Source organism: Stegodyphus dumicola, chromosome 3 (genome assembly GCF_044657685.1).
Source record: "Stegodyphus dumicola isolate Sdum_Otavi_A_Nest chromosome 3, ASM4465768v1".
NCBI classification, from domain to species: domain Eukaryota; kingdom Metazoa; phylum Arthropoda; class Arachnida; order Araneae; family Eresidae; genus Stegodyphus; species Stegodyphus dumicola.
Genome location: NC_140770.1, coordinates 99,675,402 through 99,747,490, shown reverse-complemented (window position 1 = coordinate 99,747,490; position 72,089 = coordinate 99,675,402).

The window sequence follows — 72,089 nt, the reverse complement described above, 5'->3', positions numbered from 1 at the left end:
CAATATCTATAATATGCAAACTAAATCTAAGCATACAATTCAATATCAAATGCTAAAAATTCATCTATTCATTTTTAAGCAATAATAAAGACTTAAAGTTAGTAAATCATTTACAGAATGAAATAAACAATTCAGAAAATTCGATAAATTTTGAACATTTGCAAATTTTTTTAATAATTATGATAAGTATATCAACATTTCAAACAGAAAACAAAATTCATATTTTACATCAAAATTACCAAAAAATAAGTGTAATAAAGAACAATGTATATTTTTATTAACAATGAAACTTAATCCTTGAAGTTATCTTCAATAGGCAATAAACAAATTTTTGATATTGGCCTTTTAATTGAACCAAACTTTGTGTTAATGACTGCTACTCGTATCTTACCATCTTTACCACGAATTGTCTAAACAATTTTTCCTAGTAACCATTTAAATGGAGGTAACTGATCATCTTTAATAATAATCATTGTATTTTTCTTTATATTGTCCTTTGAAAAATAACATTTCTTTCGTTGTTGCAAGTGATTAAGATAGCTAGTTATCCATCGTTTCCATATAATCTGTATCATCATTTTAGTTAATTTTTGCCATCTTGACAATCAGCTTTTAGACAAATCTAAAATTTGAGGTTCTACAATTGAGTTTATGGGTCTACCTATTAAAAGGTGGCCTGGTGTCAAGGGTTCGTAATCTGAAGGTTCAGACGATAAAGGAGAAAGAGGTTTCGAATTTAGTATTCTTTCAATTTGATCCATTCATAGGTTAGTTTAGCATCGGAAATAGTTCTTTTAAGATGAAATTTGAAAGATTTGATTCCGGCCTCCCAAATTCCACCAAAACTGGGGGCACGAGGAGGAATAAATTTCCAAGAGATACTTTCAGATGCCAAATACTTACCCAAAACTTCATCAGGAACAGGAACTAAAGAAGAATGTTTCTTTAACTCTTTGTGAGCTCCTACAAAATTGGTTGCATTGTCACTAAATTACCTATACGCGAGAAAAATCGTTTTAAACATGCAATAAAGGCTTAAGATGTTAAGTCAAATACCATTTCTAAATGAATCGCTTTTGTAACTAAGCAAACAAAGATTGTTATATAAACTTTATGTAAACTACCTTTCCTTTGATTTCTATATTTGATTAAAAAAGGGCCTGCAAAATCTATCCCTGTGTTATGAAAAGTTAGATTTGGATTTACACATTCAGGAGGTAAATCGGCCTCTAATTGATCTGAAATGATAGGTTTATGACGAAAACAAATTACACATTCGTGAACTGTTTCCCTAGCTAAGTCCTTGCCACTAAGAGGCCAAAACCTTTCCATAACAAAATGTAACAATGGTTGAGGACCAGCATGAACAATTTTCAAATGATAATGAATAAATATTAACTTGATAAGCTTATGATTTTTTGGCAATAAAATTTGATGTCTAGAATCATAATTAATTGTGGCATGAGTTAAGCGACCGTCCACACGTGATTCATCAACTAAAATTTGCCCGTACATTTTTTGTATATCCACAATAACTGCAAATTGATGTTTTCTAAATCTCACAAGAATATCAAAAGTATCTTCTTGGACTGCTCCCGCTAAAAGTAAATCATTCAAACTTAAGCCGTTTGAGCTTGGGGTACTAGCATTAAACACAACTCTTAATTTTGAACTTGATTTCTATGGTCTATATACTCCATGATGGGGAAGGTAATATTCAAGTTCCCGTTTTGAATTATCATCGACCCTTTCCATATGGTCCAAATTTTAATATTCTGTTATGAAATCTTGATATAAATGTTGTAATGTAGCGTTTTTGCTAAGACGTTTAACTAATTGATTGAGTCTTATGTTGGCTAAATGCTCTGAATTTCCTAATTGTTCGTCTTTCATAGGCACTTTTACGATAAATCTGCCATCTTCATTTCGTCTGTAAGTGTCTTTCAAATGTTGTTCTCAGAATTCTTCTTCTTGGCAAAGAATTGGTTTTTCTTCACCAATATTTTCCACTAACCAAAATTTTTTTACCGTTCTATCAGTGTTATCAACATTACCAAGAAGTCCACAATAATTCTGACAATTTTCAAGGGATGTTTTTAAAGAACCAGTAGCCACACCAACAACAACCAATTTTATTTTGTGGACTGTAATATAACTAAAAATATAAATCGAAAATGATAAATTCCCGACCATACGGGATCAAAAACACGTATGCTGCGCTAGGAGTTCGAATCTTAATTAATTGAAATTGCGCTGTACATAATTTTGAAGTTGCACAGAAACAATGCGCTGTACATAATTTTGAAGTTGCGCAGAAACAATGCTCTGTACATAACTTTTATCGCCGCGTAGAAGGCTACAATTAGCTTATTTGTTTATCAGAGAGCACACGACGGCTATGTGCCTAAACGGTTTAGTGTGCATTGGTTTATTTAATTATGAGAAAACACTCGAGGTCTATCTGACAAAGGGAAGGGGCCCCTTCATGGAGGACCTTCTAAGGTAAACTGTCTCCTATACACGTTAAACATGGGACATCCATGAAAAAATCCGTTCGTCAGAATTCGAACCCTGAACTGAAATAACAGTGTCAGCGAGTATATTCCTTAGCCGCTGGTGGGCACCTGCCTAAGCGGAAGGTTCCTCTCCAAGCTTCAAGGCTTCTATTCAAATGATTCGTATTCAAGACACACATGAGTAAAACTAGGAAAATCAACCATGCGCCCAGACTTTTCTCCTGGCTTCATTTACTTTCGTTTATTTGATTACGGCAAAGCATATAAGGGCTGTCTGCCTCATGTGACGAGACAGGAAAAGGAAGGATACTTTGGTGGAAGATTTTTCAATGGAAACTAACTCCTGTCCATGTTACACAAGGGAAAACCACATAAAAGCTCATGTAGCCAGCCCTTCGCTTAAAATCGAAGCGACGTCGGAAACCGATTTTCCCGTATTTTTATCGTATTTTGCATTCTAAAAAATTGCTTTTAAATCGTTATTTTTAACTTTTAAGAAATAAAAGAAACATTTTATTCGTTTAATGTCAAATAAACGGCGAAATTTCAGATTCACATTATACAGTCTCACTCTTTTTATAGCATACACTAAATCAAGACTCTTAAATAGACGTAAGCGATTTATTGCTATGTCTAATTAATCAAACAATAACGTACGAAGGATGTAAAAGACCCTTTTATTGAGCACTCAAATAGTTGAACAGAATACACTCCTGATGCTTACAAAACCATCCAACATTTATGGCGTAAACTCAAAATAGAAAATAATCAAATTTAAACTCAATGTAACCCTTTAATGCAAAAATAATTAATTAACGCGAAATTTGGTTCAAACCTTCACCGGCATGACAGCAATATTGGCAAGATTAAAGCAACCCCACAGACATAATGCTATTGTAGAAATTCAACTAGTAGCGTGGCCTTGAGGAGGAGGAACACGCTCTGACTAAGCAGTCAAAAAATTTTCTTTAAATACAATCGCTTTATATGTCGTATAAATAGGCGCCAGCTAAATTTAGTATTCTGGCAGGAAAACGGAAAGGGAGAAGTGACAGTGTAGATTCGGAACATAAAACAACTGATTAATTTGAATAAGTACCTTAAAACATATGAAAATAGCTTAAACAGATTAATATTTTCTTTTATACAGTTGCAGAAACTACAACTGCAGATATGTTCATTTATGAAATATATAAAGCACACAAAAACTAAACAAATAAAATCATATTTCTAATGCAATTATGAGTGATATAGAAGATGCAAATTTACTTAACATATTTAAAAAAAAGATAACTGCGAAAATGTGTTAAAAGTAGAAATGCAAAGCTTTCAGTCATTTTGAATAGTCGTGTTTTTTAAATTACTGTAGATATTGTCAACAGTTTTGCTATGTGAAGCACAAGAACTCGACAAATGATTATATTATAGTATTGATTATCTGAATTATTCATTCTGTTTAAATGCATGATTTGAATCCTCAAAGATTTATAACCTATAATAAGTACATATTGCTTTTGCCATGTGAAGTCCAAGGCTGCAATATCTCAAGTATGAAGGAACATTAAGACTGGGGCATTCTACCATATCTACTCGCCGAATCTCACTACATATCATTCAGAGTTTCGTACAATTTTACCCGAACCGAAGAATCTCCATTTTTTCTTTCAAATGACATTCGTATGGAAATCTGAAATTGAAGAACAGCAAAATTTTTTATCTCGGGCGAAAAAATTACTCTTCCAGGCTTGGTAAAACAGAAATGTCCAATGGAAAAAAAATCTGCTCCAATCGTTTGCAAATGTGCTTATCCTGCTTATACTTTATGCAAATGTGTTTATCCTGCTTATACTTTTTATGCTTATACTTTTATGGAAATAAATGTTCTTATTGTGGCAAATATTGTTTAGATAAAACTGCGTTATTCCACAATTTGTCATTTTCTACAACACAGCTTGGATAAAAAAAAATTCGAGGCAGCGAAATCAACATCAGCATTAGGAAAACTGACTTTAATTTTTTTTTAATCTGTTTTACCGACAGATTCCAAGAATTAATTTCTCATTTAACGAATTATTATTTCTGATCAACAGATGCATATACTTGCACATATGGGAAAAGTATAAAAATTGCAGCAATATTTTTAATAACTGTTACATATTTTCCCATTTTGTCAAATTTACGTAATGTTCAGTACGTTAATTATTAATGTGATTAGTTTAGTTTAGATGGAGATCTAGTTACATATTTCCCAAACTTTTTTGAAGTTATTTTACATTCTATGATTTACATTTCAGAAACTTTCTCTTGATCTCTAACTATTTGCATTGACTAGGAATGAGGCTTAGTAAATAAAATGCAACTATTTTATAACCTAATGCATTTTTACAGTGGTTGGCATTTTTATAGTGATACATTGGGAGCAATACTACGAAGGTCATGGAATATCAAATTCATTCAAATTTTTAGTTCTGATAACCATTCGTTTCGTTCGACTCGTTTGATATTTTTCTTGTGATGAAAGGTTGTAAGGATTTATTTTATTCTAACGAATTATTTTTAGTTTTCTTTCCTTTCCTTCCTGATTTTAGTTTCCTGCTGGAAAGTAAATTTGTTATGACGTAGTGTTCAAATTTTAAATGTGTTTCCGAAGCAGTATTTAAGCTGCGTGTCTTCAAAAAACGCAGTAGCGGACTTAGTTTCGTTGTTTATACTGCGAGTTTGAAATTAGCTCTCTAGACGGTGTTAGACACCTTTTAGTTTATACTGATATTCCTTAGCTCGACTTTGTTGCGTGCAGTCGATTTAGCCTTAGGTATGCTAAACAGCCAGTCATTAGATATCTTAACTTATTAGTGACTTGCTACATTCTTATTTTCTGTTAATTTACATAGCCACAAGTGGTGGTGATTTGTGCGTGCATCTATGTTAATTTAGTTTAAAAAAAACGGTTATTTAAACCTTTCTTCTGCTGTATTTAATCTTAAAGGCATAGCGAGAATTCGCAACTTCGTCTTCGACGTAGAGTCAAAGTTGTATGTTACCAAAGAATACCCATAGGCTAATGTGTAGACTAATGTCATAAGATATGTTAAGGGTATTAATTTGAATAATATGCTAGGGTTGATTTCTAGTACTAATAGTTTGTGATTAGTAAAGATAATGAATCCTTATCTTATACTTTGTGATATTAGCTGCACTCTGTGTCTCTTAAGACGTTATCTTTCCCAATAAAAACATTTTTCTACTTCTCACTCAGTTGTTTGCAGGCCAAAGAATATATTTTCTGGTCTAAAGCCCTAACCCTAAGTATTCAGTCATTTGCCAGAGATCACAACTTTGTGAAACCAGCATAAGGAGAATCTAGTTACCTCCGTCGAAGCCGATCTTTAACCTTTATAAAAACGCGAGTGAGATAAATAGCCAGGAGATGAGTAGGGGAAATTGGAGGAGCTAAGCCATTGGCTAAGAGCTTTGAAAGGAGCCTTACATAAGACTTAGAAGGGAGCAGTGAGAATTTCTTCGGTGTACATACAAATTTTGAGAAATACCAATACTTCAGGAAAAGAGTAGAATAAAATGAAACATTAGAATCAAGAAACATTTTGCAAAGGAATCCTAAAATAGGTTAATAAAATTAATAATTAGCTTGCATTACTAATGTTATTTAAATCTGCGAAAATTTGAATTCGTATGTTTCTCGAAAATTTACAGAGCATGCTTTGAGATCGGGCATACATTTCATAAAAGTACTAATAACACAATCTAATACATTGCAGCCAAAAATATTTTGAAACTCTGTCATGGCTGTCATAACTTCAGGGTGTTCACTCTTTCTCTCCGTAAAATTCAAATACGCAAACAGTAATTAATGGTACCAAATGACGCTAAAGTATGTTCTTATGGTGCTGATGAATGCTATTTCAAAATTTAAATGGTCGAATTACTCATGTAAAGTTTTTTTCTTTTTTTCCTAATGTCGGGCACTGGCCCTTTGTAAGCTTTGGCCACTACTAACGCTGAAAGTGGTGATTTCTTTATTTTGGAGGCACCTAGCAGGTAGGTCACCGTTATCCCCTATGAAGAGTGGACAAATTACATCCATGTTTTCTCCGAAATTCTAACCCGAGGCCTTCGAAAATTTGAACGACAATCACAGTCGCTAACCAATTTCCCGTCTAGGCAGCTTACAAATATAAAGTTAAAAAATATATTGTATTGACCAGATTCCGTTAGGAAATTAAAAAAATTCTTTAGTAATATACTTTCTTCTCAATCTTGTAAGAAAACAGTCGTATTATTGTATTTGATAATAATAAGTGCACTAGTAAAAGAGGTAATGTATTACAGACCATAGCAGAGCTCAACAAGGTTTATATAAGTTGATCGCAAGTTCGTTGACGAGAAATCATATTTAGAGAATGCGCTTTCATGCTGTAATACAAACTGCGTTTCTAACCTGACATCAAAGCTCAGGCTACAGAAATATAGGTGCGATAAAAACACTTTAGAAAAGTGATATGGCAGATGACTTTAAACTTAGCAAATGCACTCATAGTTATGAATTTTCGATTTGTATAAAAGCAAAACTAATGGAAGAATATTATCCCAAAACCGGTTTTAGATGTAAAAAATCCCTTAGTGTTTGGGCCAACGGAAGTTAACAGCCTCTGCTGTTACCACGTACGATATTTGTTGCCGGAACGAAACGTTTGGAGGAACTGTTCTGAGAATCGTCTTCCGCGAAATCGGGTTACCATCTTCATTTGGTAAACAGGCTGAAAGCCAAACAAGAATCAGTTATCGCTCAAATTGGCAAAAGTGACATTTCCTTCTTCGCGTTATTTTGTATCGCACACACCCTTTTCGTTTTAAACTTTATTGTTAGTTATGGAAGGTAGTAGAAAGGTGATTGCTATCAATAACTTTGATCTCCACTCTGGCACTTCCAGTAACAGATAAACACATTTATGGTTATAACAATCAGTTACATCAGTAATAGCCAAATTCTGTATACATTAAGACTAGTTTAAAGCGAGTGCTGGATAAGTCTATTTATCACGCATTACTTATGTGTATTTTCTCATGTCTGCATTCCAATGAAAATTTGATGGCTCACTGGAAAATTTGTGACCTGGTGAAAGCATTTTCTTGAGTAACTTTATAGTTCATAATTATTGTTCTGTCCATAAATATATACAAAAAAAACAAGAACTTCTATGCCAAAAATTTATATGGATGATATTTACATCTTCACAGCCAGCAGATACTATTCAGCAAAATGAAGATTAAATAAAGCATATGAGTACATGAGCAATAAAACATGTGCGAGTTGTTTACTGTCCCATAGAACAATCGGTAATATACCTAAAACACATTAATAATACCAACTCTAGAAATTAGGAGGTGCACATCAGGAGCTTGTTTTATGTGATTATGGCAAAGCCTCGAGGGATATCTGACTAACGGGAGGGATCCCTTTGAAGAAGATTTTTTTAAAGCTGGCTCGTATACCAGTTACAAATGGGAAAAACCAAGAAAACGCCCATGTAGCCAGCCCGTTCGCGGCCTTCCCACCTCAGACAGAACTACCAGTGTTCAACGACGCTTCGGCCACTAGTAGGTCCGTGCACATAGGTGGAAAGTACAATTCATTATGTAAACACACATGAAGGTGATAATCAGTTGTCCGCTGTTTTAAGTACCGTAATTACCGGAAGAAAGGCCGCATCAGCGTAAACGCCGCACTCGAGAAAAATGGCGGGAAAAAAAATTAAAATTACACAGAAACGCCGCATCAGCGTAAACACCGCAATAGATTAAATTGTGCGTAACATCGTCGTGGGCCGTATAGATGCAAAAACTCAACCTAAGTCCTGATATATGACATACCAGTTAAGAAAAATGCATGAAATTAAACCATAATTCAAAAATAAATTAAAGGTAAGAAATGTATAGCTTCTGTTCCGTTTAGAGACATTTTCAAAAATTTTCCGCTCCCTAATTAAAAAGTGTCGAACAAGTACTTGTACCCTAACTGATGGGATCTGTATTTGGCAGAATGCCAAGAAAAATCCATTCATGCTGAAGAGGAAATACGTCAGAGTTCGTTATTGCGAGGCAGGTGGAGTCGTGTCCGCCTTTGAAAAAAATTGCAGAAAAGGCAGGGGTGGAAAGAGGATGTGTCCTAGAAGATTCATCGAATGGCAGAGGAGAGAGACTATTCAAACTGATGAGACTGTTGATTTGAAAGGGGGAAGAATGTTATTGTTCTGAGATCTCGTTTAGGGTGAATAAGGCATGTAGGTCCGTTCAAGGGAAAGAATGTAAATAAAATAACGTTCGCAAAAAGCAACTGAGTGGTCTTTTGTGTGAGAACAGCACCAATCTATGCACAATGACAAGGCCATCCAAACTATGTACAATGACCATCATAGGAAATATTTTATTTTTAGTGCACCTAAACGCCGCATGGGTAGAAACGCCGCACCCGCTGAAAATTTAAGTTTTAAACACGTAAACGCCGCAGCGTTTCTTCCGGAAATTACGGTAATCAAATGTTATAAATGAACAACTGTTACATTTCTTATTATTTATTAGGCATGTTTATATTACGTAGATCATACATATGATATAATTATGAATTATCCCAAAAACAAAATGTGTACACTCTTTAGTACTCAAACGCTCATCAATTATTTTTCAACTGATTATTACATATCCATAATGATTTGCAAAGAACTTATGACTACAGTTGATGCCAATTACATGATCGTTATATGAATTAGAAGTAACTTCAAATAATCTTTTGGGCAATGTCCATTTTTGTATTCATACATAGACATCTAATAAGTCATATATTTACATACAGATAGAGAGATGCGATGGTTTAGAAGTTTTTGATATATATTTATTAGTATTAATGTAATGAATAAGATTTATATTAATGAATGTATATACAAATGTGTTTCAGCATGCATAATAATAAATCCATAAATTTTCAATGTTTCAATACGTAGCATTTACAATAAAAGTATAGTTTCTAATGCATTCGTAATCCAAAAAGTATTTCATTAATAACATGAAAATAATAGAAAATTTAATGAGTATTCTCATTATTACGTAAACTGTGCTTTTTTTAATGCATCTTTTATGCTATTTAAAATGTGTCACATTATGCAATTAGCAATTTAAAAGATAAGTAATTATGAGAAATGCCGCGTATATACAAACGGATTTTAAAAAATTGGTCAACTTAAATTTAAGAAATAAAATTCTATTATATAGCAGTGATAATACACGGTCAGCACGAAATACGACAAATTTGACAAACTTTTGGCGACGAAAAATTTGTAAACAAATCCGAACTGCAAGAACGTCGTAAAATACTGTCAACTCTGAAATTTCCACGATTATGTATTTAATGAATATATAAATATTTTAAAATTGATTCAGGCAGTTATATTACAACAAAACAGCAATAATTAAATCGGCCTCTATTTCTACCGTCATTGACTTCACACTGAGAGCCATCGCCATATTGAAAGTTACCCGTGATCCGTCAGAAACAGAACTTTCGTCTGATTGATTGAACGTACGAGGAACACGTCTCCAGACCGAACATTTTCGGGAAGGTTTCAAAATGTTGCTCATAGCCGGGACATGTTCCGCCTAGCTAGACGAAACATTTCTCGGAAGCCTCCTTCTTAAAGCAGTGCTACTAGAATCTCGTTTCTCGGAATTGTCCCGCGTAGCCGCGCGCGTCCCCTAGAAATGATAGCCTCTTTAGGAAGGGAAAGATATTTCCTAACTTCTATTGATGATCATTCGCCCTGTTTCATATCATATGTCTTTTAATGCTTCAAAGAATGAAACATTAGATACATTTTAACAGCATGCTGCATCTACAACAAATAAATGCAGAAAGAAAAGGCTATCAGGTCTGACGTTGGTATAAAATACTGAAATAAAAAAACTGAAAATTAGTTAAAGCAGCTTGGTATTTTTCATCAATCTTCGGTACCTTATTGTCCAGCATAGAACGGCATCACAGAAAAGAGAAGAAGGTTCTTTGACATAAATGAACAAGACAATACTATTAAATTTCAATTACCGAAAGATTTCTTGGCTGAAGCAGAAGCTATTACAGCATATCTTCAAAACAGGTTACCAACTAATGTCACGGATAAAATACTGCTTAAATTATGGAATGATAAGAAACCAAATTTAAGTCACTTACGAGTATTTGGCCATAAAGCATATTTTTTGTGAACAAGAACAAATATAAGCGACAAAAACTCCACAACAAAGTAAAAGAAGGAATATTCGTACGATACGATTTACGAAGTAAAGGATACAAGTTTTATTCAAGTGGAAGGAAAATAAAAAGAAGTAGAATCGTTATTTTTTTCCAAAACGCCACGATATCTGACAAACATGTAGAAAATAATACTGAAGATACAGAATTAATTAATTTCGATAAGTTATAAAGAAACATAGCTTGGCGATGGTTGCAGCAGATTCAAATGAACCTAAATAATAAATTAAATGTGAAGAAGAGAATCTAGAAAGAATTGTTTCAAGTATAATAACTAAAGGTGTTTCGCTGAGAAGAAGACTACGGATCAATACTAACTCGAAATAAAATTCCAGAAAGCTTTGAAGAAATTTTAAGCATACCAAAACTAGAACGACATGCCTGGACCAAGGCGATGAAAGAAGAAATAAACTCTCTAAAAGAAAACTAAACCTATCAACTTACATATTTACCACTAAGGAAACATGCAATAGACAGTAAATGAGTGTTGCCTCGCACCTGCTTGAGAATCATCACTGCTTTACTCCTATCTCTTCCTCATTAACATACGCCTTTATACCAATTATCAGCCGCATTCTTGTTTTTTTTTCTCTTCGTCTTCCTTTTCGCTAATATCCTAATTTAATTCAAAGAAAACTCCTAATTATCAGTTAATAGCTAATTTCTGATGCTATCAAGCCTTACTTGAGCTTAATTGGTCAATTTCTGTTCCCGCAAAACTTTATTTGAACGGATTACAATCACGCACAAATAATTAAAATTATGTCCCGCGCATATTATTCAACATCGTCCCAAGAACAGGGGAGTACGGTAATTTGTTTTCATCTGATTCATTAAGGGAAGTCTCCGACCATTTTCAGGCCCAGATGAAACGTCTCTTAAAATGATAAATCCAGTAGGTCGCTTGGCTACCCTTTTGTTTTCTCTACATTCCAAAGATTAATTACGCAATAAGTGTGAAAACAAAGTCAAATTCTTCCCCCCCTAAAGCTTTTGTTTACCTTCTACAATGTAATTCAACAATTTTTAACCGTACCTTTCGCACATTTCCGACTAATCACACAAAAGGAGACATCTTTCAAAGCGCAAGTCCGTACCTCCAAGCATGCTCCCCACACAAACACCACACACCCAAATGTGAGGCTCACAGGGCCCCACTTCCAAGTAGGCTTGCTTATCTCATTATTCAACAGAAGACATTATTCCTCTCTGCAGTAGACACAGAAGACAGTATTCTTTATTCACAACCTAACTGTTTAACTATTACTATAGCCTGTATCTTACCACTGTTTAACTATTACTTAGCTTGTATCTCATATGTCAGTTTCTCAACTTTGTGGTCAAGAAATTCCACGGCATTTAAATTAACATTAATGGCAGAATCTCTACACAACACCTACCATTTAAGTAAAAGAATGCATTGGAGTGTTAAGAAATAGACTGTCTGGTGCTGAATAATAGAACAGAGCAAACCAATCTTCTTTAATAACCATTTTCGGAATCCTCAGTCAAAATATTTCTTACACAGATATATTCATGCTTCAATCATATTCTGCTCGATTAGTGATCCTAGTGAGTTCTGGTAAGTTTTTTAATATTTAGTTGCAAGAATATAGAAAAATTCTGAAGTGTTCAACCCGTCCATAATCAGTTTAAAAGCAATTTCTCTTCAATAAGAAAATAATAATGATATCTTTAAAAGGAGTTCAAAAATCGGTCTAACGCTCTTCCATTGTTTACACAACAGGATCCTGTTCTTTTCAATTGCGAATTTTAGCTAAAATTTCCCTTCGGCATATACAGAATGCTTCTTATATAACACTAGATCTTCACTCTAGATGAGTTTTATATGCTTTAAATGCGTTGGATAAATTTGTGCATTGCATTGTGTTCTTAGATAGTAGTTCTAGCTTGCTCTAAATGACCCTTTGATAAGTTTGTACATTATATTTGCTCTTTAGATCGTTTTGCATCATATAAGACAAACACCATATAAAGAGTAAATTTATTACCAAACTATTCAGATTTACTTCACTAATAATAAAAGTTCTTGAGAGCATGCATTACTAAATTCATTGATTGAAAAACTAAATACATTGCTTTTAAAAATATTAAGAATAATTTAAGAATTTCCAGCAAGCATGCCAAACGATAAGTGAGAGAATATTATGGCATCTTCACTGGTTTTTCTTAAAATTATCTTTTTCTTAAAATCTTAAATTCTTTTGAAATGCAATACAGTGCGTGGGCGTTAATGAGTGTTACGTCGATGGCATTAGTAAGTAAAGGAAAATACCATTTTTTCTCCCTTATTCTGATTCCGTATTTTTGAACATTTCAATCCATCTTGTCTACTCCACCCATGTATTTGTTATATTCTGATATCAATTTGGGTTGTGGTTCTTGAATATCTTTCTTTTCTGTTCTAGTCCATCGCTTCACCTCTGATATTGGTTCGATAGTTTCATGATTAGAAAGAAGCCTTACACAACTGTTGTGATTCCACGTGACAGCTAAAATTTCATTACAGGAATCAAATCTGTAGTCATATGCCCAGCGTTCTTTTTTCCTTATTTCTTTGTCTGTTGCAATAGGGCATTTGTTCATTCTGTTGAATCGAATAGTTCATGTTGCTCTAACGTCAATGTCCTGCAAGTGTTTCATCAGAGAAAATCCTGTGAAAAAATTGGCGAAGTAAACTTTATGAGCATTTGGTGTCTGAAGAATAGATACCATCTGAAGAACAACAGATGTCCCAAGCCCACTGATGCTTTCATCATCTCCTAATTTCTTTGATTTGCCTTCATACACTTGAGTCTGATAACAATATCCAGTTTGTGAACAACAGATAGCCCATTGTTTGAACCCAAACCGCACTGGCTTACCACGTTTAAATTGTCTGAGGTAGTGATGTCCATAGTAACGAACCATTTGTTCGTCAATGCTCAAACTTTCAGAAAACACCCCAAATTGTTGAAATCTGTCATTCAGCTTGTCAATCACTGGGCGAATCGTAAAGAGGTTATCACGTTCACCTAGTGGAATCCTTTCCAAATCGGAGTTGCCACTGATATGTAGGTACCGTTTAATTTCCAGATACCTATTCCGACTCATGCATGCTCTAACACACAGAATGTTCATGTCTTCATCTTCACACCAATATAGTTCTTGCGGAAGTGAATGATAGCCAGTGAAAAGAAGTATTCCGATAAATTTTAGGCAGTTATTAGAAAGCTGAAATTGATGATTTTTTTTTGTGTGTGTCTGGCGTATATTATAGACTGCTGGACAATATAGGTGACAGTTTCATTATCAAAAAGTATTTCAAAATACTCTATCGGGGATTTTTCCCTGAGTTTTCTAATGACATCATTTCGCCTTCTCTCTATAACGTCAGAATTTTCATATAATTTCTAGTACTTAGGATGCTTCTTTTTCTAATTGAAAGTCAATACTTCTTTTCTCTTTTTAGTAGGTGGTAAACCGGTACCTTTTGTTACTTCATTTGCTGAAGATTCAGTTGCATTCACTAAAACATTTTCCTCAAATCCTGCCACACGGTGAATTTCAACACACCCGGGAACATCAAGTGGTTCTTCATCATCAGTTACGTTGTCATCTATTATGTCCTCATTATCTATCTATGTCCTCATTATCTGAAATCTCATCAACCCGCTCTGGTGGAATTTCAACAATATCTATGGGGCTATTATCGTCGTCATCTTCATATGCAAAAAAATCATCAGAATTTACAATTTCTTCTATTTCTTTTAAAGAAGGATATCTTTTACGCGACATTTCCTAGAAAAAAAAAAGAAAAACAGTTTTTTTTTTTACAATTTTAGTCAGTATCAGCCATGATCCCCAAATGGAGATCGATATATCTAGGTTCATTGCACCCATCCAAGTTACAGTATGGGGATAAAATATATTATAAATACATTAATTACTTAGCAATGATCAAGGGAAATTCAGTACAACAAAAATAATTGTTCCTAAGTAACTTTTTTTGTGCTTTGAAAATAACCGTATTATTTTTCTCGTGAAAAGTAACGAGAGAGCAAGAAAAATAAACTCGTGAGCTCAACTAACTGAGTTCACTTGTTTGTTTAAGATTTCAACCCTTAGTTGCAATCTTCAGGAAACATGGCCACCCGTAAGGGACCATCCAAGTGCAGCATGACGTCTCAATTTATACAAATGTAGGCGATCATGGCAGGGAATGGGTTAAAACTAAACCTTAATCCTACATAATCTTTATTAGATTTTGTAAGTCAAATCTTAAAAAATACAAAATATTCTCAAACGAAAAACTCTTAAACAAGTACAAGAAGGCCGAAAAACTGCTGCGATTTTTTTTTAAACTAGGTAATAGAGATCGAAAACATTTATTGAAGAGACAATGCTTTTATTCCATGCATCTATATTTTATATGTAGAGGTAGATCCTTCCACTCCATTTACTTCTGCTTTCCATTTACTCATATTTAGCAGAACCATGACGTAGCGCAGCTTGCAAAGCGGCAGACGAGCTTTGGAACTGCTGGAGACGAGACGCGTCCGACAGCAGAGCGGATATCTGAGACAGACGGTCCGCAGATCCTCCAAGATGCTTGTCCATAGTTTCTAAAAGGGGCAGATGGGCCGTTTGAATGTATTTATCAAGGACAGTGTGTTTTTCATCGCTATATGATCCTTGTAAACTGTTGGACTTGCTTTCACTATGAGATCGGAACCTGAATTATTAACTTTTACTTTTTAATCATTTATTTCATTTATTATAAATTATTAGTAAAAATAAAGCATTTAAGAATGCAAAACTAGTGCTCTACCATGTTTTTTAAAGTAAACCCTACATACATATATGTGTGGGATTACTTCCAATATGAACATAGTAGAGCATGACTTAAGTTTAACTAAATACTTTATTTCACTAATATGAAATAAAGCTAAGTTAAACTGAAGGTGAATATTCAGATGGCAATCTCACAATGAAAGTTATTCCAAAGAGTTCTACAGGAGTAATGTAACGATGATCATTCTCATACACTATCAGTTTCTAACAGTTCTACAGGCACGTCTGGCTTCATTGTTGGAGGATCTGAAGGCCGTCTGCCTGCTTCCATTCCTTTCCGCATCTCGAAGCTATCAGGCTCTGCACGTCGAACACATCTTTTCCTCAACACTTCCTACGGTCGTCCGCCGCTCTGAAAGCTGCTCTAAGCTGTGATGAGGTCATGCTTTGCTGAGTAGAAGCAGAAGTAAAGGGAGTCGAAGAATCTACCTCCATATATATATATATATATATATATATATATATATATGGAGTATATATATATATATATACAGATGAAGATAAATATCCAATTAATTTGGCAGACACTTACTCAATCATAATTAAATATGATAAATTCCTATGCACATTGGTTTTTAAAAGAAATAACGTAGGCATTTGAGAGACGAAGCCTCACGAGGATGACAGAGCAGCCCTTAGAGAAAGGAATGGTATGACGTAATTAATTCGCCAGCGGTATTTATACAAAGTCTGATGTAATTGTAGAGAAAGCCATGATTGGTTAATTTTAGGTTGTTATATAATCTTGGAAGTATCTCGAATTTGGGAGAACGGATGAATTTAGGGCAAGAACACTAAATCTAGAATCGTTAATTTTGATGTCGCCCATTATTTTTAAATCAGCTATCGTATTTTCTTATATGTTATATATAAATTAAAAAACCCAGTTTACATACACACACACATTATATATATATATATATATATAATTTATCAAGCAAAGCAGTAATAACAATTTTAGAAAAACCAATTTTGGTCTAGAAAACATCTTGCGCAATATGCTGCAAAATAAGTATAATATAAAAATTGTAGAAAGCTCGCCTAAAAGTTACCAAGAGCTGCTGCTCCAAAAGGTTTAAAACGTTTTCAAAAATTAATACACATGAAAAGCAAATCATTAGACATGTAAAACATAAAATTAAAAAACAGAAAAAGTTAAAAAGTAAGCGGAAAATGGTAAATTAGCCCAATTCGACTTCCAAACAGGCTTTTCAAGGGAAATTTCATTTATTTGAACGTCGAATCAAGCTAACCCCATTACGCGTTTCGCCGAAACAGACAATTGAAACTTTTTCGCTAAAAATTTTTTTTTGACAAAGTGTCTTGGAAATTTTAATAGTCTCAATTCTCTGTTCCAATTTCCCGACGCGTCCGCTCAGAATGACACATTAAGGTGTTAAAATATGTTAATCAAAATCAAAAATTCCTAAATCTAGTCTAAAATTAAAATCAAAACGAAAATAAATAGCGATGAGCTATTAGTCCTAAAAATACAAAAACATACAAGCTGGGCCTGCAAGCTAAAAGATTAACAATTTAATTTTAAAATAATAGATTTTAGAAAACTGTAAGAAAACATGTAATTAATATAAAATAAAAAATAATTAAGAAAAGAACAAACTCAGTGTGTCTTGCTAAGACCAAGAAAAAGTTTTAACAAAAGAAACAAAAAACTGACCTTTGGCGATGCAAAGCTGTCCCTCTGAAAAACTTGTTGAAAAATGGCTGCTAACTTCTAGCGTCTTATTTTGGATGACGTACGTAGGGGGGAGCGAAGTGCTGTGGGCGTTTAGCCAATGCGAAGTGATTTTCATTATCTGCAACTCGTCTCCTATTATCGAAGGGGGCCGGAAACCTCGGAAACCGTGTAAAGATCTCAGAAAATGGCGCTTGGCTTGTAGTAGGATGGAAAAAATTTTTTCGAAGTAAAAATGGCAAATTCAGCTAAAACTATAAAAACTTGGCCATTAAAGCATGAGAAAAAGGAAAAAATAGTCATTTGTTAACAAAGTCGTAATTCTTCAAGCTAGCGGGCGATCAAGCTACTATGAAAAATTAAAAAAGCCCGATTTGTTAATAAAAGCAGTAAAATTGGCCATTATAGAAATTTAAAAATTTAAAAATATGTACACAATAGTATTTAAGGTTAAAGTGCCAAAAATTTTTTGGAGGAAAGAGAATGAATAAACAAGAATTTCCTGTACATTTTTACAATAGATTCTCTGAATTAGCCATCCTTCTTAAACCGTCCGTAGCTTTAGGTATAAAAAATCATTATCTAACTCAAAAAATCTATAAATAGGTAAGGCTAATGCCAGCTTTGGTAAAGGAATTTTTAATTATTTTATGTGGTATTTGGTTACTTTTTAAAATGGTTACGAAGTATAGTATTTCTTCTTGTAAGTGTTCCGCAGTATTGCAAATTCTTTTCATTCTAAGTAGCTGTGAATAAATTGTGTTAATTATGACTCTTTTGGAAATATTTGAATTCCAGTTAGTGAGTTTAAGTGTGGAAAAATTAAATTCTCTTCTTTTATCGTAAAATTTAATAAAATGGAAATCTATAATATGTAAATCATGGTAGACTACATTATGCTGTTCTCTATTTATTTTATTAAGTTTTAAGCAAGCAGGGTAGATATTAGCGATCTCTATTTTGTTGTAGTTATTAAATGCTATGATATCATCGATATATCTATAGATGTGCTGGAAAAAGAGACTTTCTTCCGTACTGAGTGAACTTACATAAGTCAGTTCTTTAGTGAACAGGAATAATTCACAAACTGAAGTTGAAAAATTCCCGCCCATAGGTATTCCCTGAACTTGTTTATATATGTAATTGTCAAATTGAATAAAATTATTGAAGAGTACGCTGGTTAGGAATAGCTGCCATTTTTCGTTGCTGAGAATGGTAGAAATTTGTGGAAATAAATCTGGAAGAGCAAGTAAACTTGTAAAAATTTCTTCGAGTGGTAGAGAAGTATAAAGGTTTTCAAAGTCGTAGCATTGGATATGTTCTATTTGAAGTGAATTCAGAGTTTTAAGAACTAGTTCATTACTAGAGATCATCCAGTTGCAATGCAAACCCTTAAAATCATAGTTATTGATTAGTTCACGAATCATACGAAGATTTTGCGCAAAGAGATAATCTATTTCTTTGAGATAACTTTTTGTACTATTAGCTATGAACCTGAATTTAATTGGAGACTTATGAAATTTCGGTAAGGCATAGAGATTTGCAAACCTGTTGTTATATTTCTGGGGTTGTATTTTAAGTCTTTTATGTAGTGCTTTAAATTTATTTAGAAGAATCTGAGTACTGGAAGTTATTTTTTGGTAAGTGCAAGTGTTATTTAACTCTTTATGCAGAAGGTTGTAGTAGAAGTGTTGTCAAATAATACTAAAATTGTTGCTTGCTTTGTCAATCTTTGTGATGATAAAGTTATTGCAATTTTTGAATGAGATCCTCCAGGCGTTTTTTATTGTGTAAAGATTTGAAATTAGGCGTCTTGAACAGCAAACATTGAAATTCTTTTATAAGTGCAGCTTTCCATTCAAGAAAAGTTGTAGTGGGTAAATTGGATCTTGTACTAGCAATAATAATAAATTTATCAAGATCATTATTGAATTGTTTGAGGCAGACGTGTCTATTAAGACTGAAAGTGGGACGAAATTTGGTGCCAAGTTGCATAAGGTTACGTAATTCAATATTTTCTACAATATTAAGATCTCCTGCGACAATATGTTGGTGGAAAGGATCGACATATTTTTTGTAGATAGGCATATGGCAGTTACATGTGCTATGATCTTTTATAACGTGGTGGTTAATAACTAGTTGACCCAAGGTTTTTTCAAATTTAAAACAGGGTTTAATCTGGAGTGGTTGGTTAGGAAGCAAGTGCTGATATTTTTTAAAAATGCTAGGAATTTTGAACTTATCGTAAGATGGGTGTTTGAACTGAATAGTACAAAAAAGTTTTTTGTGAAAAAAATTACTGTTTTTTAGTTTAAAATTGCAGAAGTCTAAAATAAGATCCTTGACTATTTTGAAGCAATGAGACGGTTGATTTACTGTTTTAATCAGATTCCACAAGGTAGTATTCTTAAAGGTATGAAGAAGTTTAATGGCATTTTTTGCGAAGTCTTGATGTCCAAGGTAGGAATTAAGATTGTGAATAATTAATTTCAGATCTTGTGACGAAAAAAAATTTTTGTTTTTAGCATCACCTCCTCTAGTTCCTCTGTAAGTAGTAGTGCTAAAAAATCTGAATTGTCCATATATAGAGATCTCGTGCTGCCTATTAGTGGTATTACTGAGATATGCATTGAGTCCGTAAGGATAAAGTGACTTATTTTGAAGTATGTAAATCGATTCCTTAAACAGTCGAAGTTTGGTGTTTGGAACAATATCAAGCACGTTAATTTCTATGTGATCAAAATTATGTTGATTATAATGTTCAAGAATAGCTGTAAGTGCTATTATTGTTTTTATTTTTAAATCTTTTGATATGAGATCTATGGTTATTAATTCTGAGGTTGAGAGGGTTTTTTGTTTGACCTATATATGTGAGAGAACATTCTTTACAGGTGATTTGGTAGATGCAATTGTATGTCTTTCAAAGTGATTGTGTTTTACTTGCAGTAGAAGGAAGCGGAGTAGCATTAGCCTTACAGGTTTTTCAAAGCTGGTTGCTTCATTTAATTATTTTTATGTTATTTATCTGAGCCAGTAATTGAAAGTAAAGAGGGAGCTAGCCTGCTTTACAGTGTTTTTTGGGAGGAAGACTAACCTATCGTGAAAGTGGAACTGTTAACAGTTCCCGGCAACTTACAAGCTAAAGCTCAAAAACCTGAAAAACTGAATACATCAGAACTTACTGACACTTTTTTGCGCTAATAGCTGCGAAAAAGAAATAATTTATCAAGCAAAGCAGTAATAACAATTTTAGAAAAACCAATTTTGGTCTAGAAAACATCTTGCGCAATATGCTGCAAAATAAGTAAAATATAAAAATTGTAGAAAGCTCGCCTAAAAGTTACCAAGAGCTGCTGCTCCAAAACGTTTAAAACGTTTTCAAAAATTAATACACATGAAAAGCAAATCATTAGACATGTAAAACATAAAATTAAAAAACAGAAAAAGTTAAAAAGTAAGCGGAAAATGGTAAATTAGCCCAATTCGATTTCCAAACAGGCTTTTCAAGGGAAATTTTATTTATTTGAACGTCGAATCAAGCTAACCCTATTACGCGTTTCGCCGAAAGAGACAATTGAAACTTTTTCGCTAAAAAAATTTTTTTGACAAAGTGTCTTGGAAATTTTAATAGTCTCAATTCTCTGTTCCAATTTCCCGACGCGTCCGCTCAGAATGACACATTAAGGTGTTAAAATATGTTAATCAAAATCAAAAATTCCTAAATCTAGTCTAAAATTAAAATCAAAACGAAAATAAATAGCGATGAGCTATTAGTCCTAAAAATACAAAAACTTACTGGCTGGGCCTGCAAGCTAAAAGATTAACAATTTAATTTTAAAATAATAGATTTTAGAAAACTGTAAGAAAACATGTAATTAATATAAAATAAAAAATAATTAAGAAAAGAACAAACTCAGTGGGTCTTGCTAAGACCAAGAAAAAGTTTTAACAAAAGAAACAAAAAACTGACCTTTGGCGATGCAAAGCTGTCCCTCTGAAAAACTTGTTGAAAAATGGCTGCTAGCGTCTTATTTTGGATGACGTACGTAGGGGGGAGCAAAGTGCTGTGGGCGTTTAGCCAATGCGAAGTGATTTTCGTTATCTGCAACTCGTCTCCTATTATCGAAGGGGGCCGGAAACCTCGGAAACCGTGTAAAGATCTCAAAAAATGGCACTTGGCTTGTAGTAGGATGGAAAAAATTTTTTCGAAGTGAAAATGGCAAATTCAGCTAAAACTATAAAAACTTGGCCATTAAAGCATGAGAAAAAGGAAAAAACAGTCATTTGTTAAAAAAGTCGTAATTCTTCAAGCTAGCGGGCGATCAAGCTACTATGAAAAATTAAAAAAGCCCGATTTGTTAATAAAAGCAGTAAAATTGGCCATTATAGAAATTTAAAAATTTAAAAATATGTACACAATAGTATTTAAGGTTAAAGTGCCAAAAATTTTTTGGAGGAAAGAGAATGAATAAACAAGAATTTCCTGTACATTTTTACAATAGATTCTCTGAATTAGCCATCCTTCTTAAACCGTCCGTAGCTTTAGGTATAAAAAATCATTATCTAACTCAAAAAATCTATAAATAGGTAAGGCTAATGCCAGCTTTGGTAAAGGAATTTTTAATTATTTTATGTGGTATTTGGTTACTTTTTAAAATGGTTACGAAGTATAGTATTTCTTCTTGTAAGTGTTCCGCAGTATTGCAAATTCTTTTCATTCTAAGTAGCTGTGAATAAATTGTGTTAATTATGACTCTTTTGGAAATATTTGAATTCCAGTTAGTGAGTTTAAGTGTGGAAAAATTAAATTCTCTTCTTTTATCGTAAACTTTAATAAAATGGAAATCTATAATATGTAAATCAAGGTAGACTACATTATGCTGTTCTCTATTTATTTTATTAAGATTTAAGCAAGCAGGGTAGATATTAGCGATCTCTATTTTGTTGTAGTTATTAAATGCTATGATATCATCGATATATCTATAGATGTGCTGGAAAAAGAGACTTTCTTCCGTACTGAGTGAACTTACATAAGTCAGTTCTTTAGTGAACAGGAATAATTCACAAACTGAAGTTGAAAAATTCCCGCACATAGGTATTCCCTGAACTTGTTTATATATGTAATTGTCAAATTGAATAAAATTATTGAAGAGTACGCTGGTTAGGAATAGCTGCCATTTTTCGTTGCTGAGAATGGTAGAAATTTGTGGAAATAAATCTGGAAGAGCAAGTAAACTTGTAAAAATTTCTTCGAGTGGTAGAGAAGTATAAAGGTTTTCAAAGTCGTAGCATTGGATATGTTCTATTTGAAGTGAATTCAGAGTTTTAAGAACTAGTTCATTACTAGAGATCATCCAGTTGCAATGCAAACCCTTAAAATCATAGTTATTGATTAGTTCACGAATCATACGAAGTTTTTGCGCAAAGAGATAATCTATTTCTTTGAGATAACTTTTTGTACTATTAGCTATGAACCTGAATTTAATTGGAGACTTATGAAATTTCGGTAAGGCATAGAGATTTGCAAACCTGTTGTTATATTTCTGGGGTTGTATTTTAAGTCTTTTATGTAGTGCTTTAAATTTATTTAGAAGAATCTGAGTACTGGAAGTTATTTTTTGGTAAGTGCAAGTGTTATTTAACTCTTTATGCAGAAGGTTGTAGTAGAAGTGTTGTCAAATAATACTAAAATTGTTGCTTGCTTTGTCAATCTTTGTGATGATAAAGTTATTGCAATTTTTGAATGAGATCCTCCAGGCGTTTTTTATTGTGTAAAGATTTGAAATTAGGCGTCTTGAACAGCAAACATTGAAATTCTTTTATAAGTGCAGCTTTCCATTCAAGAAAAGTTGTAGTGGGTAAATTGGATCTTGTACTAGCAATAATAATAAATTTATCAAGATCATTATTGAATTGTTTGAGGCAGACGTGTCTATTAAGACTGAAAGTGGGACGAAATTTGGTGCCAAGTTGCATAAGGTTACGTAATTCAATATTTTCTACAATATTAAGATCTCCTGCGACAATATGTTGGTGGAAAGGATCGACATATTTTTTGTAGATAGGCATATGGCAGTTACATGTGCTATGATCTTTTATAACGTGGTGGTTAATTACTAGTTGACCCAAGGTTTTTTCAAATTTAAAACAGGGTTTAATCTGGAGTGGTTGGTTAGGAAGCAAGTGCTGATATTTTTTAAAAATGCTAGGAATTTTGAACTTATCGTAAGATGGGTGTTTGAACTGAATAGTACAAAAAAGTTTTTTGTGAAAAAAATTACTGTTTTTTAGTTTAAAATTGCAGAAGTCTAAAATAAGATCCTTGACTATTTTGAAGCAATGAGACGGTTGATTTACTGTTTTAATCAGATTCCACAAGGTAGTATTCTTAAAGGTATGAAGAAGTTTAATGGCATTTTTTGCGAAGTCTTGATGTCCAAGGTAGGAATTAAGATTGTGAATAATTAATTTCAGATCTTGTGACGAAAAAAAATTTTTGTTTTTAGCATCACCTCCTCTAGTTCCTCTGTAAGTAGTAGTGCTAAAAAATCTGAATTGTCCATATATAGAGATCTCGTGCTGCCTATTAGTGGTATTACTGAGATATGCATTGAGTCCGTAAGGATAAAGTGACTTATTTTGAAGTATGTAAATCGATTCCTTAAACAGTCGAAGTTTGGTGTTTGGAACAATATCAAGCACGTTAATTTCTATGTGATCAAAATTATGTTGATTATAATGTTCAAGAATAGCTGTAAGTTGATGATCTTTGGTGCTATTATTGTTTTTATTTTTAAATCTTTTGATATGAGATCTATGGTTATTAATTCTGAGGTTGAGAGGGTTTTTTGTTTGACCTATATATGTGAGAGAACATTCTTTACAGGTGATTTGGTAGATGCAATTGTATGTCTTTCAAAGTGATTGTGTTTTACTTGCAGTAGAAGGAAGCGGAGTAGCATTAGCCTTACAGGTTTTTCAAAGCTGGTTGCTTCATTTAATTATTTTTATGTTATTTATCTGAGCCAGTAATTGAAAGTAAAGAGGGAGCTAGCCTGCTTTACAGTGTTTTTTGGGAGGAAGACTAACCTATCGTGAAAGTGGAACTGTTAACAGTTCCCGGCAACTTACAAGCTAAAGCTCAAAAACCTGAAAAACTGAATACATCAGAACTTACTGACACTTTTTTGCGCTAATAGCTGCGAAAAAGAAATAATTTATCAAGCAAAGCAGTAATAACAATTTTAGAAAAACCAATTTTGGTCTAGAAAACATCTTGCGCAATATGCTGCAAAATAAGTAAAATATAAAAATTGTAGAAAGCTCGCCTAAAAGTTACCAAGAGCTGCTGCTCCAAAACGTTTAAAACGTTTTCAAAAATTAATACACATGAAAAGCAAATCATTAGACATGTAAAACATAAAATTAAAAAACAGAAAAAGTTAAAAAGTAAGCGGAAAATGGTAAATTAGCCCAATTCGACTTCCAAACAGGCTTTTCAAGGGAAATTTCATTTATTTGAACGTCGAATCAAGCTAACCCCATTACGCGTTTCGCCGAAACAGACAATTGAAACTTTTTCGCTAAAAAAATTTTTTTGACAAAGTGTCTTAAAAAATTTTAATAGTCTCAATTCTCTGTTCCAATTTCCCGACGCGTCCGCTCAGAATGACACATTAAGGTGTTAAAATATGTTAATCAAAATCAAAAATTCCTAAATCTAGTCTAAAATTAAAATCAAAACGAAAATAAATAGCGATGAGCTATTAGTCCTAAAAATACAAAAACTTACTGCCTGGGCCTGCAAGCTAAAAGATTAACAATTTAATTTTAAAATAATAGATTTTAGAAAACTGTAAGAAAACATGTAATTAATATAAAATAAAAAATAATTAAGAAAAGAACAAACTCAGTGGGTCTTGCTAAGACCAAGAAAAAGTTTTAACAAAAGAAACAAAAAACTGACCTTTGGCGATGCAAGGCTGTCCCTCTGAAAAACTTGTTGAAAAATGGCTGCTAACTTCTAGCGTCTTATTTTGGATGACGTACGTAGGGGGGAGCGAAGTGCTGTGGGCGTTTAGCCAATGCGAAGTGATTTTCATTATCTGCAACTGGTCTCCTATTATCGAAGGGGGCCGGAAACCTCGGAAACCGTGTAAAGATCTCAGAAAATGGCGCTTGGCTTGTAGTAGGATGGAAAAAATTTTTTCGAAGTGAAAATGGCAAATTCAGCTAAAACTATAAAAACTTGGCCATTAAAGCATGAGAAAAAGGAAAAAACAGTCATTTGTTAAAAATGTCGTAATTCTTCAAGCTAGCGGGCGATCAAGCTACTATGAAAAATTAAAAAAGCCCGATTTGTTAATAAAAGCAGTAAAATTGGCCATTATAGAAATTTAAAAATTTAAAAATATGTACACAATAGTATTTAAGGTTAAAGTGCCAAAAATTTTTTGGAGGAAAGAGAATGAATAAACAAGAATTTCCTGTACATTTTTACAATAGATTCTCTGAATTAGCCATCCTTCTTAAACCGTCCGTAGCTTTAGGTATAAAAAATCATTATCTAACTCAAAAAATCTATAAATAGGTAAGGCTAATGCCAGCTTTGTTAAAGGAATTTTTAATTATTTTATGTGGTATTTGGTTACTTTTTAAAATGGTTACGAAGTATAGTATTTCTTCTTGTAAGTGTTCCGCAGTATTGCAAATTCTTTTCATTCTAAGTAGCTGTGAATAAATTGTGTTAATTATGACTCTTTTGGAAATATTTGAATTCCAGTTAGTGAGTTTAAGTGTGGAAAAATTAAATTCTCTTCTTTTATCGTAAACTTTAATAAAATGGAAATCTATAATATGTAAATCAAGGTAGACTACATTATGCTGTTCTCTATTTATTTTATTAAGATTTAAGCAAGCAGGGTAGATATTAGCGATCTCTATTTTGTTGTAGTTATTAAATGCTATGATATCATCGATATATCTATAGATGTGCTGGAAGAAGAGACTTTCTTCCGTACTGAGTGAACTTACTTAAGTCAGTTCTTTAGTGAACAGGAATAATTCACAAACTGAAGTTGAAAAATTCCCGCCCATAGGTATTCCCTGAACTTGTTTATATATGTAATTGTCAAATTGAATAAAATTATTGAAGAGTACGCTGGTTAGGAATAGCTGCCATTTTTCGTTGCTGAGAATGGTAGAAATTTGTGGAAATAAATCTGGAAGAGCAAGTAAACTTGTAAAAATTTCTTCGAGTGGTAGAGAAGTATAAAGGTTTTCAAAGTCGTAGCATTGGATATGTTCTATTTGAAGTGAATTCAGAGTTTTAAGAACTAGTTCATTACTAGAGATCATCCAGTTGCAATGCAAACCCTTAAAATCATAGTTATTGATTAGTTCACGAATCATACGAAGTTTTTGCGCAAAGAGATAATCTATTTCTTTGAGATAACTTTTTGTACTATTAGCTATGAACCTGAATTTAATTGGAGACTTATGAAATTTCGGTAAGGCATAGAGATTTGCAAACCTGTTGTTATATTTCTGGGGTTGTATTTTAAGTCTTTTATGTAGTGCTTTAAATTTATTTAGAAGAATCTGAGTACTGGAAGTTATTTTTTGGTAAGTGCAAGTGTTATTTAACTCTTTATGCAGAAGGTTGTAGTAGAAGTGTTGTCAAATAATACTAAAATTGTTGCTTGCTTTGTCAATCTTTGTGATGATAAAGTTATTGCAATTTTTGAATGAGATCCTCCAGGCGTTTTTTATTGTGTAAAGATTTGAAATTAGGCGTCTTGAACAGCAAACATTGAAATTCTTTTATAAGTGCAGCTTTCCATTCAAGAAAAGTTGTAGTGGGTAAATTGGATCTTGTACTAGCAATAATAATAAATTTATCAAGATCATTATTGAATTGTTTGAGGCAGACGTGTCTATTAAGACTGAAAGTGGGACGAAATTTGGTGCCAAGTTGCATAAGGTTACGTAATTCAATATTTTCTACAATATTAAGATCTCCTGCGACAATATGTTGGTGGAAAGGATCGACATATTTTTTGTAGATAGGCATATGGCAGTTACATGTGCTATGATCTTTTATAACGTGGTGGTTAATAACTAGTTGACCCAAGGTTTTTTCAAATTTAAAACAGGGTTTAATCTGGAGTGGTTGGTTAGGAAGCAAGTGCTGATATTTTTTAAAAATGCTAGGAATTTTGAACTTATCGTAAGATGGGTGTTTGAACTGAATAGTACAAAAAAGTTTTTTGTGAAAAAAATTACTGTTTTTTAGTTTAAAATTGCAGAAGTCTAAAATAAGATCCTTGACTATTTTGAAGCAATGAGACGGTTGATTTACTGTTTTAATCAGATTCCACAAGGTAGTATTCTTAAAGGTATGAAGAAGTTTAATGGCATTTTTTGCGAAGTCTTGATGTCCAAGGTAGGAATTAAGATTGTGAATAATTAATTTCAGATCTTGTGAGAAAAAAACTTTTTGTTTTTAGCATCACCTCCTCTAGTTCCTCTGTAAGTAGTAGTGCTAAAAAATCTGAATTGTCCATATATAGAGATCTCGTGCTGCCTATTAGTGGTATTACTGAGATATGCATTGAGTCCGTAAGGATAAAGTGACTTATTTTGAAGTATGTAAATCGATTCCTTAAACAGTCGAAGTTTGGTGTTTGGAACAATATCAAGCACGTTAATTTCTATGTGATCAAAATTATGTTGATTATAATGTTCAAGAATAGCTGTAAGTTGATGATCTTTGGTGCTATTATTGTTTTTATTTTTAAATCTTTTGATATGAGATCTATGGTTATTAATTCTGAGGTTGAGAGGGTTTTTTGTTTGACCTATATATGTGAGAGAACATTCTTTACAGGTGATTTGGTAGATGCAATTGTATGTCTTTCAAAGTGATTGTGTTTTACTTGCAGTAGAAGGAAGCGGAGTAGCATTAGCCTTACAGGTTTTTCAAAGCTGGTTGCTTCATTTAATTACTTTTATGTTATTTATCTGAGCCAGTAATTGAAAGTAAAGAGGGAGCTAGCCTGCTTTACAGTGTTTTTTGGGAGGAAGACTAACCTATCGTGAAAGTGGAACTGTTAATAGTTCCCGGCAACTTACAAGCTAAAGCTCAAAAACCTGAAAAACTGAATACATCAGAACTTACTGACACTTTTTTGCGCTAATAGCTGCGAAAAAGAAATAATTTATCAAGCAAAGCAGTAATAACAATTTTAGAAAAACCAATTTTGGTCTAGAAAACATCTTGCGCAATATGCTGCAAAATAAGTAAAATATAAAAATTGTAGAAAGCTCGCCTAAAAGTTACCAAGAGCTGCTGCTCCAAAACGTTTAAAACGTTTTCAAAAATTAATACACATGAAAAGCAAATCATTAGACATGTAAAACATAAAATTAAAAAACAGAAAAAGTTAAAAAGTAAGCGGAAAATGGTAAATTAGCCCAATTCGATTTCCAAACAGGCTTTTCAAGGGAAATTTTATTTATTTGAACGTCGAATCAAGCTAACCCCATTACGCGTTTCGCCGAAAGAGACAATTGAAACTTTTTCGCTAAAAAAATTTTTTTGACAAAGTGTCTTGGAAATTTTAATAGTCTCAATTCTCTGTTCCAATTTCCCGACACGTCCGCTCAGAATGACACATTAAGGTGTTAAAATATGTTAATCAAAATCAAAAATTCCTAAATCTAGTCTAAAATTAAAATCAAAACGAAAATAAATAGCGATGAGCTATTAGTCCTAAAAATACAAAAACTTACTGGCTGGGCCTGCAAGCTAAAAGATTAACAATTTAATTTTAAAATAATAGATTTTAGAAAACTGTAAGAAAACATGTAATTAATATAAAATAAAAAATAATTAAGAAAAGAACAAACTCAGTGGGTCTTGCTAAGACCAAGAAAAAGTTTTAACAAAAGAAACAAAAAACTGACCTTTGGCGATGCAAAGCTGTCCCTCTGAAAAACTTGTTGAAAAATGGCTGCTAGCGTCTTATTTTGGATGACGTACGTAGGGGGGAGCAAAGTGCTGTGGGCGTTTAGCCAATGCGAAGTGATTTTCGTTATCTGCAACTCGTCTCCTATTATCGAAGGGGGCCGGAAACCTCGGAAACCGTGTAAAGATCTCAGAAAATGGCGCTTGGCTTGTAGTAGGATGGAAAAAATTTTTTCGAAGTGAAAATGGCAAATTCAGCTAAAACTATAAAAACTTGGCCATTAAAGCATGAGAAAAAGGAAAAAACAGTCATTTGTTAAAAATGTCGTAATTCTTCAAGCTAGCGGGCGATCAAGCTACTATGAAAAATTAAAAAAGCCCGATTTGTTAATAAAAGCAGTAAAATTGGCCATTATAGAAATTTAAAAATTTAAAAATATGTACACAATAGTATTTAAGGTTAAAGTGCCAAAAATTTTTTGGAGGAAAGAGAATGAATAAACAAGAATTTCCTGTACATTTTTACAATAGATTCTCTGAATTAGCCATCCTTCTTAAACCGTCCGTAGCTTTAGGTATAAAAAATCATTATCTAACTCAAAAAATCTATAAATAGGTAAGGCTAATGCCAGCTTTGTTAAAGGAATTTTTAATTATTTTATGTGGTATTTGGTTACTTTTTAAAATGGTTACGAAGTATAGTATTTCTTCTTGTAAGTGTTCCGCAGTATTGCAAATTCTTTTCATTCTAAGTAGCTGTGAATAAATTGTGTTAATTATGACTCTTTTGGAAATATTTGAATTCCAGTTAGTGAGTTTAAGTGTGGAAAAATTAAATTCTCTTCTTTTATCGTAAACTTTAATAAAATGGAAATCTATAATATGTAAATCAAGGTAGACTACATTATGCTGTTCTCTATTTATTTTATTAAGATTTAAGCAAGCAGGGTAGATATTAGCGATCTCTATTTTGTTGTAGTTATTAAATGCTATGATATCATCGATATATCTATAGATGTGCTGGAAGAAGAGACTTTCTTCCGTACTGAGTGAACTTACTTAAGTCAGTTCTTTAGTGAACAGGAATAATTCACAAACTGAAGTTGAAAAATTCCCGCCCATAGGTATTCCCTGAACTTGTTTATATATGTAATTGTCAAATTGAATAAAATTATTGAAGAGTACGCTGGTTAGGAATAGCTGCCATTTTTCATTGCTGAGAATGGTAGAAATTTGTGGAAATAAATCTGGAAGAGCAAGTAAACTTGTAAAAATTTCTTCGAGTGGTAGAGAAGTATAAAGGTTTTCAAAGTCGTAGCATTGGATATGTTCTATTTGAAGTGAATTCAGAGTTTTAAGAACTAGTTCATTACTAGAGATCATCCAGTTGCAATGCAAACCCTTAAAATCATAGTTATTGATTAGTTCACGAATCATACGAAGTTTTTGCGCAAAGAGATAATCTATTTCTTTGAGATAACTTTTTGTACTATTAGCTATGAACCTGAATTTAATTGGAGACTTATGAAATTTCGGTAAGGCATAGAGATTTGCAAACCTGTTGTTATATTTCTGGGGTTGTATTTTAAGTCTTTTATGTTGTGCTTTAAATTTATTTAGAAGAATCTGAGTACTGGAAGTTATTTTTTGGTAAGTGCAAGTGTTATTTAACTCTTTATGCAGAAGGTTGTAGTAGAAGTGTTGTCAAATAATACTAAAATTGTTGCTTGCTTTGTCAATCTTTGTGATGATAAAGTTATTGCAATTTTTGAATGAGATCCTCCAGGCGTTTTTTTATTGTGTAAAGATTTGAAATTAGGCGTCTTGAACAGCAAACATTGAAATTCTTTTATAAGTGCAGCTTTCCATTCAAGAAAAGTTGTAGTGGGTAAATTGGATCTTGTACTAGCAATAATAATAAATTTATCAAGATCATTATTGAATTGTTTGAGGCAGACGTGTCTATTAAGACTGAAAGTGGGACGAAATTTGGTGCCAAGTTGCATAAGGTTACGTAATTCAATATTTTCTACAATATTAAGATCTCCTGCGACAATATGTTGGTGGAAAGGATCGACATATTTTTTGTAGATAGGCATATGGCAGTTACATGTGCTATGATCTTTTATAACGTGGTGGTTAATAACTAGTTGACCCAAGGTTTTTTCAAATTTAAAACAGGGTTTAATCTGGAGTGGTTGGTTAGGAAGCAAGTGCTGATATTTTTTAAAAATGCTAGGAATTTTGAACTTATCGTAAGATGGGTGTTTGAACTGAATAGTACAAAAAAGTTTTTTGTGAAAAAAATTACTGTTTTTTAGTTTAAAATTGCAGAAGTCTAAAATAAGATCCTTGACTATTTTGAAGCAATGAGACGGTTGATTTACTGTTTTAATCAGATTCCACAAGGTAGTATTCTTAAAGGTATGAAGAAGTTTAATGGCATTTTTTGCGAAGTCTTGATGTCCAAGGTAGGAATTAAGATTGTGAATAATTAATTTCAGATCTTGTGACGAAAAAAAATTTTTGTTTTTAGCATCACCTCCTCTAGTTCCTCTGTAAGTAGTAGTGCTAAAAAATCTGAATTGTCCATATATAGAGATCTCGTGCTGCCTATTAGTGGTATTACTGAGATATGCATTGAGTCCGTAAGGATAAAGTGACTTATTTTGAAGTATGTAAATCGATTCCTTAAACAGTCGAAGTTTGGTGTTTGGAACAATATCAAGCACGTTAATTTCTATGTGATCAAAATTATGTTGATTATAATGTTCAAGAATAGCTGTAAGTTGATGATCTTTGGTGCTATTATTGTTTTTATTTTTAAATCTTTTGATATGAGATCTATGGTTATTAATTCTGAGGTTGAGAGGGTTTTTTGTTTGACCTATATATGTGAGAGAACATTCTTTACAGGTGATTTGGTAGATGCAATTGTATGTCTTTCAAAGTGATTGTGTTTTACTTGCAGTAGAAGGAAGCGGAGTAGCATTAGCCTTACAGGTTTTTCAAAGCTGGTTGCTTCATTTAATTATTTTTATGTTATTTATCTGAGCCAGTAATTGAAAGTAAAGAGGGAGCTAGCCTGCTTTACAGTGTTTTTTGGGAGGAAGACTAACCTATCGTGAAAGTGGAACTGTTAACAGTTCCCGGCAACTTACAAGCTAAAGCTCAAAAACCTGAAAAACTGAATACATCAGAACTTACTGACACTTTTTTGCGCTAATAGCTGCGAAAAAGAAATAATTTATCAAGCAAAGCAGTAATAACAATTTTAGAAAAACCAATTTTGGTCTAGAAAACATCTTGCGCAATATGCTGCAAAATAAGTAAAATATAAAAATTGTAGAAAGCTCGCCTAAAAGTTACCAAGAGCTGCTGCTCCAAAACGTTTAAAACGTTTTCAAAAATTAATACACATGAAAAGCAAATCATTAGACATGTAAAACATAAAATTAAAAAACAGAAAAAGTTAAAAAGTAAGCGGAAAATGGTAAATTAGCCCAATTCGATTTCCAAACAGGCTTTTCAAGGGAAATTTTATTTATTTGAACGTCGAATCAAGCTAACCCTATTACGCGTTTCGCCGAAAGAGACAATTGAAACTTTTTCGCTAAAAAAATTTTTTTGACAAAGTGTCTTGGAAATTTTAATAGTCTCAATTCTCTGTTCCAATTTCCCGACGCGTCCGCTCAGAATGACACATTAAGGTGTTAAAATATGTTAATCAAAATCAAAAATTCCTAAATCTAGTCTAAAATTAAAATCAAAACGAAAATATATAGCGATGAGCTATTAGTCCTAAAAATACAAAAACTTACTGGCTGGGCCTGCAAGCTAAAAGATTAACAATTTAATTTTAAAATAATAGATTTTAGAAAACTGTAAGAAAACATGTAATTAATATAAAATAAAAAATAATTAAGAAAAGAACAAACTCAGTGGGTCTTGCTAAGACCAAGAAAAAGTTTTAACAAAAGAAACAAAAAACTGACCTTTGGCGATGCAAAGCTGTCCCTCTGAAAAACTTGTTGAAAAATGGCTGCTAGCGTCTTATTTTGGATGACGTACGTAGGGGGGAGCAAAGTGCTGTGGGCGTTTAGCCAATGCGAAGTGATTTTCGTTATCTGCAACTCGTCTCCTATTATCGAAGGGGGCCGGAAACCTCGGAAACCGTGTAAAGATCTCAAAAAATGGCACTTGGCTTGTAGTAGGATGGAAAAACTTTTTCGAAGTGAAAATGGCAAATTCAGCTAAAACTATAAAAACTTGGCCATTAAAGCATGAGAAAAAGGAAAAAACAGTCATTTGTTAAAAAAGTCGTAATTCTTCAAGCTAGCGGGCGATCAAGCTACTATGAAAAATTAAAAAAGCCCGATTTGTTAATAAAAGCAGTAAAATTGGCCATTATAGAAATTTAAAAATTTAAAAATATGTACACAATAGTATTTAAGGTTAAAGTGCCAAAAATTTTTTGGAGGAAAGAGAATGAATAAACAAGAATTTCCTGTACATTTTTACAATAGATTCTCTGAATTAGCCATCCTATTTAAACCGTCCGTAGCTTTAGGTATAAAAAATCATTATCTAACTCAAAAAATCTATAAATAGGTAAGGCTAATGCCAGCTTTGGTAAAGGAATTTTTAATTATTTTATGTGGTATTTGGTTACTTTTTAAAATGGTTACGAAGTATAGTATTTCTTCTTGTAAGTGTTCCGCAGTATTGCAAATTCTTTTCATTCTAAGTAGCTGTGAATAAATTGTGTTAATTATGACTCTTTTGGAAATATTTGAATTCCAGTTAGTGAGTTTAAGTGTGGAAAAATTAAATTCTCTTCTTTTATCGTAAACTTTAATAAAATGGAAATCTATAATATGTAAATCAAGGTAGACTACATTATGCTGTTCTCTATTTATTTTATTAAGATTTAAGCAAGCAGGGTAGATATTAGCGATCTCTATTTTGTTGTAGTTATTAAATGCTATGATATCATCGATATATCTATAGATGTGCTGGAAAAAGAGACTTTCTTCCGTACTGAGTGAACTTACATAAGTCAGTTCTTTAGTGAACAGGAATAATTCACAAACTGAAGTTGAAAAATTCCCGCACATAGGTATTCCCTGAACTTGTTTATATATGTAATTGTCAAATTGAATAAAATTATTGAAGAGTACGCTGGTTAGGAATAGCTGCCATTTTTCGTTGCTGAGAATGGTAGAAATTTGTGGAAATAAATCTGGAAGAGCAAGTAAACTTGTAAAAATTTCTTCGAGTGGTAGAGAAGTATAAAGGTTTTCAAAGTCGTAGCATTGGATATGTTCTATTTGAAGTGAATTCAGAGTTTTAAGAACTAGTTCATTACTAGAGATCATCCAGTTGCAATGCAAACCCTTAAAATCATAGTTATTGATTAGTTCACGAATCATACGAAGTTTTTGCGCAAAGAGATAATCTATTTCTTTGAGATAACTTTTTGTACTATTAGCTATGAACCTGAATTTAATTGGAGACTTATGAAATTTCGGTAAGGCATAGAGATTTGCAAACCTGTTGTTATATTTCTGGGGTTGTATTTTAAGTCTTTTATGTAGTGCTTTAAATTTATTTAGAAGAATCTGAGTACTGGAAGTTATTTTTTGGTAAGTGCAAGTGTTATTTAACTCTTTATGCAGAAGGTTGTAGTAGAAGTGTTGTCAAATAATACTAAAATTGTTGCTTGCTTTGTCAATCTTTGTGATGATAAAGTTATTGCAATTTTTGAATGAGATCCTCCAGGCGTTTTTTATTGTGTAAAGATTTGAAATTAGGCGTCTTGAACAGCAAACATTGAAATTCTTTTATAAGTGCAGCTTTCCATTCAAGAAAAGTTGTAGTGGGTAAATTGGATCTTGTACTAGCAATAATAATAAATTTATCAAGATCATTATTGAATTGTTTGAGGCAGACGTGTCTATTAAGACTGAAAGTGGGACGAAATTTGGTGCCAAGTTGCATAAGGTTACGTAATTCAATATTTTCTACAATATTAAGATCTCCTGCGACAATATGTTGGTGGAAAGGATCGACATATTTTTTGTAGATAGGCATATGGCAGTTACATGTGCTATGATCTTTTATAACGTGGTGGTTAATAACTAGTTGACCCAAGGTTTTTTCAAATTTAAAACAGGGTTTAATCTGGAGTGGTTGGTTAGGAAGCAAGTGCTGATATTTTTTAAAAATGTTAGGAATTTTGAACTTATCGTAAGATGGGTGTTTGAACTGAATAGTACAAAAAAGTTTTTTGTGAAAAAAATTACTGTTTTTTAGTTTAAAATTGCAGAAGTCTAAAATAAGATCCTTGACTATTTTGAAGCAATGAGACGGTTGATTTACTGTTTTAATCAGATTCCACAAGGTAGTATTCTTAAAGGTATGAAGAAGTTTAATGGCATTTTTTGCGAAGTCTTGATGTCCAAGGTAGGAATTAAGATTGTGAATAATTAATTTCAGATCTTGTGAGAAAAAAACTTTTTGTTTTTAGCATCACCTCCTCTAGTTCCTCTGTAAGTAGTAGTGCTAAAAAATCTGAATTGTCCATATATAGAGATCTCGTGCTGCCTATTAGTGGTATTACTGAGATATGCATTGAGTCCGTAAGGATAAAGTGACTTATTTTGAAGTATGTAAATCGATTCCTTAAACAGTCGAAGTTTGGTGTTTGGAACAATATCAAGCACGTTAATTTCTATGTGATCAAAATTATGTTGATTATAATGTTCAAGAATAGCTGTAAGTTGATGATCTTTGGTGCTATTATTGTTTTTATTTTTAAATCTTTTGATATGAGATCTATGGTTATTAATTCTGAGGTTGAGAGGGTCTTTTGTTTGACCTATATATGTGAGAGAACATTCTTTACAGGTGATTTGGTAGATACAATTGTATGTCTTTCAAAGTGATTGTGTTTTACTTGCAGTAGAAGGAAGCGGAGTAGCATTAGCCTTACAGGTTTTTTAAAGCTGGTTGCTTCATTTAATTATTTTTATGTTATTTATGAGCCAGTAATTGAAAGTAAAGAGGGAGCTAGCCTGCTTTACAGTGTTTTTTGGGAGGAAGACTAACCTATCGTGAAAGTGGAACTGTTAACAGTTCCCGGCAACTTACAAGCTAAAGCTCAAAAACCTGAAAAACTGAATACATCAGAACTTACTGACACTTTTTTGCGCTAATAGCTGCGAAAAAGAAATAATTTATCAAGCAAAGCAGTAATAACAATTTTAGAAAAACCAATTTTGGTCTAGAAAACATCTTGCGCAATATGCTGCAAAATAAGTAAAATATAAAAATTGTAGAAAGCTCGCCTAAAAGTTACCAAGAGCTGCTGCTCCAAAACGTTTAAAACGTTTTCAAAAATTAATACACATGAAAAGCAAATCATTAGACATGTAAAACATAAAATTAAAAAACAGAAAAAGTTAAAAAGTAAGCGGAAAATGGTAAATTAGCCCAATTCGATTTCCAAACAGGCTTTTCAAGGGAAATTTTATTTATTTGAACGTCGAATCAAGCTAACCCCATTACGCGTTTCGCCGAAACAGACAATTGAAACTTTTTCGCTAAAAAGTTTTTTTTGACAAAGTGTCTTGGAAATTTTAATAGTCTCAATTCTCTGTTCCAATTTCCCGACGCGTCCGCTCAGAATGACACATTAAGGTGTTAAAATATGTTAATCAAAATCAAAAATTCCTAAATCTAGTCTAAAATTAAAATCAAAACGAAAATAAATAGCGATGAGCTATTAGTCCTAAAAATACAAAAACATACAGGCTGGGCCTGCAAGCTAAAAGATTAACAATTTAATTTTAAAATAATAGATTTTAGAAAACTGTAAGAAAACATGTAATTAATATAAAATAAAAAATAATTAAGAAAAGAACAAACTCAGTGTGTCTTGCTAAGACCAAGAAAAAGTTTTAACAAAAGAAACAAAAAACTGACCTTTGGCGATGCAAAGCTGTCCCTCTGAAAAACTTGTTGAAAAATGGCTGCTAACTTCTAGCGTCTTATTTTGGATGACGTACGTAGGGGGGAGCGAAGTGCTGTGGGCGTTTAGCCAATGCGAAGTGATTTTCGTTATCTGCAACTCGTCTCCTATTATCGAAGGGGGCCGGAAACCTCGGAAACCGTGTAAAGATCTCAGAAAATGGCGCTTGGCTTGTAGTAGGATGGAAAAAATTTTTTCGAAGTGAAAATGGCAAATTCAGCTAAAACTATAAAAACTTGGCCATTAAAGCATGAGAAAAAGGAAAAAATAGTCATTTGTTAACAAAGTCGTAATTCTTCAAGCTAGCGGGCGATCAAGCTACTATGAAAAATTAAAAAAGCCCGATTTGTTAATAAAAGCAGTAAAATTGGCCATTATAGAAATTTAAAAATTTAAAAATATGTACACAATAGTATTTAAGGTTAAAGTGCCAAAAATTTTTTGGAGGAAAGAGAATGAATAAACAAGAATTTCCTGTACATTTTTACAATAGATTCTCTGAATTAGCCATCCTTCTTAAACCGTCCGTAGCTTTAGGTATAAAAAATCATTATCTAACTCAAAAAATCTATAAATAGGTAAGGCTAATGCCAGCTTTGGTAAAGGAATTTTTAATTATTTTATGTGGTATTTGGTTACTTTTTAAAATGGTTACGAAGTATAGTATTTCTTCTTGTAAGTGTTCCGCAGTATTGCAAATTCTTTTCATTCTAAGTAGCTGTGAATAAATTGTGTTAATTATGACTCTTTTGGAAATATTTGAATTCCAGTTAGTGAGTTTAAGTGTGGAAAAATTAAATTCTCTTCTTTTATCGTAAACTTTAATAAAATGGAAATCTATAATATGTAAATCAAGGTAGACTACATTATGCTGTTCTCTATTTATTTTATTAAGATTTAAGCAAGCAGGGTAGATATTAGCGATCTCTATTTTGTTGTAGTTATTAAATGCTATGATATCATCGATATATCTATAGATGTGCTGGAAGAAGAGACTTTCTTCCGTACTGAGTGAACTTACTTAAGTCAGTTCTTTAGTGAACAGGAATAATTCACAAACTGAAGTTGAAAAATTCCCGCCCATAGGTATTCCCTGAACTTGTTTATATATGTAATTGTCAAATTGAATAAAATTATTGAAGAGTACGCTGGTTAGGAATAGCTGCCATTTTTCGTTGCTGAGAATGGTAGAAATTTGTGGAAATAAATCTGGAAGAGCAAGTAAACTTGTAAAAATTTCTTCGAGTGGTAGAGAAGTATAAAGGTTTTCAAAGTCGTAGCATTGGATATGTTCTATTTGAAGTGAATTCAGAGTTTTAAGAACTAGTTCATTACTAGAGATCATCCAGTTGCAATGCAAACCCTTAAAATCATAGTTATTGATTAGTTCACGAATCATACGAAGTTTTTGCGCAAAGAGATAATCTATTTCTTTGAGATAACTTTTTGTACTATTAGCTATGAACCTGAATTTAATTGGAGACTTATGAAATTTCGGTAAGGCATAGAGATTTGCAAACCTGTTGTTATATTTCTGGGGTTGTATTTTAAGTCTTTTATGTAGTGCTTTAAATTTATTTAGAAGAATCTGAGTACTGGAAGTTATTTTTTGGTAAGTGCAAGTGTTATTTAACTCTTTATGCAGAAGGTTGTAGTAGAAGTGTTGTCAAATAATACTAAAATTGTTGCTTGCTTTGTCAATCTTTGTGATGATAAAGTTATTGCAATTTTTGAATGAGATCCTCCAGGCGTTTTTTTATTGTGTAAAGATTTGAAATTAGGCGTCTTGAACAGCAAACATTGAAATTCTTTTATAAGTGCAGCTTTCCATTCAAGAAAAGTTGTAGTGGGTAAATTGGATCTTGTACTAGCAATAATAATAAATTTATCAAGATCATTATTGAATTGTTTGAGGCAGACGTGTCTATTAAGACTGAAAGTGGGACGAAATTTGGTGCCAAGTTGCATAAGGTTACGTAATTCAATATTTTCTACAATATTAAGATCTCCTGCGACAATATGTTGGTGGAAAGGATCGACATATTTTTTGTAGATAGGCATATGGCAGTTACATGTGCTATGATCTTTTATAACGTGGTGGTTAATAACTAGTTGACCCAAGGTTTTTTCAAATTTAAAACAGGGTTTAATCTGGAGTGGTTGGTTAGGAAGCAAGTGCTGATATTTTTTAAAAATGCTAGGAATTTTGAACTTATCGTAAGATGGGTGTTTGAACTGAATAGTACAAAAAAGTTTTTTGTGAAAAAAATTACTGTTTTTTAGTTTAAAATTGCAGAAGTCTAAAATAAGATCCTTGACTATTTTGAAGCAATGAGACGGTTGATTTACTGTTTTAATCAGATTCCACAAGGTAGTATTCTTAAAGGTATGAAGAAGTTTAATGGCATTTTTTGCGAAGTCTTGATGTCCAAGGTAGGAATTAAGATTGTGAATAATTAATTTCAGATCTTGTGACGAAAAAAAATTTTTGTTTTTAGCATCACCTCCTCTAGTTCCTCTGTAAGTAGTAGTGCTAAAAAATCTGAATTGTCCATATATAGAGATCTCGTGCTGCCTATTAGTGGTATTACTGAGATATGCATTGAGTCCGTAAGGATAAAGTGACTTATTTTGAAGTATGTAAATCGATTCCTTAAACAGTCGAAGTTTGGTGTTTGGAACAATATCAAGCACGTTAATTTCTATGTGATCAAAATTATGTTGATTATAATGTTCAAGAATAGCTGTAAGTTGATGATCTTTGGTGCTATTATTGTTTTTATTTTTAAATCTTTTGATATGAGATCTATGGTTATTAATTCTGAGGTTGAGAGGGTTTTTTGTTTGACCTATATATGTGAGAGAACATTCTTTACAGGTGATTTGGTAGATGCAATTGTATGTCTTTCAAAGTGATTGTGTTTTACTTGCAGTAGAAGGAAGCGGAGTAGCATTAGCCTTACAGGTTTTTCAAAGCTGGTTGCTTCATTTAATTATTTTTATGTTATTTATCTGAGCCAGTAATTGAAAGTAAAGAGGGAGCTAGCCTGCTTTACAGTGTTTTTTGGGAGGAAGACTAACCTATCGTGAAAGTGGAACTGTTAACAGTTCCCGGCAACTTACAAGCTAAAGCTCAAAAACCTGAAAAACTGAATACATCAGAACTTACTGACACTTTTTTGCGCTAATAGCTGCGAAAAAGAAATAATTTATCAAGCAAAGCAGTAATAACAATTTTAGAAAAACCAATTTTGGTCTAGAAAACATCTTGCGCAATATGCTGCAAAATAAGTAAAATATAAAAATTGTAGAAAGCTCGCCTAAAAGTTACCAAGAGCTGCTGCTCCAAAACGTTTAAAACGTTTTCAAAAATTAATACACATGAAAAGCAAATCATTAGACATGTAAAACATAAAATTAAAAAACAGAAAAAGTTAAAAAGTAAGCGGAAAATGGTAAATTAGCCCAATTCGATTTCCAAACAGGCTTTTCAAGGGAAATTTTATTTATTTGAACGTCGAATCAAGCTAACCCTATTACGCGTTTCGCCGAAAGAGACAATTGAAACTTTTTCGCTAAAAAAATTTTTTTGACAAAGTGTCTTGGAAATTTTAATAGTCTCAATTCTCTGTTCCAATTTCCCGACGCGTCCGCTCAGAATGACACATTAAGGTGTTAAAATATGTTAATCAAAATCAAAAATTCCTAAATCTAGTCTAAAATTAAAATCAAATCGAAAATAAATAGCGATGAGCTATTAGTCCTAAAAATACAAAAACTTACTGGCTGGGCCTGCAAGCTAAAAGATTAACAATTTAATTTTAAAATAATAGATTTTAGAAAACTGTAAGAAAACATGTAATTAATATAAAATAAAAAATAATTAAGAAAAGAACAAACTCAGTGTGTCTTGCTAAGACCAAGAAAAAGTTTTAACAAAAGAAACAAAAAACTGACCTTTGGCGATGCAAAGCTGTCCCTCTGAAAAACTTGTTGAAAAATGGCTGCTAACTTCTAGCGTCTTATTTTGGATGACGTACGTAGGGGGGAGCGAAGTGCTGTGGGCGTTTAGCCAATGCGAAGTGATTTTCATTATCTGCAACTCGTCTCCTATTATCGAAGGGGGCCGGAAACCTCGGAAACCGTGTAAAGATCTCAGAAAATGGCGCTTGGCTTGTAGTAGGATGGAAAAAATTTTTTCGAAGTGAAAATGGCAAATTCAGCTAAAACTATAAAAACTTGGCCATTAAAGCATGAGAAAAAGGAAAAAATAGTCATTTGTTAACAAAGTCGTAATTCTTCAAGCTAGCGGGCGATCAAGCTACTATGAAAAATTAAAAAAGCCCGATTTGTTAATAAAAGCAGTAAAATTGGCCATTATAGAAATTTAAAAATTTAAAAATATGTACACAATAGTATTTAAGGTTAAAGTGCCAAAAATTTTTTGGAGGAAAGAGAATGAATAAACAAGAATTTCCTGTACATTTTTACAATAGATTCTCTGAATTAGCCATCCTTCTTAAACCGTCCGTAGCTTTAGGTATAAAAAATCATTATCTAACTCAAAAAATCTATAAATAGGTAAGGCTAATGCCAGCTTTGGTAAAGGAATTTTTAATTATTTTATGTGGTATTTGGTTACTTTTTAAAATGGTTACGAAGTATAGTATTTCTTCTTGTAAGTGTTCCGCAGTATTGCAAATTCTTTTCATTCTAAGTAGCTGTGAATAAATTGTGTTAATTATGACTCTTTTGGAAATATTTGAATTCCAGTTAGTGAGTTTAAGTGTGGAAAAATTAAATTCTCTTCTTTTATCGTAAACTTTAATAAAATGGAAATCTATAATATGTAAATCAAGGTAGACTACATTATGCTGTTCTCTATTTATTTTATTAAGATTTAAGCAAGCAGGGTAGATATTAGCGATCTCTATTTTGTTGTAGTTATTAAATGCTATGATATCATCGATATATCTATAGATGTGCTGGAAGAAGAGACTTTCTTCCGTACTGAGTGAACTTACTTAAGTCAGTTCTTTAGTGAACAGGAATAATTCACAAACTGAAGTTGAAAAATTCCCGCCCATAGGTATTCCCTGAACTTGTTTATATATGTAATTGTCAAATTGAATAAAATTATTGAAGAGTACGCTGGTTAGGAATAGCTGCCATTTTTCGTTGCTGAGAATGGTAGAAATTTGTGGAAATAAATCTGGAAGAGCAAGTAAACTTGTAAAAATTTCTTCGAGTGGTAGAGAAGTATAAAGGTTTTCAAAGTCGTAGCATTGGATATGTTCTATTTGAAGTGAATTCAGAGTTTTAAGAACTAGTTCATTACTAGAGATCATCCAGTTGCAATGCAAACCCTTAAAATCATAGTTATTGATTAGTTCACGAATCATACGAAGTTTTTGCGCAAAGAGATAATCTATTTCTTTGAGATAACTTTTTGTACTATTAGCTATGAACCTGAATTTAATTGGAGACTTATGAAATTTCGGTAAGGCATAGAGATTTGCAAACCTGTTGTTATATTTCTGGGGTTGTATTTTAAGTCTTTTATGTAGTGCTTTAAATTTATTTAGAAGAATCTGAGTACTGGAAGTTATTTTTTGGTAAGTGCAAGTGTTATTTAACTCTTTATGCAGAAGGTTGTAGTAGAAGTGTTGTCAAATAATACTAAAATTGTTGCTTGCTTTGTCAATCTTTGTGATGATAAAGTTATTGCAATTTTTGAATGAGATCCTCCAGGCGTTTTTTTATTGTGTAAAGATTTGAAATTAGGCGTCTTGAACAGCAAACATTGAAATTCTTTTATAAGTGCAGCTTTCCATTCAAGAAAAGTTGTAGTGGGTAAATTGGATCTTGTACTAGCAATAATAATAAATTTATCAAGATCATTATTGAATTGTTTGAGGCAGACGTGTCTATTAAGACTGAAAGTGGGACGAAATTTGGTGCCAAGTTGCATAAGGTTACGTAATTCAATATTTTCTACAATATTAAGATCTCCTGCGACAATATGTTGGTGGAAAGGATCGACATATTTTTTGTAGATAGGCATATGGCAGTTACATGTGCTATGATCTTTTATAACGTGGTGGTTAATAACTAGTTGACCCAAGGTTTTTTCAAATTTAAAACAGGGTTTAATCTGGAGTGGTTGGTTAGGAAGCAAGTGCTGATATTTTTTAAAAATGCTAGGAATTTTGAACTTATCGTAAGATGGGTGTTTGAACTGAATAGTACAAAAAAGTTTTTTGTGAAAAAAATTACTGTTTTTTAGTTTAAAATTGCAGAAGTCTAAAATAAGATCCTTGACTATTTTGAAGCAATGAGACGGTTGATTTACTGTTTTAATCAGATTCCACAAGGTAGTATTCTTAAAGGTATGAAGAAGTTTAATGGCATTTTTTGCGAAGTCTTGATGTCCAAGGTAGGAATTAAGATTGTGAATAATTAATTTCAGATCTTGTGACGAAAAAAAATTTTTGTTTTTAGCATCACCTCCTCTAGTTCCTCTGTAAGTAGTAGTGCTAAAAAATCTGAATTGTCCATATATAGAGATCTCGTGCTGCCTATTAGTGGTATTACTGAGATATGCATTGAGTCCGTAAGGATAAAGTGACTTATTTTGAAGTATGTAAATCGATTCCTTAAACAGTCGAAGTTTGGTGTTTGGAACAATATCAAGCACGTTAATTTCTATGTGATCAAAATTATGTTGATTATAATGTTCAAGAATAGCTGTAAGTTGATGATCTTTGGTGCTATTATTGTTTTTATTTTTAAATCTTTTGATATGAGATCTATGGTTATTAATTCTGAGGTTGAGAGGGTTTTTTGTTTGACCTATATATGTGAGAGAACATTCTTTACAGGTGATTTGGTAGATGCAATTGTATGTCTTTCAAAGTGATTGTGTTTTACTTGCAGTAGAAGGAAGCGGAGTAGCATTAGCCTTACAGGTTTTTCAAAGCTGGTTGCTTCATTTAATTATTTTTATGTTATTTATCTGAGCCAGTAATTGAAAGTAAAGAGGGAGCTAGCCTGCTTTACAGTGTTTTTTGGGAGGAAGACTAACCTATCGTGAAAGTGGAACTGTTAACAGTTCCCGGCAACTTACAAGCTAAAGCTCAAAAACCTGAAAAACTGAATACATCAGAACTTACTGACACTTTTTTGCGCTAATAGCTGCGAAAAAGAAATAATTTATCAAGCAAAGCAGTAATAACAATTTTAGAAAAACCAATTTTGGTCTAGAAAACATCTTGCGCAATATGCTGCAAAATAAGTAAAATATAAAAATTGTAGAAAGCTCGCCTAAAAGTTACCAAGAGCTGCTGCTCCAAAACGTTTAAAACGTTTTCAAAAATTAATACACATGAAAAGCAAATCATTAGACATGTAAAACATAAAATTAAAAAACAGAAAAAGTTAAAAAGTAAGCGGAAAATGGTAAATTACCCCAATTCGATTTCCAAACAGGCTTTTCAAGGGAAATTTTATTTATTTGAACGTCGAATCAAGCTAACCCCATTACGCGTTTCGCCGAAAGAGACAATTGAAACTTTTTCGCTAAAAAAATTTTTTTGACAAATTGTCTTGGAAATTTTAATAGTCTCAATTCTCTGTTCCAATTTCCCGACACGTCCGCTCAGAATGACACATTAAGGTGTTAAAATATGTTAATCAAAATCAAAAATTCCTAAATCTAGTGTAAAATTAAAATCAAAACGAAAATAAATAGCGATGAGCTATTAGTCCTAAAAATACAAAAACTTACTGGCTGGGCCTGCAAGCTAAAAGATTAACAATTTAATTTTAAAATAATAGATTTTAGAAAACTGTAAGAAAACATGTAATTAATATAAAATAAAAAATAATTAAGAAAAGAACAAACTCAGTGTGTCTTGCTAAGACCAAGAAAAAGTTTTAACAAAAGAAACAAAAAACTGACCTTTGGCGATGCAAAGCTGTCCCTCTGAAAAACTTGTTGAAAAATGGCTGCTAACTTCTAGCGTCTTATTTTGGATGACGTACGTAGGGGGGAGCGAAGTGCTGTGGGCGTTTAGCCAATGCGAAGTGATTTTCATTATCTGCAACTCGTCTCCTATTATCGAAGGGGGCCGGAAACCTCGGAAACCGTGTAAAGATCTCAGAAAATGGCGCTTGGCTTGTAGTAGGATGGAAAAAATTTTTTCGAAGTGAAAATGGCAAATTCAGCTAAAACTATAAAAACTTGGCCATTAAAGCATGAGAAAAAGGAAAAAATAGTCATTTGTTAACAAAGTCGTAATTCTTCAAGCTAGCGGGCGATCAAGCTACTATGAAAAATTAAAAAAGCCCGATTTGTTAATAAAAGCAGTAAAATTGGCCATTATAGAAATTTAAAAATTTAAAAATATGTACACAATAGTATTTAAGGTTAAAGTGCCAAAAATTTTTTGGAGGAAAGAGAATGAATAAACAAGAATTTCCTGTACATTTTTACAATAGATTCTCTGAATTAGCCATCCTTCTTAAACCGTCCGTAGCTTTAGGTATAAAAAATCATTATCTAACTCAAAAAATCTATAAATAGGTAAGGCTAATGCCAGCTTTGGTAAAGGAATTTTTAATTATTTTATGTGGTATTTGGTTACTTTTTAAAATGGTTACGAAGTATAGTATTTCTTCTTGTAAGTGTTCCGCAGTATTGCAAATTCTTTTCATTCTAAGTAGCTGTGAATAAATTGTGTTAATTATGACTCTTTTGGAAATATTTGAATTCCAGTTAGTGAGTTTAAGTGTGGAAAAATTAAATTCTCTTCTTTTATCGTAAACTTTAATAAAATGGAAATCTATAATATGTAAATCAAGGTAGACTACATTATGCTGTTCTCTATTTATTTTATTAAGATTTAAGCAAGCAGGGTAGATATTAGCGATCTCTATTTTGTTGTAGTTATTAAATGCTATGATATCATCGATATATCTATAGATGTGCTGGAAGAAGAGACTTTCTTCCGTACTGAGTGAACTTACTTAAGTCAGTTCTTTAGTGAACAGGAATAATTCACAAACTGAAGTTGAAAAATTCCCGCCCATAGGTATTCCCTGAACTTGTTTATATATGTAATTGTCAAATTGAATAAAATTATTGAAGAGTACGCTGGTTAGGAATAGCTGCCATTTTTCGTTGCTGAGAATGGTAGAAATTTGTGGAAATAAATCTGGAAGAGCAAGTAAACTTGTAAAAATTTCTTCGAGTGGTAGAGAAGTATAAAGGTTTTCAAAGTCGTAGCATTGGATATGTTCTATTTGAAGTGAATTCAGAGTTTTAAGAACTAGTTCATTACTAGAGATCATCCAGTTGCAATGCAAACCCTTAAAATCATAGTTATTGATTAGTTCACGAATCATACGAAGTTTTTGCGCAAAGAGATAATCTATTTCTTTGAGATAACTTTTTGTACTATTAGCTATGAACCTGAATTTAATTGGAGACTTATGAAATTTCGGTAAGGCATAGAGATTTGCAAACCTGTTGTTATATTTCTGGGGTTGTATTTTAAGTCTTTTATGTAGTGCTTTAAATTTATTTAGAAGAATCTGAGTACTGGAAGTTATTTTTTGGTAAGTGCAAGTGTTATTTAACTCTTTATGCAGAAGGTTGTAGTAGAAGTGTTGTCAAATAATACTAAAATTGTTGCTTGCTTTGTCAATCTTTGTGATGATAAAGTTATTGCAATTTTTGAATGAGATCCTCCAGGCGTTTTTTTATTGTGTAAAGATTTGAAATTAGGCGTCTTGAACAGCAAACATTGAAATTCTTTTATAAGTGCAGCTTTCCATTCAAGAAAAGTTGTAGTGGGTAAATTGGATCTTGTACTAGCAATAATAATAAATTTATCAAGATCATTATTGAATTGTTTGAGGCAGACGTGTCTATTAAGACTGAAAGTGGGACGAAATTTGGTGCCAAGTTGCATAAGGTTACGTAATTCAATATTTTCTACAATATTAAGATCTCCTGCGACAATATGTTGGTGGAAAGGATCGACATATTTTTTGTAGATAGGCATATGGCAGTTACATGTGCTATGATCTTTTATAACGTGGTGGTTAATAACTAGTTGACCCAAGGTTTTTTCAAATTTAAAACAGGGTTTAATCTGGAGTGGTTGGTTAGGAAGCAAGTGCTGATATTTTTTAAAAATGCTAGGAATTTTGAACTTATCGTAAGATGGGTGTTTGAACTGAATAGTACAAAAAAGTTTTTTGTGAAAAAAATTACTGTTTTTTAGTTTAAAATTGCAGAAGTCTAAAATAAGATCCTTGACTATTTTGAAGCAATGAGACGGTTGATTTACTGTTTTAATCAGATTCCACAAGGTAGTATTCTTAAAGGTATGAAGAAGTTTAATGGCATTTTTTGCGAAGTCTTGATGTCCAAGGTAGGAATTAAGATTGTGAATAATTAATTTCAGATCTTGTGACGAAAAAAAATTTTTGTTTTTAGCATCACCTCCTCTAGTTCCTCTGTAAGTAGTAGTGCTAAAAAATCTGAATTGTCCATATATAGAGATCTCGTGCTGCCTATTAGTGGTATTACTGAGATATGCATTGAGTCCGTAAGGATAAAGTGACTTATTTTGAAGTATGTAAATCGATTCCTTAAACAGTCGAAGTTTGGTGTTTGGAACAATATCAAGCACGTTAATTTCTATGTGATCAAAATTATGTTGATTATAATGTTCAAGAATAGCTGTAAGTTGATGATCTTTGGTGCTATTATTGTTTTTATTTTTAAATCTTTTGATATGAGATCTATGGTTATTAATTCTGAGGTTGAGAGGGTTTTTTGTTTGACCTATATATGTGAGAGAACATTCTTTACAGGTGATTTGGTAGATGCAATTGTATGTCTTTCAAAGTGATTGTGTTTTACTTGCAGTAGAAGGAAGCGGAGTAGCATTAGCCTTACAGGTTTTTCAAAGCTGGTTGCTTCATTTAATTATTTTTATGTTATTTATCTGAGCCAGTAATTGAAAGTAAAGAGGGAGCTAGCCTGCTTTACAGTGTTTTTTGGGAGGAAGACTAACCTATCGTGAAAGTGGAACTGTTAACAGTTCCCGGCAACTTACAAGCTAAAGCTCAAAAACCTGAAAAACTGAATACATCAGAACTTACTGACACTTTTTTGCGCTAATAGCTGCGAAAAAGAAATAATTTATCAAGCAAAGCAGTAATAACAATTTTAGAAAAACCAATTTTGGTCTAGAAAACATCTTGCGCAATATGCTGCAAAATAAGTAAAATATAAAAATTGTAGAAAGCTCGCCTAAAAGTTACCAAGAGCTGCTGCTCCAAAACGTTTAAAACGTTTTCAAAAATTAATACACATGAAAAGCAAATCATTAGACATGTAAAACATAAAATTAAAAAACAGAAAAAGTTAAAAAGTAAGCGGAAAATGGTAAATTAGCCCAATTCGATTTCCAAACAGGCTTTTCAAGGGAAATTTTATTTATTTGAACGTCGAATCAAGCTAACCCTATTACGCGTTTCGCCGAAAGAGACAATTGAAACTTTTTCGCTAAAAAAATTTTTTTGACAAAGTGTCTTGGAAATTTTAATAGTCTCAATTCTCTGTTCCAATTTCCCGACGCGTCCGCTCAGAATGACACATTAAGGTGTTAAAATATGTTAATCAAAATCAAAAATTCCTAAATCTAGTCTAAAATTAAAATCAAAACGAAAATAAATAGCGATGAGCTATTAGTCCTAAAAATACAAAAACTTACTGGCTGGGCCTGCAAGCTAAAAGATTAACAATTTAATTTTAAAATAATAGATTTTAGAAAACTGTAAGAAAACATGTAATTAATATAAAATAAAAAATAATTAAGAAAAGAACAAACTCAGTGTGTCTTGCTAAGACCAAGAAAAAGTTTTAACAAAAGAAACAAAAAACTGACCTTTGGCGATGCAAAGCTGTCCCTCTGAAAAACTTGTTGAAAAATGGCTGCTAACTTCTAGCGTCTTATTTTGGATGACGTACGTAGGGGGGAGCGAAGTGCTGTGGGCGTTTAGCCAATGCGAAGTGATTTTCATTATCTGCAACTCGTCTCCTATTATCGAAGGGGGCCGGAAACCTCGGAAACCGTGTAAAGATCTCAGAAAATGGCGCTTGGCTTGTAGTAGGATGGAAAAAATTTTTTCGAAGTGAAAATGGCAAATTCAGCTAAAACTATAAAAACTTGGCCATTAAAGCATGAGAAAAAGGAAAAAATAGTCATTTGTTAACAAAGTCGTAATTCTTCAAGCTAGCGGGCGATCAAGCTACTATGAAAAATTAAAAAAGCCCGATTTGTTAATAAAAGCAGTAAAATTGGCCATTATAGAAATTTAAAAATTTAAAAATATGTACACAATAGTATTTAAGGTTAAAGTGCCAAAAATTTTTTGGAGGAAAGAGAATGAATAAACAAGAATTTCCTGTACATTTTTACAATAGATTCTCTGAATTAGCCATCCTTCTTAAACCGTCCGTAGCTTTAGGTATAAAAAATCATTATCTAACTCAAAAAATCTATAAATAGGTAAGGCTAATGCCAGCTTTGGTAAAGGAATTTTTAATTATTTTATGTGGTATTTGGTTACTTTTTAAAATGGTTACGAAGTATAGTATTTCTTCTTGTAAGTGTTCCGCAGTATTGCAAATTCTTTTCATTCTAAGTAGCTGTGAATAAATTGTGTTAATTATGACTCTTTTGGAAATATTTGAATTCCAGTTAGTGAGTTTAAGTGTGGAAAAATTAAATTCTCTTCTTTTATCGTAAACTTTAATAAAATGGAAATCTATAATATGTAAATCAAGGTAGACTACATTATGCTGTTCTCTATTTATTTTATTAAGATTTAAGCAAGCAGGGTAGATATTAGCGATCTCTATTTTGTTGTAGTTATTAAATGCTATGATATCATCGATATATCTATAGATGTGCTGGAAGAAGAGACTTTCTTCCGTACTGAGTGAACTTACTTAAGTCAGTTCTTTAGTGAACAGGAATAATTCACAAACTGAAGTTGAAAAATTCCCGCCCATAGGTATTCCCTGAACTTGTTTATATATGTAATTGTCAAATTGAATAAAATTATTGAAGAGTACGCTGGTTAGGAATAGCTGCCATTTTTCGTTGCTGAGAATGGTAGAAATTTGTGGAAATAAATCTGGAAGAGCAAGTAAACTTGTAAAAATTTCTTCGAGTGGTAGAGAAGTATAAAGGTTTTCAAAGTCGTAGCATTGGATATGTTCTATTTGAAGTGAATTCAGAGTTTTAAGAACTAGTTCATTACTAGAGATCATCCAGTTGCAATGCAAACCCTTAAAATCATAGTTATTGATTAGTTCACGAATCATACGAAGTTTTTGCGCAAAGAGATAATCTATTTCTTTGAGATAACTTTTTGTACTATTAGCTATGAACCTGAATTTAATTGGAGACTTATGAAATTTCGGTAAGGCATAGAGATTTGCAAACCTGTTGTTATATTTCTGGGGTTGTATTTTAAGTCTTTTATGTAGTGCTTTAAATTTATTTAGAAGAATCTGAGTACTGGAAGTTATTTTTTGGTAAGTGCAAGTGTTATTTAACTCTTTATGCAGAAGGTTGTAGTAGAAGTGTTGTCAAATAATACTAAAATTGTTGCTTGCTTTGTCAATCTTTGTGATGATAAAGTTATTGCAATTTTTGAATGAGATCCTCCAGGCGTTTTTTTATTGTGTAAAGATTTGAAATTAGGCGTCTTGAACAGCAAACATTGAAATTCTTTTATAAGTGCAGCTTTCCATTCAAGAAAAGTTGTAGTGGGTAAATTGGATCTTGTACTAGCAATAATAATAAATTTATCAAGATCATTATTGAATTGTTTGAGGCAGACGTGTCTATTAAGACTGAAAGTGGGACGAAATTTGGTGCCAAGTTGCATAAGGTTACGTAATTCAATATTTTCTACAATATTAAGATCTCCTGCGACAATATGTTGGTGGAAAGGATCGACATATTTTTTGTAGATAGGCATATGGCAGTTACATGTGCTATGATCTTTTATAACGTGGTGGTTAATAACTAGTTGACCCAAGGTTTTTTCAAATTTAAAACAGGGTTTAATCTGGAGTGGTTGGTTAGGAAGCAAGTGCTGATATTTTTTAAAAATGCTAGGAATTTTGAACTTATCGTAAGATGGGTGTTTGAACTGAATAGTACAAAAAAGTTTTTTGTGAAAAAAATTACTGTTTTTTAGTTTAAAATTGCAGAAGTCTAAAATAAGATCCTTGACTATTTTGAAGCAATGAGACGGTTGATTTACTGTTTTAATCAGATTCCACAAGGTAGTATTCTTAAAGGTATGAAGAAGTTTAATGGCATTTTTTGCGAAGTCTTGATGTCCAAGGTAGGAATTAAGATTGTGAATAATTAATTTCAGATCTTGTGACGAAAAAAAATTTTTGTTTTTAGCATCACCTCCTCTAGTTCCTCTGTAAGTAGTAGTGCTAAAAAATCTGAATTGTCCATATATAGAGATCTCGTGCTGCCTATTAGTGGTATTACTGAGATATGCATTGAGTCCGTAAGGATAAAGTGACTTATTTTGAAGTATGTAAATCGATTCCTTAAACAGTCGAAGTTTGGTGTTTGGAACAATATCAAGCACGTTAATTTCTATGTGATCAAAATTATGTTGATTATAATGTTCAAGAATAGCTGTAAGTTGATGATCTTTGGTGCTATTATTGTTTTTATTTTTAAATCTTTTGATATGAGATCTATGGTTATTAATTCTGAGGTTGAGAGGGTTTTTTGTTTGACCTATATATGTGAGAGAACATTCTTTACAGGTGATTTGGTAGATGCAATTGTATGTCTTTCAAAGTGATTGTGTTTTACTTGCAGTAGAAGGAAGCGGAGTAGCATTAGCCTTACAGGTTTTTCAAAGCTGGTTGCTTCATTTAATTATTTTTATGTTATTTATCTGAGCCAGTAATTGAAAGTAAAGAGGGAGCTAGCCTGCTTTACAGTGTTTTTTGGGAGGAAGACTAACCTATCGTGAAAGTGGAACTGTTAACAGTTCCCGGCAACTTACAAGCTAAAGCTCAAAAACCTGAAAAACTGAATACATCAGAACTTACTGACACTTTTTTGCGCTAATAGCTGCGAAAAAGAAATAATTTATCAAGCAAAGCAGTAATAACAATTTTAGAAAAACCAATTTTGGTCTAGAAAACATCTTGCGCAATATGCTGCAAAATAAGTAAAATATAAAAATTGTAGAAAGCTCGCCTAAAAGTTACCAAGAGCTGCTGCTCCAAAACGTTTAAAACGTTTTCAAAAATTAATACACATGAAAAGCAAATCATTAGACATGTAAAACATAAAATTAAAAAACAGAAAAAGTTAAAAAGTAAGCGGAAAATGGTAAATTAGCCCAATTCGATTTCCAAACAGGCTTTTCAAGGGAAATTTTATTTATTTGAACGTCGAATCAAGCTAACCCTATTACGCGTTTCGCCGAAAGAGACAATTGAAACTTTTTCGCTAAAAAAATTTTTTTGACAAAGTGTCTTGGAAATTTTAATAGTCTCAATTCTCTGTTCCAATTTCCCGACGCGTCCGCTCAGAATGACACATTAAGGTGTTAAAATATGTTAATCAAAATCAAAAATTCCTAAATCTAGTCTAAAATTAAAATCAAAACGAAAATAAATAGCGATGAGCTATTAGTCCTAAAAATACAAAAACTTACTGGCTGGGCCTGCAAGCTAAAAGATTAACAATTTAATTTTAAAATAATAGATTTTAGAAAACTGTAAGAAAACATGTAATTAATATAAAATAAAAAATAATTAAGAAAAGAACAAACTCAGTGGGTCTTGCTAAGACCAAGAAAAAGTTTTAACAAAAGAAACAAAAAACTGACCTTTGGCGATGCAAAGCTGTCCCTCTGAAAAACTTGTTGAAAAATGGCTGCTAGCGTCTTATTTTGGATGACGTACGTAGGGGGGAGCAAAGTGCTGTGGGCGTTTAGCCAATGCGAAGTGATTTTCGTTATCTGCAACTCGTCTCCTATTATCGAAGGGGGCCGGAAACCTCGGAAACCGTGTAAAGATCTCAGAAAATGGCGCTTGGCTTGTAGTAGGATGGAAAAAATTTTTTCGAAGTGAAAATGGCAAATTCAGCTAAAACTATAAAAACTTGGCCATTAAAGCATGAGAAAAAGGAAAAAACAGTCATTTGTTAAAAAAGTCGTAATTCTTCAAGCTAGCGGGCGATCAAGCTACTATGAAAAATTAATAAAGCCCGATTTGTTAATAAAAGCAGTAAAATTGGCCATTATAGAAATTTAAAAATTTAAAAATATGTACACAATAGTATTTAAGGTTAAAGTGCCAAAAATTTTTTGGAGGAAAGAGAATGAATAAACAAGAATTTCCTGTACATTTTTACAATAGATTCTCTGAATTAGCCATCCTATTTAAACCGTCCGTAGCTTTAGGTATAAAAAATCATTATCTAACTCAAAAAATCTATAAATAGGTAAGGCTAATGCCAGCTTTGGTAAAGGAATTTTTAATTATTTTATGTGGTATTTGGTTACTTTTTAAAATGGTTACGAAGTATAGTATTTCTTCTTGTAAGTGTTCCGCAGTATTGCAAATTCTTTTCATTCTAAGTAGCTGTGAATAAATTGTGTTAATTATGACTCTTTTGGAAATATTTGAATTCCAGTTAGTGAGTTTAAGTGTGGAAAAATTAAATTCTCTTCTTTTATCGTAAACTTTAATAAAATGGAAATCTATAATATGTAAATCAAGGTAGACTACATTATGCTGTTCTCTATTTATTTTATTAAGATTTAAGCAAGCAGGGTAGATATTAGCGATCTCTATTTTGTTGTAGTTATTAAATGCTATGATATCATCGATATATCTATAGATGTGCTGGAAAAAGAGACTTTCTTCCGTACTGAGTGAACTTACATAAGTCAGTTCTTTAGTGAACAGGAATAATTCACAAACTGAAGTTGAAAAATTCCCGCCCATAGGTATTCCCTGAACTTGTTTATATATGTAATTGTCAAATTGAATAAAATTATTGAAGAGTACGCTGGTTAGGAATAGCTGCCATTTTTCGTTGCTGAGAATGGTAGAAATTTGTGGAAATAAATCTGGAAGAGCAAGTAAACTTGTAAAAATTTCTTCGAGTGGTAGAGAAGTATAAAGGTTTTCAAAGTCGTAGCATTGGATATGTTCTATTTGAAGTGAATTCAGAGTTTTAAGAACTAGTTCATTACTAGAGATCATCCAGTTGCAATGCAAACCCTTAAAATCATAGTTATTGATTAGTTCACGAATCATACGAAGTTTTTGCGCAAAGAGATAATCTATTTCTTTGAGATAACTTTTTGTACTATTAGCTATGAACCTGAATTTAATTGGAGACTTATGAAATTTCGGTAAGGCATAGAGATTTGCAAACCTGTTGTTATATTTCTGGGGTTGTATTTTAAGTCTTTTATGTAGTGCTTTAAATTTATTTAGAAGAATCTGAGTACTGGAAGTTATTTTTTGGTAAGTGCAAGTGTTATTTAACTCTTTATGCAGAAGGTTGTAGTAGAAGTGTTGTCAAATAATACTAAAATTGTTGCTTGCTTTGTCAATCTTTGTGATGATAAAGTTATTGCAATTTTTGAATGAGATCCTCCAGGCGTTTTTTATTGTGTAAAGATTTGAAATTAGGCGTCTTGAACAGCAAACATTGAAATTCTTTTATAAGTGCAGCTTTCCATTCAAGAAAAGTTGTAGTGGGTAAATTGGATCTTGTACTAGCAATAATAATAAATTTATCAAGATCATTATTGAATTGTTTGAGGCAGACGTGTCTATTAAGACTGAAAGTGGGACGAAATTTGGTGCCAAGTTGCATAAGGTTACGTAATTCAATATTTTCTACAATATTAAGATCTCCTGCGACAATATGTTGGTGGAAAGGATCGACATATTTTTTGTAGATAGGCATATGGCAGTTACATGTGCTATGATCTTTTATAACGTGGTGGTTAATTACTAGTTGACCCAAGGTTTTTTCAAATTTAAAACAGGGTTTAATCTGGAGTGGTTGGTTAGGAAGCAAGTGCTGATATTTTTTAAAAATGCTAGGAATTTTGAACTTATCGTAAGATGGGTGTTTGAACTGAATAGTACAAAAAAGTTTTTTGTGAAAAAAATTACTGTTTTTTAGTTTAAAATTGCAGAAGTCTAAAATAAGATCCTTGACTATTTTGAAGCAATGAGACGGTTGATTTACTGTTTTAATCAGATTCCACAAGGTAGTATTCTTAAAGGTATGAAGAAGTTTAATGGCATTTTTTGCGAAGTCTTGATGTCCAAGGTAGGAATTAAGATTGTGAATAATTAATTTCAGATCTTGTGACGAAAAAAAATTTTTGTTTTTAGCATCACCTCCTCTAGTTCCTCTGTAAGTAGTAGTGCTAAAAAATCTGAATTGTCCATATATAGAGATCTCGTGCTGCCTATTAGTGGTATTACTGAGATATGCATTGAGTCCGTAAGGATAAAGTGACTTATTTTGAAGTATGTAAATCGATTCCTTAAACAGTCGAAGTTTGGTGTTTGGAACAATATCAAGCACGTTAATTTCTATGTGATCAAAATTATGTTGATTATAATGTTCAAGAATAGCTGTAAGTTGATGATCTTTGGTGCTATTATTGTTTTTATTTTTAAATCTTTTGATATGAGATCTATGGTTATTAATTCTGAGGTTGAGAGGGTTTTTTGTTTGACCTATATATGTGAGAGAACATTCTTTACAGGTGATTTGGTAGATGCAATTGTATGTCTTTCAAAGTGATTGTGTTTTACTTGCAGTAGAAGGAAGCGGAGTAGCATTAGCCTTACAGGTTTTTCAAAGCTGGTTGCTTCATTTAATTATTTTTATGTTATTTATCTGAGCCAGTAATTGAAAGTAAAGAGGGAGCTAGCCTGCTTTACAGTGTTTTTTGGGAGGAAGACTAACCTATCGTGAAAGTGGAACTGTTAACAGTTCCCGGCAACTTACAAGCTAAAGCTCAAAAACCTGAAAAACTGAATACATCAGAACTTACTGACACTTTTTTGCGCTAATAGCTGCGAAAAAGAAATAATTTATCAAGCAAAGCAGTAATAACAATTTTAGAAAAACCAATTTTGGTCTAGAAAACATCTTGCGCAATATGCTGCAAAATAAGTAAAATATAAAAATTGTAGAAAGCTCGCCTAAAAGTTACCAAGAGCTGCTGCTCCAAAACGTTTAAAACGTTTTCAAAAATTAATACACATGAAAAGCAAATCATTAGACATGTAAAACATAAAATTAAAAAACAGAAAAAGTTAAAAAGTAAGCGGAAAATGGTAAATTAGCCCAATTCGACTTCCAAACAGGCTTTTCAAGGGAAATTTCATTTATTTGAACGTCGAATCAAGCTAACCCCATTACGCGTTTCGCCGAAACAGACAATTGAAACTTTTTCGCTAAAAAAATTTTTTTGACAAAGTGTCTTGGAAATTTTAATAGTCTCAATTCTCTGTTCCAATTTCCCGACGCGTCCGCTCAGAATGACACATTAAGGTGTTAAAATATGTTAATCAAAATCAAAAATTCCTAAATCTAGTCTAAAATTAAAATCAAAACGAAAATAAATAGCGATGAGCTATTAGTCCTAAAAATACAAAAACTTACTGCCTGGGCCTGCAAGCTAAAAGATTAACAATTTAATTTTAAAATAATAGATTTTAGAAAACTGTAAGAAAACATGTAATTAATATAAAATAAAAAATAATTAAGAAAAGAACAAACTCAGTGGGTCTTGCTAAGACCAAGAAAAAGTTTTAACAAAAGAAACAAAAAACTGACCTTTGGCGATGCAAGGCTGTCCCTCTGAAAAACTTGTTGAAAAATGGCTGCTAACTTCTAGCGTCTTATTTTGGATGACGTACGTAGGGGGGAGCGAAGTGCTGTGGGCGTTTAGCCAATGCGAAGTGATTTTCATTATCTGCAACTCGTCTCCTATTATCGAAGGGGGCCGGAAACCTCGGAAACCGTGTAAAGATCTCAGAAAATGGCGCTTGGCTTGTAGTAGGATGGAAAAAATTTTTTCGAAGTGAAAATGGCAAATTCAGCTAAAACTATAAAAACTTGGCCATTAAAGCATGAGAAAAAGGAAAAAACAGTCATTTGTTAAAAATGTCGTAATTCTTCAAGCTAGCGGGCGATCAAGCTACTATGAAAAATTAAAAAAGCCCGATTTGTTAATAAAAGCAGTAAAATTGGCCATTATAGAAATTTAAAAATTTAAAAATATGTACACAATAGTATTTAAGGTTAAAGTGCCAAAAATTTTTTGGAGGAAAGAGAATGAATAAACAAGAATTTCCTGTACATTTTTACAATAGATTCTCTGAATTAGCCATCCTTCTTAAACCGTCCGTAGCTTTACGTATAAAAAATCATTATCTAACTCAAAAAATCTATAAATAGGTAAGGCTAATGCCAGCTTTGTTAAAGGAATTTTTAATTATTTTATGTGGTATTTGGTTGTTTTTTTAAAATGGTTACGAAGTATAGTATTTCTTCTTGTAAGTGTTCCGCAGTATTGCAAATTCTTTTCATTCTAAGTAGCTGTGAATAAATTGTGTTAATTATGACTCTTTTGGAAATATTTGAATTCCAGTTAGTGAGTTTAAGTGTGGAAAAATTAAATTCTCTTCTTTTATCGTAAACTTTAATAAAATGGAAATCTATAATATGTAAATCAAGGTAGACTACATTATGCTGTTCTCTATTTATTTTATTAAGATTTAAGCAAGCAGGGTAGATATTAGCGATCTCTATTTTGTTGTAGTTATTAAATGCTATGATATCATCGATATATCTATAGATGTGCTGGAAGAAGAGACTTTCTTCCGTGCTGAGTGAACTTACTTAAGTCAGTTCTTTAGTGAACAGGAATAATTCACAAACTGAAGTTGAAAAATTCCCGCCCATAGGTATTCCCTGAACTTGTTTATATATGTAATTGTCAAATTGAATAAAATTATTGAAGAGTACGCTGGTTAGGAATAGCTGCCATTTTTCGTTGCTGAGAATGGTAGAAATTTGTGGAAATAAATCTGGAAGAGCAAGTAAACTTGTAAAAATTTCTTCGAGTGGTAGAGAAGTATAAAGGTTTTCAAAGTCGTAGCATTGGATATGTTCTATTTGAAGTGAATTCAGAGTTTTAAGAACTAGTTCATTACTAGAGATCATCCAGTTGCAATGCAAACCCTTAAAATCATAGTTATTGATTAGTTCACGAATCATACGAAGTTTTTGCGCAAAGAGATAATCTATTTCTTTGAGATAACTTTTTGTACTATTAGCTATGAACCTGAATTTAATTGGAGACTTATGAAATTTCGGTAAGGCATAGAGATTTGCAAACCTGTTGTTATATTTCTGGGGTTGTATTTTAAGTCTTTTATGTAGTGCTTTAAATTTATTTAGAAGAATCTGAGTACTGGAAGTTATTTTTTGGTAAGTGCAAGTGTTATTTAACTCTTTATGCAGAAGGTTGTAGTAGAAGTGTTGTCAAATAATACTAAAATTGTTGCTTGCTTTGTCAATCTTTGTGATGATAAAGTTATTGCAATTTTTGAATGAGATCCTCCAGGCGTTTTTTATTGTGTAAAGATTTGAAATTAGGCGTCTTGAACAGCAAACATTGAAATTCTTTTATAAGTGCAGCTTTCCATTCAAGAAAAGTTGTAGTGGGTAAATTGGATCTTGTACTAGCAATAATAATAAATTTATCAAGATCATTATTGAATTGTTTGAGGCAGACGTGTCTATTAAGACTGAAAGTGGGACGAAATTTGGTGCCAAGTTGCATAAGGTTACGTAATTCAATATTTTCTACAATATTAAGATCTCCTGCGACAATATGTTGGTGGAAAGGATCGACATATTTTTTGTAGATAGGCATATGGCAGTTACATGTGCTATGATCTTTTATAACGTGGTGGTTAATTACTAGTTGACCCAAGGTTTTTTCAAATTTAAAACAGGGTTTAATCTGGAGTGGTTGGTTAGGAAGCAAGTGCTGATATTTTTTAAAAATGCTAGGAATTTTGAACTTATCGTAAGATGGGTGTTTGAACTGAATAGTACAAAAAAGTTTTTTGTGAAAAAAATTACTGTTTTTTAGTTTAAAATTGCAGAAGTCTAAAATAAGATCCTTGACTATTTTGAAGCAATGAGACGGTTGATTTACTGTTTTAATCAGATTCCACAAGGTAGTATTCTTAAAGGTATGAAGAAGTTTAATGGCATTTTTTGCGAAGTCTTGATGTCCAAGGTAGGAATTAAGATTGTGAATAATTAATTTCAGATCTTGTGACGAAAAAAAATTTTTGTTTTTAGCATCACCTCCTCTAGTTCCTCTGTAAGTAGTAGTGCTAAAAAATCTGAATTGTCCATATATAGAGATCTCGTGCTGCCTATTAGTGGTATTACTGAGATATGCATTGAGTCCGTAAGGATAAAGTGACTTATTTTGAAGTATGTAAATCGATTCCTTAAACAGTCGAAGTTTGGTGTTTGGAACAATATCAAGCACGTTAATTTCTATGTGATCAAAATTATGTTGATTATAATGTTCAAGAATAGCTGTAAGTTGATGATCTTTGGTGCTATTATTGTTTTTATTTTTAAATCTTTTGATATGAGATCTATGGTTATTAATTCTGAGGTTGAGAGGGTTTTTTGTTTGACCTATATATGTGAGAGAACATTCTTTACAGGTGATTTGGTAGATGCAATTGTATGTCTTTCAAAGTGATTGTGTTTTACTTGCAGTAGAAGGAAGCGGAGTAGCATTAGCCTTACAGGTTTTTCAAAGCTGGTTGCTTCATTTAATTATTTTTATGTTATTTATCTGAGCCAGTAATTGAAAGTAAAGAGGGAGCTAGCCTGCTTTACAGTGTTTTTTGGGAGGAAGACTAACCTATCGTGAAAGTGGAACTGTTAACAGTTCCCGGCAACTTACAAGCTAAAGCTCAAAAACCTGAAAAACTGAATACATCAGAACTTACTGACACTTTTTTGCGCTAATAGCTGCGAAAAAGAAATAATTTATCAAGCAAAGCAGTAATAACAATTTTAGAAAAACCAATTTTGGTCTAGAAAACATCTTGCGCAATATGCTGCAAAATAAGTAAAATATAAAAATTGTAGAAAGCTCGCCTAAAAGTTACCAAGAGCTGCTGCTCCAAAACGTTTAAAACGTTTTCAAAAATTAATACACATGAAAAGCAAATCATTAGACATGTAAAACATAAAATTAAAAAACAGAAAAAGTTAAAAAGTAAGCGGAAAATGGTAAATTAGCCCAATTCGACTTCCAAACAGGCTTTTCAAGGGAAATTTCATTTATTTGAACGTCGAATCAAGCTAACCCCATTACGCGTTTCGCCGAAACAGACAATTGAAACTTTTTCGCTAAAAAAATTTTTTTGACAAAGTGTCTTGGAAATTTTAATAGTCTCAATTCTCTGTTCCAATTTCCCGACGCGTCCGCTCAGAATGACACATTAAGGTGTTAAAATATGTTAATCAAAATCAAAAATTCCTAAATCTAGTCTAAAATTAAAATCAAAACGAAAATATATAGCGATGAGCTATTAGTCCTAAAAATACAAAAACTTACTGCCTGGGGCTGCAAGCTAAAAGATTAACAATTTAATTTTAAAATAATAGATTTTAGAAAACTGTAAGAAAACATGTAATTAATATAAAATAAAAAATAATTAAGAAAAGAACAAACTCAGTGGGTCTTGCTAAGACCAAGAAAAAGTTTTAACAAAAGAAACAAAAAACTGACCTTTGGCGATGCAAAGCTGTCCCTCTGAAAAACTTGTTGAAAAATGGCTGCTAGCGTCTTATTTTGGATGACGTACGTAGGGGGGAGCAAAGTGCTGTGGGCGTTTAGCCAATGCGAAGTGATTTTCGTTATCTGCAACTCGTCTCCTATTATCGAAGGGGGCCGGAAACCTCGGAAACCGTGTAAAGATCTCAGAAAATGGCGCTTGGCTTGTAGTAGGATGGAAAAAATTTTTTCGAAGTGAAAATGGCAAATTCAGCTAAAACTATAAAAACTTGGCCATTAAAGCATGAGAAAAAGGAAAAAACAGTCATTTGTTAAAAATGTCGTAATTCTTCAAGCTAGCGGGCGATCAAGCTACTATGAAAAATTAAAAAAGCCCGATTTGTTAATAAAAGCAGTAAAATTGGCCATTATAGAAATTTAAAAATTTAAAAATATGTACACAATAGTATTTAAGGTTAAAGTGCCAAAAATTTTTTGGAGGAAAGAGAATGAATAAACAAGAATTTCCTGTACATTTTTACAATAGATTCTCTGAATTAGCCATCCTTCTTAAACCGTCCGTAGCTTTAGTATAAAAAATCATTATCTAACTCAAAAAATCTATAAATAGGTAAGGCTAATGCCAGCTTTGTTAAAGGAATTTTTAATTATTTTATGTGGTATTTGGTTACTTTTTAAAATGGTTACGAAGTATAGTATTTCTTCTTGTAAGTGTTCCGCAGTATTGCAAATTCTTTTCATTCTAAGTAGCTGTGAATAAATTGTGTTAATTATGACTCTTTTGGAAATATTTGAATTCCAGTTAGTGAGTTTAAGTGTGGAAAAATTAAATTCTCTTCTTTTATCGTAAACTTTAATAAAATGGAAATCTATAATATGTAAATCAAGGTAGACTACATTATGCTGTTCTCTATTTATTTTATTAAGATTTAAGCAAGCAGGGTAGATATTAGCGATCTCTATTTTGTTGTAGTTATTAAATGCTATGATATCATCGATATATCTATAGATGTGCTGGAAGAAGAGACTTTCTTCCGTACTGAGTGAACTTACTTAAGTCAGTTCTTTAGTGAACAGGAATAATTCACAAACTGAAGTTGAAAAATTCCCGCCCATAGGTATTCCCTGAACTTGTTTATATATGTAATTGTCAAATTGAATAAAATTATTGAAGAGTACGCTGGTTAGGAATAGCTGCCATTTTTCGTTGCTGAGAATGGTAGAAATTTGTGGAAATAAATCTGGAAGAGCAAGTAAACTTGTAAAAATTTCTTCGAGTGGTAGAGAAGTATAAAGGTTTTCAAAGTCGTAGCATTGGATATGTTCTATTTGAAGTGAATTCAGAGTTTTAAGAACTAGTTCATTACTAGAGATCATCCAGTTGCAATGCAAACCCTTAAAATCATAGTTATTGATTAGTTCACGAATCATACGAAGTTTTTGCGCAAAGAGATAATCTATTTCTTTGAGATAACTTTTTGTACTATTAGCTATGAACCTGAATTTAATTGGAGACTTATGAAATTTCGGTAAGGCATAGAGATTTGCAAACCTGTTGTTATATTTCTGGGGTTGTATTTTAAGTCTTTTATGTAGTGCTTTAAATTTATTTAGAAGAATCTGAGTACTGGAAGTTATTTTTTGGTAAGTGCAAGTGTTATTTAACTCTTTATGCAGAAGGTTGTAGTAGAAGTGTTGTCAAATAATACTAAAATTGTTGCTTGCTTTGTCAATCTTTGTGATGATAAAGTTATTGCAATTTTTGAATGAGATCCTCCAGGCGTTTTTTTATTGTGTAAAGATTTGAAATTAGGCGTCTTGAACAGCAAACATTGAAATTCTTTTATAAGTGCAGCTTTCCATTCAAGAAAAGTTGTAGTGGGTAAATTGGATCTTGTACTAGCAATAATAATAAATTTATCAAGATCATTATTGAATTGTTTGAGGCAGACGTGTCTATTAAGACTGAAAGTGGGACGAAATTTGGTGCCAAGTTGCATAAGGTTACGTAATTCAATATTTTCTACAATATTAAGATCTCCTGCGACAATATGTTGGTGGAAAGGATCGACATATTTTTTGTAGATAGGCATATGGCAGTTACATGTGCTATGATCTTTTATAACGTGGTGGTTAATAACTAGTTGACCCAAGGTTTTTTCAAATTTAAAACAGGGTTTAATCTGGAGTGGTTGGTTAGGAAGCAAGTGCTGATATTTTTTAAAAATGCTAGGAATTTTGAACTTATCGTAAGATGGGTGTTTGAACTGAATAGTACAAAAAAGTTTTTTGTGAAAAAAATTACTGTTTTTTAGTTTAAAATTGCAGAAGTCTAAAATAAGATCCTTGACTATTTTGAAGCAATGAGACGGTTGATTTACTGTTTTAATCAGATTCCACAAGGTAGTATTCTTAAAGGTATGAAGAAGTTTAATGGCATTTTTTGCGAAGTCTTGATGTCCAAGGTAGGAATTAAGATTGTGAATAATTAATTTCAGATCTTGTGACGAAAAAAAATTTTTGTTTTTAGCATCACCTCCTCTAGTTCCTCTGTAAGTAGTAGTGCTAAAAAATCTGAATTGTCCATATATAGAGATCTCGTGCTGCCTATTAGTGGTATTACTGAGATATGCATTGAGTCCGTAAGGATAAAGTGACTTATTTTGAAGTATGTAAATCGATTCCTTAAACAGTCGAAGTTTGGTGTTTGGAACAATATCAAGCACGTTAATTTCTATGTGATCAAAATTATGTTGATTATAATGTTCAAGAATAGCTGTAAGTTGATGATCTTTGGTGCTATTATTGTTTTTATTTTTAAATCTTTTGATATGAGATCTATGGTTATTAATTCTGAGGTTGAGAGGGTTTTTTGTTTGACCTATATATGTGAGAGAACATTCTTTACAGGTGATTTGGTAGATGCAATTGTATGTCTTTCAAAGTGATTGTGTTTTACTTGCAGTAGAAGGAAGCGGAGTAGCATTAGCCTTACAGGTTTTTCAAAGCTGGTTGCTTCATTTAATTATTTTTATGTTATTTATCTGAGCCAGTAATTGAAAGTAAAGAGGGAGCTAGCCTGCTTTACAGTGTTTTTTGGGAGGAAGACTAACCTATCGTGAAAGTGGAACTGTTAACAGTTCCCGGCAACTTACAAGCTAAAGCTCAAAAACCTGAAAAACTGAATACATCAGAACTTACTGACACTTTTTTGCGCTAATAGCTGCGAAAAAGAAATAATTTATCAAGCAAAGCAGTAATAACAATTTTAGAAAAACCAATTTTGGTCTAGAAAACATCTTGCGCAATATGCTGCAAAATAAGTAAAATATAAAAATTGTAGAAAGCTCGCCTAAAAGTTACCAAGAGCTGCTGCTCCAAAACGTTTAAAACGTTTTCAAAAATTAATACACATGAAAAGCAAATCATTAGACATGTAAAACATAAAATTAAAAAACAGAAAAAGTTAAAAAGTAAGCGGAAAATGGTAAATTACCCCAATTCGATTTCCAAACAGGCTTTTCAAGGGAAATTTTATTTATTTGAACGTCGAATCAAGCTAACCCCATTACGCGTTTCGCCGAAAGAGACAATTGAAACTTTTTCGCTAAAAAAATTTTTTTGACAAATTGTCTTGGAAATTTTAATAGTCTCAATTCTCTGTTCCAATTTCCCGACACGTCCGCTCAGAATGACACATTAAGGTGTTAAAATATGTTAATCAAAATCAAAAATTCCTAAATCTAGTGTAAAATTAAAATCAAAACGAAAATAAATAGCGATGAGCTATTAGTCCTAAAAATACAAAAACTTACTGGCTGGGCCTGCAAGCTAAAAGATTAACAATTTAATTTTAAAATAATAGATTTTAGAAAACTGTAAGAAAACATGTAATTAATATAAAATAAAAAATAATTAAGAAAAGAACAAACTCAGTGGGTCTTGCTAAGACCAAGAAAAAGTTTTAACAAAAGAAACAAAAAACTGACCTTTGGCGATGCAAAGCTGTCCCTCTGAAAAACTTGTTGAAAAATGGCTGCTAGCGTCTTATTTTGGATGACGTACGTAGGGGGGAGCAAAGTGCTGTGGGCGTTTAGCCAATGCGAAGTGATTTTCGTTATCTGCAACTCGTCTCCTATTATCGAAGGGGGCCGGAAACCTCGGAAACCGTGTAAAGATCTCAAAAAATGGCGCTTGGCTTGTAGTAGGATGGAAAAAATTTTTTCGAAGTGAAAATGGCAAATTCAGCTAAAACTATAAAAACTTGGCCATTAAAGCATGAGAAAAAGGAAAAAACAGTCATTTGTTAAAAAAGTCGTAATTCTTCAAGCTAGCGGGCGATCAAGCTACTATGAAAAATTAAAAAAGCCCGATTTGTTAATAAAAGCAGTAAAATTGGCCATTATAGAAATTTAAAAATTTAAAAATATGTACACAATAGTATTTAAGGTTAAAGTGCCAAAAATTTTTTGGAGGAAAGAGAATGAATAAACAAGAATTTCCTGTACATTTTTACAATAGATTCTCTGAATTAGCCATCCTTCTTAAACCGTCCGTAGCTTTAGGTATAAAAAATCATTATCTAACTCAAAAAATCTATAAATAGGTAAGGCTAATGCCAGCTTTGGTAAAGGAATTTTTAATTATTTTATGTGGTATTTGGTTACTTTTTAAAATGGTTACGAAGTATAGTATTTCTTCTTGTAAGTGTTCCGCAGTATTGCAAATTCTTTTCATTCTAAGTAGCTGTGAATAAATTGTGTTAATTATGACTCTTTTGGAAATATTTGAATTCCAGTTAGTGAGTTTAAGTGTGGAAAAATTAAATTCTCTTCTTTTATCGTAAACTTTAATAAAATGGAAATATATAAAATGTAAATCAAGGTAGACTACATTATGCTGTTCTCTATTTATTTTATTAAGTTTTAAGCAAGCAGGGTAGATATTAGCGATCTCTATTTTGTTGTAGTTATTAAATGCTATGATATCATCGATATATCTATAGATGTGCTGGAAAAAGAGACTTTCTTCCGTACTGAGTGAACTTACATAAGTCAGTTCTTTAGTGAACAGGAATAATTCACAAACTGAAGTTGAAAAATTCCCGCACATAGGTATTCCCTGAACTTGTTTATATATGTAATTGTCAAATTGAATAAAATTATTGAAGAGTACGCTGGTTAGGAATAGCTGCCATTTTTCGTTGCTGAGAATGGTAGAAATTTGTGGAAATAAATCTGGCAGAGCAAGTAAACTTGTAAAAATTTCTTCGAGTGGTAGAGAAGTATAAAGGTTTTCAAAGTCGTAGCATTGGTTATGTTCTATTTGAAGTGAATTCAGAGTTTTAAGAACTAGTTCATTACTAGAGATCATCCAGTTGCAATGCAAACCCTTAAAATCATAGTTATTGATTAGTTCACGAATCATACGAAGTTTTTGCGCAAAGAGATAATCTATTTCTTTGAGATAACTTTTTGTACTATTAGCTATGAACCTGAATTTAATTGGAGACTTATGAAATTTCGGTAAGGCATAGAGATTTGCAAACCTGTTGTTATATTTCTGGGGTTGTATTTTAAGTCTTTTATGTAGTGCTTTAAATTTATTTAGAAGAATCTGAGTACTGGAAGTTATTTTTTGGTAAGTGCAAGTGTTATTTAACTCTTTATGCAGAAGGTTGTAGTAGAAGTGTTGTCAAATAATACTAAAATTGTTGCTTGCTTTGTCAATCTTTGTGATGATAAAGTTATTGCAATTTTTGAATGAGATCCTCCAGGCGTTTTTTATTGTGTAAAGATTTGAAATTAGGCGTCTTGAACAGCAAACATTGAAATTCTTTTATAAGTGCAGCTTTCCATTCAAGAAAAGTTGTAGTGGGTAAATTGGATCTTGTACTAGCAATAATAATAAATTTATCAAGATCATTATTGAATTGTTTGAGGCAGACGTGTCTATTAAGACTGAAAGTGGGACGAAATTTGGTGCCAAGTTGCATAAGGTTACGTAATTCAATATTTTCTACAATATTAAGATCTCCTGCGACAATATGTTGGTGGAAAGGATCGACATATTTTTTGTAGATAGGCATATGGCAGTTACATGTGCTATGATCTTTTATAACGTGGTGGTTAATAACTAGTTGACCCAAGGTTTTTTCAAATTTAAAACAGGGTTTAATCTGGAGTGGTTGGTTAGGAAGCAAGTGCTGATATTTTTTAAAAATGCTAGGAATTTTGAACTTATCGTAAGATGGGTGTTTGAACTGAATAGTACAAAAAAGTTTTTTGTGAAAAAAATTACTGTTTTTTAGTTTAAAATTGCAGAAGTCTAAAATAAGATCCTTGACTATTTTGAAGCAATGAGACGGTTGATTTACTGTTTTAATCAGATTCCACAAGGTAGTATTCTTAAAGGTATGAAGAAGTTTAATGGCATTTTTTGCGAAGTCTTGATGTCCAAGGTAGGAATTAAGATTGTGAATAATTAATTTCAGATCTTGTGACGAAAAAAAATTTTTGTTTTTAGCATCACCTCCTCTAGTTCCTCTGTAAGTAGTAGTGCTAAAAAATCTGAATTGTCCATATATAGAGATCTCGTGCTGCCTATTAGTGGTATTACTGAGATATGCATTGAGTCCGTAAGGATAAAGTGACTTATTTTGAAGTATGTAAATCGATTCCTTAAACAGTCGAAGTTTGGTGTTTGGAACAATATCAAGCACGTTAATTTCTATGTGATCAAAATTATGTTGATTATAATGTTCAAGAATAGCTGTAAGTTGATGATCTTTGGTGCTATTATTGTTTTTATTTTTAAATCTTTTGATATGAGATCTATGGTTATTAATTCTGAGGTTGAGAGGGTTTTTTGTTTGACCTATATATGTGAGAGAACATTCTTTACAGGTGATTTGGTAGATGCAATTGTATGTCTTTCAAAGTGATTGTGTTTTACTTGCAGTAGAAGGAAGCGGAGTAGCATTAGCCTTACAGGTTTTTCAAAGCTGGTTGCTTCATTTAATTATTTTTATGTTATTTATCTGAGCCAGTAATTGAAAGTAAAGAGGGAGCTAGCCTGCTTTACAGTGTTTTTTGGGAGGAAGACTAACCTATCGTGAAAGTGGAACTGTTAACAGTTCCCGGCAACTTACAAGCTAAAGCTCAAAAACCTGAAAAACTGAATACATCAGAACTTACTGACACTTTTTTGCGCTAATAGCTGCGAAAAAGAAATAATTTATCAAGCAAAGCAGTAATAACAATTTTAGAAAAACCAATTTTGGTCTAGAAAACATCTTGCGCAATATGCTGCAAAATAAGTAAAATATAAAAATTGTAGAAAGCTCGCCTAAAAGTTACCAAGAGCTGCTGCTCCAAAACGTTTAAAACGTTTTCAAAAATTAATACACATGAAAAGCAAATCATTAGACATGTAAAACATAAAATTAAAAAACAAAAAAAGTTAAAAAGTAAGCGGAAAATGGTAAATTAGCCCAATTCGATTTCCAAACAGGCTTTTCAAGGAAAATTTTATTTATTTGAACGTCGAATCAAGCTAACCCCATTACGCGTTTCGCCGAAAGAGACAATTGAAACTTTTTCGCTAAAAAAATTTTTTTGACAAAGTGTCTTGGAAATTTTAATAGTCTCAATTCTCTGTTCCAATTTCCCGACGCGTCCGCTCAGAATGACACATTAAGGTGTTAAAATATGTTAATCAAAATCAAAAATTCCTAAATCTAGTCTAAAATTAAAATCAAAACGAAAATAAATAGCGATGAGCTATTAGTCCTAAAAATACAAAAACTTACTGGCTGGGCCTGCAAGCTAAAAGATTAACAATTTAATTTTAAAATAATAGATTTTAGAAAACTGTAAGAAAACATGTAATTAATATAAAATAAAAAATAATTAAGAAAAGAACAAACTCAGTGGGTCTTGCTAAGACCAAGAAAAAGTTTTAACAAAAGAAACAAAAAACTGACCTTTGGCGATGCAAAGCTGTCCCTCTGAAAAACTTGTTGAAAAATGGCTGCTAGCGTCTTATTTTGGATGACGTACGTAGGGGGGAGCAAAGTGCTGTGGGCGTTTAGCCAATGCGAAGTGATTTTCGTTATCTGCAACTCGTCTCCTATTATCGAAGGGGGCCGGAAACCTCGGAAACCGTGTAAAGATCTCAAAAAATGGCGCTTGGCTTGAAGTAGGATGGAAAAAATTTTTTCGAAGTGAAAATGGCAAATTCAGCTAAAACTATATAAACTTGGCCATTAAAGCATGAGAAAAAGGAAAAAACAGTCATTTGTTAAAAAAGTCGTAATTCTTCAAGCTAGCGGGCGATCAAGCTACTATGAAAAATTAAAAAAGCCCGATTTGTTAATAAAAGCAGTAAAATTGGCCATTATAGAAATTTAAAAATTTAAAAATATGTACACAATAGTATTTAAGGTTAAAGTGCCAAAAATTTTTTGGAGGTAAGAGAATGAATAAACAAGAATTTCCTGTACATTTTTACAATAGATTCTCTGAATTAGCCATCCTTCTTAAACCGTCCGTAGCTTTAGGTATAAAAAATCATTATCTAACTCAAAAAATCTATAAATAGGTAAGGCTAATGCCAGCTTTGGTAAAGGAATTTTTAATTATTTTATGTGGTATTTGGTTACTTTTTAAAATGGTTACGAAGTATAGTATTTCTTCTTGTAAGTGTTCCGCAGTATTGCAAATTCTTTTCATTCTAAGTAGCTATGAATAAATTGTGTTAATTATGACTCTTTTGGAAATATTTGAATTCCAGTTAGTGAGTTTAAGTGTGGAAAAATTAAATTCTCTTCTTTTATCGTAAACTTTAATAAAATGGAAATCTATAATATGTAAATCAAGGTAGACTACATTATGCTGTTCTCTATTTATTTTATTAAGTTTTAAGCAAGCAGGGTAGATATTAGCGATCTCTATTTTGTTGTAGTTATTAAATGCTATGATATCATCGATATATCTATAGATGTGCTGGAAAAAGAGACTTTCTTCCGTACTGAGTGAACTTACATAAGTCAGTTCTTTAGTGAACAGGAATAATTCACAAACTGAAGTTGAAAAATTCCCGCCCATAGGTATTCCCTGAACTTGTTTATATATGTAATTGTCAAATTGAATAAAATTATTGAAGAGTACGCTGGTTAGGAATAGCTGCCATTTTTCGTTGCTGAGAATGGTAGAAATTTGTGGAAATAAATCTGGAAGAGCAAGTAAACTTGTAAAAATTTCTTCGAGTGGTAGAGAAGTATAAAGGTTTTCAAAGTCGTAGCATTGGATATGTTCTATTTGAAGTGAATTCAGAGTTTTAAGAACTAGTTCATTACTAGAGATCATCCAGTTGCAATGCAAACCCTTAAAATCATAGTTATTGATTAGATCACGAATCATACGAAGTTTTTGCGCAAAGAGATAATCTATTTCTTTGAGATAACTTTTTGTACTATTAGCTATGAACCTGAATTTAATTGGAGACTTATGAAATTTCGGTAAGGCATAGAGATTTGCAAACCTGTTGTTATATTTCTGGGGTTGTATTTTAAGTCTTTTATGTAGTGCTTTAAATTTATTTAGAAGAATCTGAGTACTGGAAGTTATTTTTTGGTAAGTGCAAGTGTTATTTAACTCTTTATGCAGAAGGTTGTAGTAGAAGTGTTGTCAAATAATACTAAAATTGTTGCTTGCTTTGTCAATCTTTGTGATGATAAAGTTATTGCAATTTTTGAATGAGATCCTCCAGGCGTTTTTTATTGTGTAAAGATTTGAAATTAGGCGTCTTGAACAGCAAACATTGAAATTATATTATAAGTGCAGCTTTCCATTCAAGAAAAGTTGTAGTGGGTAAATTGGATCTTGTACTAGCAATAATAATAAATTTATCAAGATCATTATTGAATTGTTTGAGACAGACGTGTCTATTAAGACTGAAAGTGGGACGAAATTTGGTGCCAAGTTGCATAAGGTTACGTAATTCAATATTTTCTACAATATTAAGATCTCCTGCGACAATATGTTGGTGGAAAGGATCGACATATTTTTTGTAGATAGGCATATGGCAGTTACATGTGCTATGATCTTTTATAACGTGGTGGTTAATAACTAGTTGACCCAAGGTTTTTTCAAATTTAAAACAGGGTTTAATCTGGAGTGGTTGGTTAGGAAGCAAGTGCTGATATTTTTTAAAAATGCTAGGAATTTTGAACTTATCGTAAGATGGGTGTTTGAACTGAATAGTACAAAAAAGTTTTTTGTGAAAAAAATTACTGTTTTTTAGTTTAAAATTGCAGAAGTCTAAAATAAGATCCTTGACTATTTTGAAGCAATGAGACGGTTGATTTACTGTTTTAATCAGATTCCACAAGGTAGTATTCTTAAAGGTATGAAGAAGTTTAATGGCATTTTTTGCGAAGTCTTGATGTCCAAGGTAGGAATTAAGATTGTGAATAATTAATTTCAGATCTTGTGACGAAAAAAAATTTTTGTTTTTAGCATCACCTCCTCTAGTTCCTCTGTAAGTAGTAGTGCTAAAAAATCTGAATTGTCCATATATAGAGATCTCGTGCTGCCTATTAGTGGTATTACTGAGATATGCATTGAGTCCGTAAGGATAAAGTGACTTATTTTGAAGTATGTAAATCGATTCCTTAAACAGTCGAAGTTTGGTGTTTGGAACAATATCAAGCACGTTAATTTCTATGTGATCAAAAT